Source organism: Anabas testudineus, chromosome 19, assembly GCF_900324465.2.
Source record: "Anabas testudineus chromosome 19, fAnaTes1.2, whole genome shotgun sequence".
NCBI classification, from domain to species: Eukaryota; Metazoa; Chordata; class Actinopteri; order Anabantiformes; family Anabantidae; genus Anabas; species Anabas testudineus.
The window spans coordinates 11167797-11235960 of record NC_046628.1 but is presented as its reverse complement, the minus strand read 5'-3'; the positions used below and the strand labels follow the sequence as shown (position 1 = coordinate 11235960).

General features: G+C 40.3%; 9 protein-coding genes across 15 annotated transcripts; 6 read left to right on the top strand and 3 right to left on the bottom strand.

Moving 5' to 3' along the window:
* Positions 1 to 14908: 14908 nt before the first annotated feature.
* On the top strand, positions 14909 to 19702 carry LOC113156393 (catechol O-methyltransferase domain-containing protein 1). Of its 2 annotated transcripts, none has more exons than XM_026351514.1 (7): positions 14909 to 15036; positions 17016 to 17140; positions 17269 to 17374; positions 17547 to 17665; positions 17913 to 17967; positions 19101 to 19234; positions 19318 to 19702. In XM_026351514.1, the coding sequence occupies exons 2-7, from the start codon at positions 17036 to 17038 to the stop codon at positions 19468 to 19470; spliced, it is 672 nt and encodes a 223-aa protein (XP_026207299.1). In that variant the 5' UTR covers positions 14909 to 15036; positions 17016 to 17035; the 3' UTR covers positions 19471 to 19702. The 2 variants fall into 2 exon arrangements, with proteins under 2 accessions (XP_026207299.1, XP_026207298.1); XM_026351513.1 differs by lacking the exon at positions 14909 to 15036 and adding an exon at positions 15385 to 15535.
* Positions 19703 to 20012: 310 nt separating this feature from the next.
* Positions 20013 to 23549, bottom strand: LOC113156392 (voltage-dependent anion-selective channel protein 2-like). 2 transcript variants are annotated; one of them, XM_026351512.1, is made up of 10 exons: positions 23418 to 23546; positions 22971 to 23039; positions 22624 to 22695; positions 22459 to 22508; positions 22003 to 22155; positions 21869 to 21921; positions 21560 to 21787; positions 21249 to 21399; positions 20907 to 20964; positions 20013 to 20816 (listed from the first exon to the last, which is right to left on the bottom strand). In XM_026351512.1, the coding sequence occupies exons 3-10, from the start codon at positions 22688 to 22690 to the stop codon at positions 20725 to 20727; spliced, it is 852 nt and encodes a 283-aa protein (XP_026207297.1). In that variant the 5' UTR covers positions 22691 to 22695; positions 22971 to 23039; positions 23418 to 23546; the 3' UTR covers positions 20013 to 20724. The 2 variants fall into 2 exon arrangements, with proteins under 2 accessions (XP_026207297.1, XP_026207296.1); XM_026351511.1 differs by lacking the exon at positions 22971 to 23039 and having other exon boundaries at positions 23418 to 23549.
* A 411-nt stretch (positions 23550 to 23960) lies between these two features.
* samd8 (sterile alpha motif domain containing 8) lies at positions 23961 to 28883 on the bottom strand. The gene is made up of 6 exons (XM_026352218.1): positions 28677 to 28883; positions 27220 to 27790; positions 26367 to 26462; positions 26131 to 26248; positions 25881 to 26031; positions 23961 to 25445 (listed from the first exon to the last, which is right to left on the bottom strand). The coding sequence occupies exons 2-6, from the start codon at positions 27774 to 27776 to the stop codon at positions 25141 to 25143; spliced, it is 1227 nt and encodes a 408-aa protein (XP_026208003.1). The 5' UTR covers positions 27777 to 27790; positions 28677 to 28883; the 3' UTR covers positions 23961 to 25140.
* Positions 28884 to 29246: 363 nt separating this feature from the next.
* On the top strand, positions 29247 to 30089 carry LOC113155966 (dual specificity protein phosphatase 13). Its single transcript, XM_026350731.1, has 3 exons — positions 29247 to 29389; positions 29496 to 29713; positions 29844 to 30089. Exons 1-3 carry the CDS (start codon positions 29247 to 29249, stop codon positions 30035 to 30037), a joined length of 555 nt encoding a protein of 184 aa, XP_026206516.1. The 3' UTR covers positions 30038 to 30089.
* A 1098-nt stretch (positions 30090 to 31187) lies between these two features.
* On the top strand, positions 31188 to 33337 carry LOC113155965 (dual specificity protein phosphatase 13-like). Its single transcript, XM_026350730.1, has 3 exons — positions 31188 to 31449; positions 31645 to 31862; positions 32396 to 33337. Exons 1-3 carry the CDS (start codon positions 31322 to 31324, stop codon positions 32605 to 32607), a joined length of 558 nt encoding a protein of 185 aa, XP_026206515.1. The 5' UTR covers positions 31188 to 31321; the 3' UTR covers positions 32608 to 33337.
* A 1982-nt stretch (positions 33338 to 35319) lies between these two features.
* LOC113155964 (dual specificity phosphatase DUPD1-like) lies at positions 35320 to 36862 on the top strand. The gene is made up of 3 exons (XM_026350729.1): positions 35320 to 35474; positions 35632 to 35846; positions 36619 to 36862. The coding sequence occupies exons 1-3, from the start codon at positions 35320 to 35322 to the stop codon at positions 36843 to 36845; spliced, it is 597 nt and encodes a 198-aa protein (XP_026206514.1). The 3' UTR covers positions 36846 to 36862.
* Positions 36863 to 38548: 1686 nt separating this feature from the next.
* LOC113155892 (dual specificity phosphatase DUPD1-like) lies at positions 38549 to 40464 on the top strand. Of its 2 annotated transcripts, XM_026350620.1 has the most exons (4): positions 38549 to 38677; positions 38863 to 38992; positions 39198 to 39415; positions 39720 to 40464. In XM_026350620.1, the coding sequence occupies exons 2-4, from the start codon at positions 38865 to 38867 to the stop codon at positions 39941 to 39943; spliced, it is 570 nt and encodes a 189-aa protein (XP_026206405.1). In that variant the 5' UTR covers positions 38549 to 38677; positions 38863 to 38864; the 3' UTR covers positions 39944 to 40464. The 2 variants fall into 2 exon arrangements, with proteins under 2 accessions (XP_026206405.1, XP_026206403.1); XM_026350618.1 differs by lacking the exon at positions 38549 to 38677 and having other exon boundaries at positions 38783 to 38992.
* A 685-nt stretch (positions 40465 to 41149) lies between these two features.
* LOC113155891 (dual specificity phosphatase DUPD1-like) lies at positions 41150 to 42671 on the top strand. Its single transcript, XM_026350617.1, has 4 exons — positions 41150 to 41287; positions 41409 to 41619; positions 41699 to 41922; positions 42151 to 42671. Exons 2-4 carry the CDS (start codon positions 41447 to 41449, stop codon positions 42360 to 42362), a joined length of 609 nt encoding a protein of 202 aa, XP_026206402.1. The 5' UTR covers positions 41150 to 41287; positions 41409 to 41446; the 3' UTR covers positions 42363 to 42671.
* Positions 42672 to 42945: 274 nt separating this feature from the next.
* kat6b (K(lysine) acetyltransferase 6B) lies at positions 42946 to 66249 on the bottom strand. Of its 4 annotated transcripts, none has more exons than XM_026350615.1 (17): positions 66059 to 66249; positions 63118 to 63975; positions 59097 to 59205; positions 56955 to 57070; positions 56646 to 56727; positions 56017 to 56146; positions 54080 to 55041; positions 52852 to 52973; positions 52199 to 52308; positions 51943 to 52084; positions 51645 to 51806; positions 51183 to 51276; positions 49417 to 49648; positions 48982 to 49141; positions 48287 to 48556; positions 47167 to 47455; positions 42946 to 47037 (listed from the first exon to the last, which is right to left on the bottom strand). In XM_026350615.1, exons 2-17 carry the CDS (start codon positions 63733 to 63735, stop codon positions 44210 to 44212), a joined length of 6426 nt encoding a protein of 2141 aa, XP_026206400.1. In that variant the 5' UTR covers positions 63736 to 63975; positions 66059 to 66249; the 3' UTR covers positions 42946 to 44209. The 4 variants fall into 4 exon arrangements, with proteins under 4 accessions (XP_026206400.1, XP_026206399.1, XP_026206398.1 ...); XM_026350614.1 differs by having other exon boundaries at positions 66083 to 66249; XM_026350613.1 differs by lacking the exon at positions 66059 to 66249 and adding an exon at positions 64698 to 64846.
* Positions 66250 to 68164: the final 1915 nt, after the last annotated feature.

Here is a 68164-nt window from a genome sequence, read left to right as displayed (position 1 = left end):
TACATGGTGTATGTGGGATAGACTGAAAATAAACTGCAGTGCCCATGTTCGACATAATGAAAGAACATGTTACCCAGTGCAACCCAGGATTTAAAAGAGAACACTGAGAAAACAATCTAAAAATAACAACTTCTATCAGGATATCATGGGAAATAATAGACGTTTTACAAGATACTGTATACCGACATAAACTTACATTGAGCATTTTGCTCAAACTAAAGTGGCAGGTCTGTTTAACCCATAACCCCCTTTTTTTTATTTTTTTTTTAATTTAAGCTGTTGTGCTGGACAGTTTGGCTTTCTCAAGTGAAGTATGTGCTCTTACCCAGGTGAACTTAGGGTGTAGTATACTCCTCTTGATTGAGTATCACCAGCACTTTAAGAAATGTGTTCCACATGGTCCATTTGGTTTGATAAGAACAGATATTTTTACCACAAACACAAACTGTACCAACTGTATAAGGATCCCAAAACACGCTCCAAATCACGTAAAAGACCGTCTCAAACCTCACATAACAGCACATATCTATCTCTCCCGGTGCCTACTGGGGCATTCTCCTAATGACTTAGCTTTCCAATATATTTAATTCCTAACAGGTAGAGCTTGTAAATGTTTGCTCATGTGCCTAAGTACCACCATGATTAGACCTATAAAGTGTTTCTTTTGTAATCTGTAATGTAAAGGCCATGAAGCACATTATGCTCAGCTGGGTAAGTAAACATCAAAGAAACACCACAAAGAGCCTCTTGTGGACACACAGAGCAGCACTACCACAACAAATGGCTGCAATACACTGGAAAGCAATTTATAGTGCAAAGAAAGCCTTTGTTTTTAATAAGGGTGATTTATATATGTTTATTTCAGGATTATTTACCCCAGAATAGATTCCTTATGGGAGCTACAATCATTTTTTAGTTCAATATTTAATTTGTTTTGCCAACATTATGTAGACCTATGAAATATTCCCACCTGTCCTTCATGTCATAATATTATTTGTGTTTTTATTTTATGAGAAAAGCCTGGTGGTGACTCATTTTAATTCAAATGCATGAACTGGTTGAACAATCTGGCTTTCATGTTCTTTGGCTCCAGCTGAAAACACCTGCCTGTTCACGCAGCTAATATATTAAGTAGTAAGTGCCTGAGCAGATGTTGTAGGGTCAACAGGGAGTCCAGGGTCCATAGAGAGCTCAATATTTATTGGACTGGATCAGAAGGCAATGACATGATCCATCTTCTTTCCTGATAAATTGCATTTTACATATAGGTAGAAGCTGAAGCACGCTTTAGCTTCCTGCAAACAGCTCTTCCAATTTGTCAGCCTCTACATTGTTGCAGAAGCCTGATCAGCAGATCCTTCTACTTTTAGAAATCCACAGCCAATAAAGGAAAAACCTCTTAGAAGATGTTCAAAAAAACAGTTCAACTTTCTGTCTAGAAACTGTAACACACTGGAATCTTTTATTTGTGTTTGCTTTGCAATCATTCACAGAGATCAAAGCCCATGCTTAGGGCCTCGGTGTCAGCACAAGACATCGATGACATCTCCCATTCACACTGTGTCTTCTCCTCACATCTCACATGCACTCAGTCGTCACATACCCACAACAAAGAGAAGACGCCCGGAGTTATCATCCATCAAACCGAGCCTTTTATGGCCCATCAAAAGACAATGAACTGCCAGAGTGAAAGGAGTGTTTGCAACATGAAGTGACAGCGAATACTCCAGACACAGATTAAACAGTGTTGGAAAATGAGAGAGCTACATAATGTTTGGGTAATTTGTGAGAATTAGGCGTTATGATTCATCTTTATGAAGGGAAAGAAGCTCAGATATAAGCACAGCACGTCCCCTGCTCTGATAGTTCAGGCTTCTCAATTTACTTTGGTTTTGAAGTATAGGCATCATATGGTTATGGACTGGAACACTTTCTTTTCAAACATTGTTGAATGTCTTTAACGCCTCAGTTCTAAGGTATGAGCTGCACGTTAAGATATAAAACAGACATTCTAGGCTTATTTTCCCTCAAAGGCATCCCATTTCTTCCATCTACTATCAAAGCATAGGAGGTTTAAGACTAAAGGAAGCTCTTGGCAGCACAGTACATCATTGTACACCATTAACAGCTCTTTGTACATTATATCCCATGGATTATTCCTCTCAATTCAACCATCAAGCACTATGGGTATGCCAATGTATGCACAGTTGTGCTGTGTGCCACCACATGCAGCATAGATTTTGCTGTAGCATTCAGCAGAGACTGGGTGAAAGGGGACACTGGCATGATTATACTGTATCCTGTCTGCTTCTGATTTATTTTGACAGCACAAACTCCCTACAGAACCATGTCGTCAGGTGCTAGGACTTGTGCTGTGTGGGATCCTTGATAGGCTTCAGGCTTTCAGTCAAGACCCTGTGAGAAAATCTGCAGAGACGCTGCTGAGAACACTACAAACCTTTACTAAATATACAACCACACTAACTACACACTAATGTTGAACGGAAACAGACCACTCACGATTGGCTTGAAAAGTAGCAGCTGTGAACTGTTTTTTACTAGAGATGCTTAAAGGGTTTATCTTCGAGATTATCATTCCTAACCCCAGCTGGGAAATGTTAAGTTCTGTGCTTGTTTATGTTTGTTATTTCACACAAAATGATAATGGAAAAGATTTCAATGGAATCTGATTGATTTTGGAACAAGTAATTAGCTTTAAGTGCTGTATTCACTTTTTAAAAGATTCAACATTAAGAGGTAAGACTATACATGTATAAACATACGCATTTACTACTATTACTTGCTATAATTGTTTTTATTTGTTCCATTTCTTTCTTTCATTAATGTGAAAAAGCTACCCAAGGAGGTATATTTCACTCTATATAAATTGCAGGCAGGTTTTTAGTGTGTAAATTGAGGAGAACCCCAATGCTGAAAAAAAAATGTACATGGTGGCGACAAAGACTGATAAAAACAAGTATTATAACATTTTGATATCCTGTTGATGCTGGTAACATTTGAGGATATGATGCCATCAGCAGCCCTGTGTGTCATTACAGGGGTACCAGTAAACCTTTCAGCAAATGTTGTTCCTCTTGTTTAGCAATTCTCTGCTGTAAAAATTGCATTAAATCTGTTCTAATTAGACACTGTGCAGTAAATTATTCATGATTCTATCTTGGTTTGTCATCCCCTTAAGGAATAATTGAAAATATACTTAATTAACACTTTCATTAAAAGCTTCCCTGAATAATGTGCAATTGTGCTTTTCTTCTGTCAACCATTGCCTGTAATTGTTGTAATATATGTTTGTCCAGGGGGAGGGATTAAAAAAAGAAAAATAAAATACAGTTTATAGCGGTATCACCTGAACACAGCACTTTGAGCATGAAGGGAGGCATTATTCAGAAAAAAATGGATTATCAGGGAAACCAGCATAAATGACTCAATAAAACTGTTAAGCAGCCAGCCAGCTACGGCCAACATGATTAATTGCACGCGTTCCAAAATTGGATTTATTTTGTCTTTTATTTCTCCTTTAATGACTAGCTGCGAACACCACTCCTAATATATAGCCCATGTTTCTAGATTACTGGTGACTAATGAGGATTCAAAATGGCCGTTATCTACATTAATGTCTTTTTATTTGAAAAGTCAATACAGCCTGTGTGTGTGTGAGGAATATTCTAGTGCGAGCGACTTGCAGTGATCCGTTATAAGCCTCCCAATTAAAAAAGGTTTTTGGAAAGCAATAAAGGACACTGGCATGTATACAAGTGCACGGGTGTATCATTATATTTATGATTTTTTTACTACTCTTGATATTATTCAAAAAACTGCTTGATTCTGCTTTTCCATTTATCAACCTGATTCACTTGGAAGTATATTTACAATTTACTTGACATAGATTTGAATTATTAAAAAGCTCCAAGAGTATCTTGTCATCTATTTTATCCACAAAGGATCAATGTTCTGCATTCATGGAATAAATGAAACTATACTTTATATGTTGCTGTTTTCAAAGTGGTTTAAGCCCGTGGAGGTACACTATAATCTTAGTAGAGGGCTCTCAGAAGGCCTTGTGTTGTAGCAGGAGATATAGCTCAATTTAATGAAAGAGTCCAGCTCAGTAATGATCCCAGTGATTCATTTATTTGTAACGGAAATCAATCCCACATCAGCTAAGTGCAGAAACAGGACCTTCTGCAGCCTTAAATCCTGGCATTGGGTAATATACGCTAAACTGTAGGTTACGTTAAACTGGAATCTGTCACTGATGTGCAGAATGAGACAGATGAAGTTCATTACAGAGCTGAAAACAGGTATGAAGACAAAACATTGACTCCAATAACGGGCTTTGGAGAGAATATAAAATGCAGGCTCAAGGCAGTGCTTTGTCAGACCGGACTGTTGTGCCACCAGACTGTTGTTCTTTCCATCTATGATTTAACACAGCCGAGCATGGCTAGATGGCACCCGGGAGAGAACTTGGTTTTCATGTTTGCCAATCTTCCTTTATACCTGCCCGTGGTGACCATAAATACACTTTTATGCCTCCCAGAGAAATGCTTAAAGAAGCAGTTTGTCCAAATCCTGTATGGACTTGCATGGCAATATTCTTGATAAATGGCAGCAGCAAAGTTTAGAAAACGCCCCAGAGAGTTTTCCAATCTCATTTGTTTTGGAGTTTTACATTTGGGCATAATTTCTGCTTGACTGTATTTATGTGGGTTTTGGACTCCTCTGCACTTTTTCTTTTGTTCCCACAGTTTACTAATGATGGAGAGCACCAGCAGTGGCCACGGTCAGGGCAATTTGCAGATGGATACTAAGATGTGGTCACCCCAAATCAATTGTAGGCAAATCAACTGGTCTTAGATCATCCAGCCCTTTTCAGGATCACTGATGATTTTAGGTTGCATCATCATCACTGGGCAAACGGCAAACTTAATAAAGAGTGCAACATTATTTTATCTATCATCAAATTGTTGTGGAACTTTTCCACGTTTCTCTTAACATTGTCCAAAAGATATATGGCAACTAACACAGCTCATTATGATAAGAAATTTTGTGTACAAAATTTTAGTACACCAAGTATAAAGTCATGTTTACATTTATTGCCTTTCGCCAAAATTCATTGTGCATATCAATTCATGCATTACATCCATGTTTGCTAGTGTGCAGTCTCCTTAACTGCCTTTGGGGGTGCATCAACCCCAAACTGTCATTCAGCAGAACAGCTTATACACAACATGTGCCTCCTTGCATTCAAGCAAAATGAAAACTAAACTGGTTAAGAAAGGAAACTGACTGACCACTGTTCAGTGTAGCATGGACAGAGTCAGAGATAAACAGCCACTAGACTTTCTTTGTCTTCTTTTGGAAAGACAGAAGCCTGGGAGAACTATGATCACTCCTCACTATGGTCATTTCAGACATACACAGAGTGTACCTGTGTTGTAGATGAGCTGGCAGCTCTACTAGAGGCTCTGAGGTGTCTGTGGGAAAGTATCGGTAACTGGCTGTATCCCTGTGTAAACATACATCAGCCCTAAATATTTGGAAAAAAAAAAACACAGCTGACTCCGTTGCCCTCTATAAGCTCGCTTATAAAAATACGGCCAAATAATTATAACCTTGCAAAAGTAGAATTCATGGAGGGGCTGCTGTACTGGATTGCATTAGATTGTATTTTTGTGATAGTACTAATAAGAGTGACTACCATTCCTAACAGTGCTGTTACTATCTTACCATCTGCTTAACCCCTCTTCTGTATGCACTACACTCAGACTGACCAACTGGGAGGTCTCTACACAAGATGGAATGACCCTCCACTAAAATAAAACCCAGCTGGGCTATACATAGAGAAGCAACCCTTTAGCTTTTTCAGAGACTGATATATGGTAGGAGCATGACAGCTAAAACGTGTCCCACCCAGCAACTCTAAACTATCAAATACTGCAGATAACAGAGCAGGGTGCAGCCCTGGCATTACTATTAATTTTACACAACAAATATTCAAATACTAATCACAAACAATAATTTTATTATTGTTAATAATAAATAATAATATCAACAATCTAGGTCTTTATGTCATAACCTTGTGAAAGAGTTGATGAATTGACACCTAAGAATAAACTTAATTTATTAATTGCTGTCAATACATCAGTTCAAGGTCAAGTCACAGCAGATGGCACCCACACATAATAACCCTTCAAAAAATGTAATTTAAACAATGTAAATCTAAAAGAAGATATAATATATAACTTACATTACAGGTTATCGACTGACAGAGGAAGATGATTTGTATGTGAATGTGCCCGATTCAAATTTATTATTGGTCTTTTCTTCCATGCTGATGTTTCTGTGACAGACATTATATAATTAACCATCCAACTAAAAATATATACAATGTTGGTGTTGCGCAAATACAGTTTGTGTCACAGTGCAAATACATGACAAATCTCCATTTTAGGTCTTTACATGTGCTCATCTCTCTGGGTTAAAACTAAGTGACACTGGCGATAGACTCATTCAGATTTGGTAGCATTGAAAACACAGTGAAAGTTACTGGGTAGTTTGGTTTTAGACAGGTCACAGTCAATACATTCTCATCAACCCAACACAAAGTCAGAATATAGCAGATTTTTCAATACATAATATCTAGAGATGTTTTAACCTGTAGCTTATATGTATATTTGATGTTATAAAGAAAAGCATAGTGAAGCTGGTTGTAACTAACATTACTACAGCTGAAAGTTACTAAAGTGAAAACTACAGCCAGAAAACGTATTTCAGATAAGAAATCTTGGCATTTTTTTACCCAGTTACCAAAATTATCCATTATTATCTTCTCTTGGTTGATTTATTGATAAATCAGTCAAACGTCTGAGCAACCTCACAACACTGTATTGGAATATAAGTAGATATAAAAAATTTGCATTAAAATTTAAGAAATTAAATTCATGTTTGTGTATAGGAAAAAATGAAAACACAATTGTTTTAACACTTATCTGGTTTTATTGTCACAACAACCAATAAACTACCATTTATGATCAGTTTTGCAGAAAACACACCTCCCACCAACTTGAGTCAGTTTTAACACCTGAAAACCTCGCGCTGTGACTGTGCTGTGAGTGTGTGAAAACTACAGCATGTCGATATTTAAAGGCGATGGAAAGAGCTAACTTCTACAAAAACTACTATGGAAGAAAGAGACTAAAAGAGTCTAAACAGACTATTTCAGTGCTGCTTTGTCTCATACAAAAAAATGCAATAATATTTCCCTGATAGACCTGATTAACTGCTATTTAAAAATGCAAATTAAACACATCTAGAGCATGATTAGTGGTGTCAAAAACCTGTTGGTAACCTCTGCTGTAGACTGAGAACATTTTACTTTGAATCAGAAAAGGCTTTCAGAATCTATTGAGCTAATTTTAAAATGAACAGCTGTTCCTCGGATATTTCAATGGTTAATGGAAATATTGACACGTAATTAGAGAACTACCCTAACGCCTGTTGTGTGAGTCGGACTAGAAACAGACAACAATGCTCAGAGCCAAATGAATCACTCTGAATAACTGGCCCACATGGTTGCACAGATAGATACACTTTAACATAGCATTTAGAGTCACATTACAGCGCCTTATGCTTTCCAGTCAATAATAAGATGATCATTTGGCAGTGGCATGTCTAGTTAGAGGGATATTGTTGCGGTTGACATTTATCGTAGCTCCAGGGTTGTAAACTTGAAGCTGAACAGCAACTGAATCATTAAATGTGAACGGCTGCAGCTTCGCCGACTTGGAGGCACTGACATAAGTGTTTTCATGCTGAAACGAGTGACTAACTTCCGCTAAGCTAAACACGTCTTTGTTCAAACTGGGACATTATGCGCTAAGAGGGACATGTACTGCAGGGTTGGTGAGACAATGGCCTCTTTAACGGGCAGATTATTTGCTGCATTTCGTATTAATACAAATTACTATGATAGATGATGTCTTCCTGTAAATCAAGCCATGTGTTTTTTCTAGAGGCTAAAGAGGAACAATCATTCCTATTTAGACTGGATAATTTGAGCATGCTCAGTTTTTGTGCCTGTAATGTAGCAGAGCATAATAATAGCACCAAAATACAATTGGCATAAACATCACATTGTCCTTAACTAGACAAAACAATTGCTCCAACTGCCTAGGCTTGGCAAACGTTCTAACTTCAATACTGCATATTTTCTTTTAGCAAGGACCCTACATTTAAAAACCTTTCCACTGTGAATGGGAATTAAACAAGAAGAAGTCTCGGCTATCAGATAAATTAATTCACAGTGCAGATTGTGCACTTCAATAAAACAATCCAAATAGGTCAATTTCCACTCTTAAGCTGAAAGCAAATAGGATGTGCAATAAAAACATTGCACTGGCCCTCTCTGTTAAAGAAATCAATAGCTATAGGACAAATAACCTATAGCCATCACTTAATTCTCTTATCAGTGTGATTTAGGGGACACTGATGATGTTAAATAACTGTAAATCTTTATCATTGACTTTGCGGGTGGTTTATGGCAGTTTCTACAGCAGTTCAGAGACAGAATGTCCATACCTTCTGCCGGACTCACGATTTATAGCTTTATTACTCTTTGTCTAAAAGACCACAGAAACATATAATTGAAAGGAAGAGATAGCAGCTAGCGGAAGAGCTGGAGAGGGGGCATGCAGGAACTGAGAATCATCATTGCTACAGACATATCACCGTGACAGTTTTATGGCTAAGAAGCCGGCCCTTTTTTTTTTTTTTGTGGCTTATTTTTATAAAACGAGCAAGATTCAATTTTCTGATTCATCTGCAAACAGTTCAGATTGAGTTTAGTATTCTGATGTCGGGCTTCAAACCGTGGCCTACATGAGCACAGAGGTCACCAAGAGGGCTCAGGGAGTTGAAGTCATGAGTTTGTGCTCACACTGTCACAGGCCCTCTCATATTTTTGCCCTCAGTGACAACAAGCCTATTGTTCTCCCTGATAAGGCTTCAGTGTGCACAGTAATGGGAATTAAGCAGGGCATAAGTCATGGAGAAATTGGGTGACAGCAGATCAATAGATAGCGCTGAAGCCTCAGGGACCATTAGTGAAGAGGACCCTTTTGTTTGTCCACTGCTGGAGAGAGTTAGTGGATGCTCGTTTCTGAATTAACTGTCGAAACTAAGAATACATTGAGCTCGTAAGAGAAGGGGAAAGGTTCATTAGATTGACCCATATTGTTTTGAAAAGAGTAGGATGTCATTACCAGACCACATCAACTTCCTTTAAAAAAAAAAAAAAGAACACATGTAACTGATGTGAGCTGTAACTAAAATCATTTATCAGTAAAAGAGAAAAACATTTACTTTTTCTAGTGATATACCCTCTTGTAGATTGAAGGTTTGTGGCATTTCTGCCTTCATCTAATTTTTTTGTGATGCTCACAACAACAAAAACATAAAATCCAATAATGAAAATAATATAAATCCAACAGTTCTTTAACAGCTCATTCTGCATTTTTTATATGAATAACAATTGTGCATACGGACCCTTTCAACAATTACTGTAGCTGTAACAATATGAAACTGATAAAAGCAGCTCATTTCTACATTTCTCATGGCAGAACCAGCACATGCTTGGTATTTTAGCATGAAAAATGACTAAACTCTTGCTTCAAGATTGTGGTTCATTAATTTTAAGTCAATTACTCGACCAAACGTTCCAGCACGACAGCCAATTATAAAGTAAATCAAGAAATCTATCTGCCTCATTAGCAATACTGCATTCAGCTTTCTTTGTTTACAGGACAAAGTGCATTACTGAGAACGTGTGTGGCATTTGCTTTTGTGGACTGTGGAAAAAATATACAGCACGATTACAGATGCTCTGCAGCCGTACGCTGGAGCTCAAGGATGGAAATGCATTAGCCCTAATCTTTACAGTGCTCAAATGATTAGCCAGGATACGTGACAACACCAATAAAACACATTCTCCCATTAAGTTCTTAAGGCAAATGCATATTGTGGCGATCACTCCAAGGCATTTCTACTTAAATGCACAAATAATTTGTTGTTGCACTGCATTATTCCTGCCCCATAACCAGACCCCAGCTGAGTGAGCAATGTGCCAATGAGAACTAAAAATATTAATTAATGTGTCACAATGGCAGCACATGTATTTTCACTAATAATACATTCCGAGCTATCAGACTGTGATTTAATTATGAATTATGTAAATGGCTGCCATGAACCATTAAGGTCTATGCATTTTATTGGCTTAATAGGAAAGTATAATGCACTGTAGGCATCACAATGATGAGCCTTTATACACAATATCTGAATAAGAATATAGAGCAGATACCAACTTCATGACGGCTGTGTGCCGAAGATATTTCACAATGACGGATAATTATCACCATTGTAACTAAATCATTCACAGCATCTAGTCTGCTGTATATATTTAAGTTCAATGCAGGGCAACAGGACACTTTTGACTCAGCAAGAATGTTCTCATAACCAAGTATTCAAGTAATTTATGAAGCAAAGAAGCCAAAAGTATCTTGGTTTAGCTCTCATTTTTAAAACTTTGCTGCTATTCTTTGTTTTATATCATCAATTGGATTCTCTGGTTTCAGATTTCCCCCCCAACTAGAACCATAAGAAGCAATTTGAATATCTGAGAACTGCACTTTAATTATTTGGTCTATGAAATACTAGTACATTTTCTTCTTTTGTGTCCTTTATGTCTGACCAAAGTCCAAAACCCACAGATGATATTAGTAGTTTAAGTTAGAGGATTAAGTAAACCAGATAATATTCACATAAAGCAGGAGCCACTTTGGTTTAAAAATTGAATATCCAAAGAGATGATTCATTTGCTGTCGATGGTCGATCCACTAACCGATCAATCACTCCAGCTCTACTGTGAAGGCCTGCCCACATCCTTAATTTGTTCAATAATTCAAATAACGGCTTTTGGCAAGTTACTTACGAATCAGAATTCACAGGCACAACTAATGAGAACTTCCTGTGCCAGAATCCGAAAAATAAAATGGCTGAGAAGACCAAGACAATGATGATGACCTCTGATTTCAAGACAAACTTTGAGTCTATTTCATTGTATTTGACGTTCTGTACATGTTCGCAGACAACATAGTCAAACATATAGTGACTTGTATGCTTGTCTCCCAGATAAACACACTAGGTTTATTAATCACACAGGTACTGGGCCACTGGATATTGGCCCACTTACTAACATCATCAACCCACTCAGTAATGGCACACAGATCAAAAAAGTCACCACATTTTCATTGCCAAAATGCATGTGCCACTCGCTTATGTCATCGCTGTTTACTTTAATACGCATGTGATGGGTTAGGCTGAATGAAACAACTAAAATAGCAACTGAGTCTCGCTATCAGTCAGTTTAGTGTCTGCTACAAGTGTCTGCTAAACGCCTAAATGTAAATGTAAATACAGATATGCACAAATATTGTGTAGCACACTAAAAGGGAGCGATGTATAATGAGAAGACTGACTCGATAACACTTTGTAAAAAATGGAGATTTGTTTTTATTATTTTGTGGTGAAACGTATATCAGAGGATCGGTATCTACATTTTTTTTAAACCACTTTTCTTCTTGTCAAATTGATGTAGTGCCAGGAACAAGGAGTATATTTGGTTTGAAGAGGGCTGTCAAATCAAACTGTCAGGCTGTACTTTTTGATGGAGTAGTATCGCTCACTCATCTGTCTATCAAAAGAGAAAGACTGTACCGAAGTCAAATTCAAGAGTTGAGAGGAGCGGACTTACATGACATTTTCATTATGCGATAGAAGAGGAGCCTGACGAGCAGAGTTCAGTTCTGGTTTAAAATTTGTAGGACATGTTTGTAAAGATGTGTAGTAGCAAGAGAGGCAGATGAGAGTAGGTCACTTGAATCTTAATAACTGCTCGGACATGCTGATGATGTTTCGTAATATGCGACAAAAACAGAGCATTGCCTCATCACACAAAGAAGGCCTACACATTTCAGACCTCATAATTCAAACCAGCATGTGATCATAAAAACGGGTTCTTAGACAGTTGACTCGAGTCAGACCGCCCTATAAAATTGAATCATCACAACAGTATCAGACATTGTTCTGGCATAGCAGAAAATTTCCCGACTCGGGGAGCATGTCTCTCTGCTGGATTGTTATGGTGTTTACTCACACAAAAGGGTTTACCCTGAGGCAAGCACCACACCTCAGCAGCCCAGCCGTAAGTATCCCAGCCCCCTGGAGGAATACTCTGTCCTCGGCTGTCCAGATTCTGTCAGTAACCAGCAACAGCGTGGCCAGCAGCCAGGGCTTCCTGGGAACTGTAGATAAGTGAGCAGAGAGAGCAGCAGTTAGCAAGTTATCCATCAAGTAGAACAGGTACAGGTATGTTTAATGTAGAAAAATATCAGCTCAAATCTTGTTCACTGTAACAACACAATAGTTGATACACTTCTATGTGAATTTCCTTATCCACTAGATTAAAGGTAAGAAGAAAAACAATAAGTGTAAACAATATTAACCCGGTTGAGTCAATTTTGCTAAAATGCTTTCCAGGGACTGGGAGACAGGAACTCTTGATTTTATTCATTACCCATCTTGAAACCTGAGATAGCTCTATTCACTTATTCATGTCACCATTGTCTGTCTAGCACCAATTACCTCTTACTCTGCTTTGTCATTTCAGCTGACGGCCTGCTGTCGTACCTGGTTAAAGTATTTGGGGTTTTTTCACTTACACTTATCAAGATGTTCTAGGTACTCATAGTCTCTTGTTTAGTTTCTTCAATAGCCTTCAAAATACATAGAAATGTTACTGACAGCCTACTTTTGTTCTGATGCAATAAAATGTTTCAATATCAATCATGTATATCAGGTGCTATCTTCTGATGTTATTTGATAGGATAATATTTAGTCTACATTGACTTTGGTCGGTCATTGAGCACTCATCTCTGCAGTGTAGTTGATTATGTGATTTGCCTCTGACAGACTGGTCATGTGTCTGACATAGATAATGAAGCAGCATCAGTCACAGGTAACGGCTGTGTCTGATGGGGACAAATTGATGAGACAGCATCACAGTGTTCATAAAATGTACATTTACATGAGTCGTTTGGGCAGTAGAAAACACACCTTTAACACACACACACACACACACACACACACACACAGTGTGGGTCAGGATGTGTGCCAGAAACAAAAACAGACTTGGCGTATAATCTAATCACATAGTGTCTGATTTACAAGAACTGTAATGTCATGCTGCATTTTTTTATTCCCACACTGACACTTGGGTCAAAGCTGTAAATGTTTTTAGTGATTAGCTTATAAACACTGCGAGAGTTTAATATTAAAGGTTAGTGATATAATCCACAAGTGGATACACTGAAGCATGCACCAGAAAACAATAAAAAAGTTAAGAAATGGGCACAAATGTATATGAGCATCATTTTCATGGCAACACTGCCCCTTAGTGTGTGACTAGTTTTATTACATGTTCTACCATGATCTGACTGTTGTACTTTATATTTTATAAGGTATTAAGAATTGTGTTACTTGCAGAAAACATTTCTTCTTTGGCATTATTGTATTGTTAGTTATAATAATAATTATGTATTGTGTTATGTATTAGGTGTTGCTTCCATCATATATGGACACACTTAATGTCTTTTTACATTTATTAGTTACTAGTTAGATGCGGATACAGATTTCAACAAAATATAACCATCTAATAATTTCTGAATAATATAGAGTAAGAACAAACATACAATATTTTCCTCTGTTAACAGTATTTCATACACTGCTGTTAAAGTTGTCTGTGTTGCTGAGTTTTTAGTAATTCAAGAAGGAAGTCTCTGACATTTTATGAACTAAACTCATTATCCATAATATACTAATTTGATTACCAATTACCAAATAATAATAATATTTGTTTGACCTTTGTATGCAAAGGAAAAGGGTTTCATTCGGTTTTACTGTGACATTATTATTCTGAGAGATCTCTGCCTTACATCTCCTAACACTCAATACTGCATCGTAATACTATTATGAACATCATTGGCTGTATAGGTTATATTTGGAACAGGATCATTATCTAGCATGGTAAAATAGATTTAAAACGCACAACATAACTTTCTACACTTTGTAGACTATTTTTGTAGACTGTGTTTAATATTAAAATAGGACATCCTCTTAGTTACATGATTTTTTTGTATTAATATAGTGAACAGTAGCCACAATGTTTCCTCAATGAGACCCCTCATTCTTTACGTCACAATTTGACAATTACAATAAAAAAGAAATTGCATGTGGTTACAGTGCACAGTCAGTGCACAGGTTTATTTAAGGTTGTTGTTAATCATGTTGATTTAACATGTAGAATATTACACCTGTCTTTAGACTTATTACCTTATCTGTCATGTTTAGTACTTTATTGCATATCCTCTACAAGCATTGACTTCTTGATGTGTGCAATTTATAGACATTAGCAGATGCTGGGTATCTTCTCTGGTAATGCCACACCTTTCCATAATGACGAACGCTGAAAGAGACAATTCAATATTATCAAATCCAATGTACTTGCACTTTTGATGCTTTAAGTATATCTTGCTGAAAATTGTTGCATTTTAAATCCAGGACATTTACTTTTACAGAAGAAGTTCACACACGGTGAAAAACACACTTTTACTGAGTTACATAAGGTGAAAACTTTGTCCAACTTTGTTCAGCAGCACTTGCACATGGATCTCTAATGTCTCCTGACATCCAGTAGTAAAAACAGGAACATATTTGCAGACAGTAGTGAGTCCTAAGAGTGGGCGTCTGTCCCACAGTCCTATCGTAAGAGCAGCAGCAGGTCATATGACCGGTTATCTCTACATGACTGAGCGTATTTGTGAGGCTTGTTTAAGCAGGAGTTCATCCCGTCGCTCTGTTAGACACAGACCAACACATCATCTTCACAGATTCAACTTCTGGGTGAGTTGTTTTCATGTAATAGTCACCAGATGCATGTAGGGTTCAGTTTATAAGTCATGTTTTTAGCTCCGCATCTTTTTTACCCATCTGGAAATATTTGACTAGTTCACTGAGGTAACAAAGCAGCACTTTTAACATGTTTTTCATGCGTTTTAATCGAAGCTGTTACACTAATTTCTTCGTTTTCATTCGAGCATCGCTGCTGAATACAAAAGCAGTCACCTGATGACAGCAGCCGCTCTCTTAAAGTCACAGTGCACCGACTCAGACGCAGCCGCTTCACCACACGTCGCGTCGCTTTCAGCCAATTGTAGCTTCGCGTTTCTTTGTAGCATTACGGTTCAACTGCGGGTCAACACGGAAGTGCCCCAGCTGGATTCAGGTTAACCGTGTAGCGTCATTGTTGTGTTTGAAGTCATGTCCTTTCGTAGTATTTCCAAAGAAGCACTGGTTGGATCTGTGGCACTGGGGGTTGTTTTTGTCACCGGTTATTTCGTTGGTAAGAGAAGGCGATCAAGGCTAAAGGTTTTGATTAAAAGCGTCACATCGTCGCTGCTACACAGACAGACTGTGCAGCAGTGTGTGTGTGTGTGTGTGTGTGTCAGGTGGCATAAATCAGAGCAGTGTTTGGACTCTAAATCCAGTGGTTTTATGTAAACCCTGTGGTCTTCCAAGTGATGTGAGACCATTTGTATTGTGGGTAGTTTGACTAAGGTCATGGAGGGAGAGTGTAAAACTAGAGTTAGGATCTAACATTAAATCTGGTTCCAAAGTACAGCACCATGTGGTCTGACCAAAGCCGGACAAGTGAAATCCTTCTTTATCGAGCTCATGGGAAAAAGGGTTTAATGATTGTATTATTCAATATATTTTTATGATGAATAATAATTTGTACATAAACACAATTTTAAGGGTTCAACGGCATTAGTTAGTAGTAACTAGTAGTTCATTCAAAGTTGAAATGCATATAAAAAGCTATGTTTTGCTAAGGATTAAGTGTGAGCTGTGGTTTCCAAACTGTCATGTGACCGCCTTATCTTGTGACCACCCTAAAAGGAAAGTCATTTACTAGTCAGGACCCCTATTGTGTTTTAGATTCACCTCCGCCTCTAAACATCTGACATGGTTTCAAATATTAAAGACAAGTACAATAGGGAAAACTGATTTGTGGATCAAAACTAACTCCACATTGACCAACTACAACAGGAAAATGTTATTTACACAGTGAAGCATCAGTATTAATATATTATTAGATCAGCCTTAGAGACTTTTTTGTTTTCAGAACAAGTACTTTTAATTGAAATACAAATGAAAACAATTCTGCGAATAAATTGTCTATAACACTACATGAGTAAGTTGTAAGAGCAGCTGTTTTGTTTTGTTGCATTGTCCAATTCTTCCTCCACAGTTTGAATGCATTTTACAGATTTATGGAAACAAATTATGTTTTACTGATTGACTTAGATTTGTGCATTACCATGGTATTACATGGACAAAACAAATAATTAAAAGTTGAGCTGAACAAGTATATATTTTATTGTCAGGAATATTTTCACCTCACACACAGAGTCTCAAGTTTACAGAATGGCACATAACAGTTAACAGCCAGTAACACTTACAAAAAGTTAGAATTTCTTGTGTGGCATTATTGCAACTACCAAGAAATTAGAAATGTGCTGCCACACATGCAAACCAGAAAAATAGGGAAATAGATATAATGTAAATGTGTCCAGACTGGTTCCTCGTATCACTTTTATATCTTAAGCTAAATGGTTTTACAATTTCCAGTATTCTAGTGTTTTTATCTTGGTCTGTTTCTGCTAGTACGATAACTGTATTTCCCCACAGAGATAATTTAAGTTTCATATATCTAAAATCAAAAGAATGCATTAACTAGACCAGATCGATGCCAGGTCCAATGACATCATGATGGTCTTAACATCCTAATAATTTGTTTCATTGTTCATATTTTCCCTTAGGGAAAAGGAAATCTTCCAGAATGAGCATCTCTAAAAGCCACTGTGGGGGGAAAGACAACCCACTGATGCAGTATGTTCTCAATCACTCCATGAGGGAACATCCATCACTGAAAAACCTCAGGATGGTAATGTCTTGGTATCCAGAATAACATTGTGCTCTGGCACAACTAAGTATTCAATATCAAAAGATATAATCGTGTTTCACAGGGTACTTTTTGAAACTAATGCAACTGGTTTTGTTTTTTGCTTTCAGAGGACAATGGAACACAAATGGAAAGGCATGATGGTTGCATGTGAGCAGGCGCAGTTAATGGCCAATCTGGCAAAACTAATAAAATCCAAGAAAGTATTAGAGATTGGTAAGTGTTAAAGTCACATATACAGCTTCTGAACCATGCACATCTGTCATGTGATTGCAAGATTGCATATATGTACTGTAAATCCTTTTACTCTGTTATATGCACCTCTTACATAACATACCTACTGCACTCAGTTATTTCTTATGTTGATTTTAATCAATGTCATTTGCAGGAGTATACACAGGATACAACACACTGAACATGGCACTGGCTCTACCGGACGATGGAACTGTGGTGGCATGTGATATCAGTGAAGAATACCCCAACATTGGGAAACCCTACTGGATAGAGGTACAATTCACATGGCCCAAACACTGTTATCAAAGGGTTCAATATATGATGTGTAATGCTACTGTATTGTTCACATTCACATACACATCCGAATACAATTTATAAGTTCAGAGTTAATTCTGATTTATAAACATTGTGTTTGCTTACCTAAGTCAAACAGGGAAAACACGCATGCAATTCCAGTCTTTCACAACTCATCTGCTGTACTTTCATTCTGAAAAATATCCCTGTTTGCTTTTGTCTACAGGCGGGAGTTGAGCAAAAAATTGATCTCCGTATTCAGCCGGCACTGAAAACTCTAGGTACAGTAATATCTGTTTTTACAACTTCATGCTTTAAGAACTTGAGGAGGTGCAGATACCTAAGTAAGTCATGGTACCCGTGCATTACTTTTTCTAAAATAATCCATCTCCTGTGGACTAATGGTATTTAACATCTGCGACTGCTCTGACATTGCTCAAGCAGAGATTTAGATTATTTTTTCCTTTTGTTGTCTGGAGGAAGTTAAATGCCACTAGAGGTCAGTATATTTGAAGTTTAAATTAAAGCTGTTGCAGACAAATCTCAGTATATGTACATGTATATGTAGTATTGTACTGGACTGGACAGGACCACACTGCATAACCTATACTGAAACAAAGTGTGGGCAAATTATTAGAAAATCCTCTCAGCATAGTGCATTCCTGTTTAAAAACAGTACAAATAACAACTTCAGTGATAAGCATTTAGCTAAATGAACACTTGTATGACAGAAATGGAGTACTTTTTGTAGGTTTGTACATACTTTGTGTATTTCTGTTACCTCTGTTTGACTCAAATGTAACATGTGTGAGCTGAATCCGATTTCTTTAATTAGTATCTGACACAACAATCAGGCCCAGGTTAGCCTGTAGCTGTGTTTGAGCTAAGCTAGTCGGCTAGCTAAGGTGTCAACAAACCAGTTACCTGAAATAAAACAAGGGCCGCTAATAAACACAGATTGATTTTCTACCTGTAATTCACTAGTCGTGGTAATGAAGTCCGTGTACTGTCCTTCGATGTCGGTCCAAACTTTGGTATGAATTCTTTCTGAAGCGGTGAATTATACACAAGTTTTCATTTTAGCATTTTAGCATTTTAGCTTTAGTTTTTTAAATCTGTTCTCATGAGTCAAACGCTAATTGACGCATGGACCGCGATGACGTCAGGCGACGTCAATTGCGTAAATCTGTGCGTAAATTATCGCAGAATTATCCGTGGGATTATTTCTACCTACATTAACAAAAACATCTTTTACAAATGTTATTTGCTTTATGTTTCTCTTATTTTGGGTTGAAATTGGGTACAGTATGTATATTTTGTATACTAGCAGTGACAGTACATTGTAATGGCCACATTGGAAGTAATCTAATATGTGTGTGTGTGTGTGTGTGTGTGTGTGTGTGTGTTCTTCCAGATGATCTCTTGGCTGCTGGTCAGGCTGGAACATTTGACTTTGTCTTCATTGATGCAGACAAAGTGAACTATGACAACTACTATGAGAAGTCTCTGCAGCTGCTGAGGAAAGGAGGCATCATTGCTATCGACAACGTAAGAGCTTCACCCAGGACAAAAATTAAATACCTGCAGTGGGATATTTCAAACAGCTAATTCTATGAACATTTTTCCTGCAGGTGCTGTGGGGTGGGAGGGTGTTGAATCCTTCCCCTGATGACCAAGACACTGTAGCCATTGACAAGCTGAACAAGAAGTTGCACAGAGATGCTCGTATCAGCTTGAGCATGCTCACCGTGGGAGATGGACTCACACTGGCTATCAAACTATAGGACAGATGTTTGTTAAATGTAGTTGGTTTGTAAAGGTTACACTAGGATACTAAATGTCTTGTCAAAGATGGGTAAATAATTATCTGGGGTTGAAACAATGCTACTGTCTGGATACATGTTACTAAAGGTTAATGTGTTACTTCTGAATTAGTAATGACGATTACTCATTTTATAGTTAAAAGTGCAGCAATTAAAAAAATAATGAGCTGGATTAAAAAAAAAAAAAACTGTACATTCCTTTTTTTTGAGTGCATCATTATTTAACAAAATTTGCAAGTGCTAACTACTGTCATATCCAAATCCAGCGTGTAATGTGCCTAATGTGTCTCTAGCCAAATACTCACAACCAAATACTTTTATTTTTGTGTGATTCAAAATAGCTGTTGTGTATTCAACCAAATACACAAATAAAGCTGAGAGTCTACACCGTTAGCACATCTTTCATGTCAAATCCAATGCGGTGGTAAACGGAGCAAAAATAATGACACCTGCTAATAGTCGATGTCCAAATATATACAGACATGAAATTACAGGACAAGATACAGGTTCATTTCAGGTCTTTATTGCAAAGGTAGACACATGCCAACACACAATCAGCTTTCCGAATAGTGTCACTGTCCTCAAAAATGGGAAGAAATGTTTCACTTTTTCTCAACTTACACTGAGGAAAATAAAAATCAATTTAGCATTTTCTTGCAACTTAAAAGCTATCTAAGGTAGTGGAGGTTTAAAACGCACCACGCCACACAATGAAACTACTCTGAGTAGATTTGTTTAGACCAGCCAGTAGACTGGTATCAGTCTTGAGAAGCACATTTTGTAGGTGTAACCCTTCTAATGGGTAAATCATCACTAAAAAATATAAATAAGATGCAAATAAAACAAAGGAAAAAGACCTTAAATAGAGGTAAAGTATATTCTACTGTGCAAAATAGCAGCTCAGATTTACATTCTATATGATCACCAGTCAGAAAAATAAGGTTTGCTTTTCTTGGAACCACTCCTGGATTGTCAAACTAAAGAAGCATCTTTCAATACCCAGAGGCTGTTTTTTCATTAAAGTGGATAAATTGGCAGAAGGTTAATAAGCACGTGACTGAAACAAGACTTGTTACTGTAACCGCAATGAATAGAGGTTAGTGGGAAGGTTTCCATCTTAACAGTGCTTGATCTTTCCTGCCAACCATATAGGAAGGCTCAGGGACAGATTCAGGTGATATTCTTCTTCTTATTATTAAAAGACAGAGCAGATCCTCATGCCTCCAACTCTAGGCCCAGACCTAGTTTGTGACCGCCAGCATTAATATTCTTCCCATCCACCAGTGCAGAAAGGGTAAGCTTCATACCTGAATTAAACATTTTACATGCATTTTTAAAACTGAAAACAAGGTTATTTTTTGGTGCAGTTTTCAAATGTGTTTTATGTTGGTTCTTACCAGGCCGCAGAGTCTGGGTGTATCCAATTCCTACCAAGCTGGTATTATTCACCTTAGCCTAGAGAAAAAAAGTAGTTAGATTAAAAGTCCTCAGAGAACACATACGGAAACAAATCTACATTAAAATATAAAGTAATAGATAATCATAGAGCATATTCATCAGATTGTTTTAAAAACCAACAGTATGTAATGTAAATAAATGTGTTTGTAAAATTACTTATTCCTTAGCCCATGGCCTACTTTTCCACAACATTTCACTGCTTCCACAGTTTTGAGATAGGCTGTTAACAAGCAGGATGGAAAAGTTAACTTCAATGGGAGAGGTAAAACTGAAACACTTGCCGATATGGAGGCACTGGAGTCTAATTGATATTTGGCAGCAATCCCAAAGCGAGTGCCATTGCTGCCTGCTGTCCAAGCAAGATTCACAGCAGTCTCCAGATTGTCATTGACCTTCTGATAAATAGATCCTCCAAACTCTGAACCATCATTTCTGAAAAAAAAAAAGGAAATAAAATGTGCATCAGTATTCTTCAGATTAAGCTGATGTAAATACATCATGATCAATAAATCAGAGAGTTACTAGTAGTATTTGTGTTACTTACATTTATTCTGTCTACTTGGTTCAAATATTTATTGATCATAAAACATACACATTTGTGTGAAGCTGGAAGTCCCCAGTCTTATAGCCAACTGCAAAGTTGCTCTTGGTCATCTTGGATTTGGCTGTGTCAAAGGTCATCTGGTAGCCAGCCAGCCAACCCTCATAGCCAGCCACCGCCGCTCCATGAATAGTAGGGCCAGCAAAATCTAAATCTACATCACCACCGACATTAAGGTATTCTCTTTTATAAGCCGTCTTCACCTTGCCGCTCTTCTTGCTGTAAAAAGTCAATGAGTTAGGGTTTTAAGAGGTTAAGAGGCTTCCAAGGTTTTCTGTATACTCTCAACCTGGAGCTTACCCAGTATTTGGTGAAAACGTAGTCTCAAAAGTAAGTTTCAGTCCTTTGGTAATCTAAAGAACAAAATCACTCCATCAGTCACAATTAATTTACAGCTGTGTGATTATAAGCATGATAATAAGATTTTGGTTTACCTGATCCTCAACGCAAATTTCTGTTCCAAGTGTGTTTTCTGTGGTCCACTTTTCTGTGAATGTCAGCCCATACTCAGCCAACTTGTACTTTGTTTCCAGGGTTCCAGTGACCTTGCTGGTGTCAACGTTGGATGAGCCAGATGTTTTAAATTCCTGATGTAAATACAAAATAAAATTATTCCTTCCTGAAATACAATAAAGGTCGGAGAAGTTCATCCATTACTTACAAGTAAGATACATTATAGGCTGCCTTATAGCAGATTTGAGGTCAACACAGGTGACAGCATATTAGTCTGATTTAATTCTTCTTAACATGAACACAACATAAACTATTTTTTGGTATTTTGGCACAGAAATGTGCTTATAACTCAACATATGTGCTTATACAGTTATAGTGTGACATATCAGATGATAATATCTGCAATGCATTACTGTAACTGTATTATATTAACTTACCACTCCACTTGAAGACTTTGTCTTCACATCAAGTTTAACAAGTCCAAAACCTGCAAGGAGAATGAGGGTGAGTATCTACTTCCTGCATTTCTAATAGCCAGCATGTCTTCCAAGTGTCAATAAATAAAAAATTAGAATATTGTTTTTTATCTAGAATCTAGTTACCATATCCCTTATTGAAGATGTCATTTGCTGATTTCCCAAGGTCTGCATATGCTGGAGGAACTGCCATTATGCCTGTCACAAATATGACATTAAGTGTAAATGGTGGCAAAGGACCATATGTATCCTTTAGAACAATATGACAGAGACGTAAATGTCACATTTAGGCCAGTCAAGGCTGTAGCCTCTATTACAGGTCAATGAAGTCATGTTCTTATGTGAGATAATTTTAGGAAAATTCTTACAAAAGCATTTTCATCAAGAGGCAGCAGGGACATTTGAAAATATTTCTACAGCCTAAACTTGTTGTATTGAACTGTTATTAAACCTGCAGTATCTCCATTACTCACACTTCACGCTGTCACGTCTGCTAATCGTCAAGGTTAGACTGCAGGCTTCTCCAACACTGTTTGCACTGTCTGATAAAACACTGACTTGCATAAAAAAGAGTCTGTTTCTGCATGAACAAACTAATCAAAGCAGTCATAGAAAAGGAATAATCCACTTTTGCTTAAGTCTATATGGGAGACAATGCTTAAAATAGCATACGCATTTGAGGATTGCACGTTGGTCATTTTAATATTAATATACACTCAAATTAGAGCCAAAATTGCCAGAGATAGAAATATTACACAGTCACTATTGCCTGTTGCTGGATCTTGAAGGAGTTTCAACACACGAGTGTGGTAGGGGGCGTTTTCTACATAGCTAGCTTGGGACGTTTGACAGCCATCTTGCTGACATTCCATAAATACACAACATGAGCAAGCTGAGTAATAATAAAATATACAGCTTACCGAGTGTTACTGCTGCTGCTGATGTAACTGTCAACTTGTAAAATAGGGGGAGAAGCCAGAAAAAGCGGTCAACACCGGTGTAGGACAACTGAGGAGACGCCGCAACAAACACCCTCCTCCTGACCTCGATGAGTCAGGACCCGAAAACATAGCTGTTCATTTAGTGCCCGTTTAAAATAGGAGCAAGATGATATGTTTTGTTATTCAAAGTTTATGAATATAGCATTTGTTCTATAGATTCAGAGTCATAAATTTAATTATTGCTATTAGAAAATGTAGAATATGTTACACCTAATTCATGCCAGAAGTACACCGGCATGTTAAAGACCCCTAAATCACCATGACAACCAATTCGCCAATGCATGGCTATGCTAATTATTATTTTTTAATATTTTACTTTATCATAAAAACACATAACATTAACACATTTTGATGCGTTAAATAATTCTGTATCAATCAAACTATTATATTTATGTTTCCATCATGTGACAGACAATACACACGTGTAGGTAAGAAACAAGTCTTTCATTTCATTTAGCTCTTTAAAGTCTTTAATGATGGAAATGAACATTACAATTAAATAGCACACTGTGTTTCAGATAAACAGTTAAGAGCAACTGTAAACAAATTTATCCATCTGCACGTTGCTGTAACTTTGTATGTGAAATATAAAAATACCTATCAACATTTACAAAATGAAATAAATTAATATAAACAAATGTATACAAATTGAAGTGTCATTTTAAAGCATTGTTACTACAGATTACTATCAGAGAAAGGTCAAATTGTATTTTAGCCTGCTCATTTACACTCTATGATAAAATTAATTTATTAAAAGCACTGTACAACTAAACCGTAAACATGATTTGGGACGTTTCTATACAGAGGAACTTTAACACTCATGGTAATTGGCAAACTGATTTATATTTAAGACAGCTGGAAAAAAAGAAACAAATACTTTAGTTCCAAACTTTTGGCTGATTTTAGGTTAGGTAGGCAGGTTATGTGAACAATATAACAAAAGGAGGAGATGTAGTCGTAGTTTATCTTACAATAAGCTGTGGGTTTTTCAGTCAGCACCTAATAACGTAGTGCAAACAGGAATGTAAAATACGTTCATAACAAACTTCTTGACATGATAAAAAAAATGTATATACAGAAAAAGCATTAGTGTAAGGTAGATCTTCACATATTGCTTTAACAGTGGTCTATGAGACAAAATAACAACTAGGTATTTTTACTGCACAGGAAATGGTAAACTACTAAGATAAGTACTGCTGCCTGAGACTTTTCTTAATGTGGCTTCCTTTAATCACGCGGGGTTCATTTTGTTAATTTGTAGGGTACTGAAAAACTCTGCTTATATGTTTTTATGCTAGATAAAATGATATTGCTTTAGAGGCAAACTGAGAAACCAATCAATGAGACATAACTTCCCTGTGTGTAGTTTTCAAATGAAGCAAAGCATATTAATAGGGGTTTTAGAAACTCTGCAGGGTTTGCTGGATTTTGTCTAATCCAGATAAAAAATAGTGACAGGGGAAGCAGGTTGGAATCTAAGTCCCAGAATATAAGAAGGTATGGCTCTGTGACAGGATCACATTGGTCGTCTTTGTTGATGAGGATATCACCTACACAGTCTTAGTTGGCAACTTCACAAAGCAGATGAAACAGCACAGGCTAAGGAGTATCTGACAGTACTGCTGATGCACCCTGCTGTTCATTACCTAATCAGCCTTCTCATCACAGCAGGTCTAGAGAAGGGCCAGCAGTACTCGTTGGGGACCGGCCCGTTGACATTGCACTCGAAGAAAGAGAACATGGGGAACCAGATGCGGGCTCTTCGACTCTGCTGATAGGCCCGGGTGTTGGCTAGAGTGTGGTAGTACAGGAAGAGCCTGGTGGTGATGTAGAAGGCTATAAAAACATCGATGGAGTAGTGTTCGTGTGCCGCCAGGATGAAGAAGATGCCAAAGAGATTGAGGACCCAGGACAACGTGTGAATAAAGTTCCAGCTTCGGGGAGTGTCTGTGGAGAAGAATCAGCTTTAATTTAAATCTGAATTTACAAGTACACTACACCACCCAGAAATATAGTATATTTTTTGTGTGGCAGAATATTTATCTCCAGCTAAGTTTCAATTTTTTTTTTTATTTTATTTTCAGTTGCTTTACCAATAAAAGACACTGGGGGGCAACAAAGGGACAGTGTTCCCAATTTATGGCATCTTCCTCTAGCTCTCTTCCCATTAACTTAGTATTTTAACCCTCTGACATCATAGTTTTTACTAAGAGCTCATAATTCCTCTTGATATTCAGAAATGAATAAATTCTGGCATTTACATTGTAAAGGCCAGTCTTTAAGTCTTTATATAAAGTAAAAACATTTCAGTGTGTTTGGTGGTGTAAAATCTTGTGTCACAAAATGTACTGTAAGTATACACTTAATGTGAAAACTACTCACACTCTGTGACAAAGAAGTTGAGCATGGTGAGGACTACCGTGTGGCCACTGAACATGTAGTCACCACATGTATGCACGCCGGTCAGGGTCATCCCGAAGCCACTCCAGATGGCCACAGCCCGCTGCAGTTTGGCCCACATGTCACCATACATCTAGCAAGAGGAACGTGAAACTGTTCATTTTGCTCTTTGAAACCAGGCAGAGCTGTAGTGTTTGCATTATGATAAATGCAAAACCCATGAGTGTGTTACCTTTCCTGAGCACTGCAGGTGCTGTCCTGGCACAGAGAGGGAGGTGACAAACATGGTGATACAGCGCAGCATGAATACCGTCCCCATGAGGCTGCACATGCGCCGCAAGAGGATGGACCTGCAAGTCATGAGAAATAGTTATCCTGGGTCATTTATTTAACGGACATGCTGCAGGTAATGTAGAAAAATCACTTCAGTGACAACTGTAATGAGGGGAAAGTCTGTCCATATGTTACCTGTGTTTATGGAGCAGCAGAACAAGCAGCCAGATGTTGCAGAGGATCACTCCGCACGCTTCAGCCATGGCAAAGGCCCACGGTATTCTAGGCACACTGTTAAAAAGGGAAAAATACACCAGTGCTAAAACAGCAAATCAATTAATTCAACAGAAAATAAATCTGTAGCTATGAACTGCTTTAATCACAGCATGTGGACTTATTTAATAAATTAATATGGGAATGTTTTTACTGTTGTAGACTCAGCATTTGTCATTCGGTTGATGAGATTCAATAAACGTGAAATGATTTTACCATTTTATAGGTTAACTGACAAACGCCACAGTTAATCCGTGCTGACATATTTGGGTGTCCTAGTGGCTCAGTGTTTACAGGGCCAACCACGCATATCCCTCTCCTCACTTCTTGCCATCTCTCTAAAATATTATTACTAAACTAGTAAGATAAAAGTGAGATTTGTAACAAGCCTGAATAACTTGCCTAAGCATGTTTCATGACACTGGAATTCCCTGAAACCAGCTCTCCCAGTATGCTAAAACTTTCCATAAAAAGCTCAAATGTGGTCATAAACAATATGTAAGACTACAAAGTAGGTCACTTTAAAAAAATTCTCAAAGACCTCTTTGAATCAAAGCTAGCCCATCAGGAATATGCAAGGACAATTATAGAAACATGCTCCAAGGAAGTAGAGCAGATATATTGTCCACCATCTGGTGTGAGATTCTGACAGCTGATAAAAATATATTTCTTTGGCACTTAACAGCTGACTAATGTTTTAGATGTTTTTAAGGCACAGGTCAGAAAACAAGATTAAGCAGTGTCTTAAACTAAATATGAGCTGTCACACACCCACCTGTCTAGGAAAATATCTGGCAGTGGAGGGTATGTGCGCATGTCAGGCACCCTCTCATGCACTATGACCATGACAAAGGAAGTGAACCCAAACACAAACACCACATAGACAGAGCTTAGCACTGTCTTCCAGTACTCTGGGTCCAAACGTCTTGTCTGCTGCTTGTACTTTCCATTAGTATACTGGTGGTACTCCTCTCCCACCGGTGCTGTGTCAGTGCTGTCACAGTCTCTGCCTGGGTCTCCATTACACAGCCAGTCCAAACTGCCTCCAGAGCCCGTAGGAGAGTGACCATCAAAGGGAAGACCTAACTCCTCCATCACATCAATGTTCTGTTTCTGCAGTTTGCGAATTGACACCATCAGCCGCTTGATGTCTCCCAGCACCTTGAGCTCCAGGGGTGGTGAACGGAGGTCATACTCGCTGAGGGCGAGCAGACTGGTGCCGTCCAGTCTGTGCTTGTAACACAACAGGTCCACATAGTCACAGAAGCCCTCTTCCTTCAGCCACCTGGCCACATGTTTGGGCGTCCAGCGACGGACACTCAGTTGGGTCATTTCCTATTTGAAGCCTGGAGAAAAGAACATAAAACTTTCTAAGCGCAGCTCCGACAAGTATCCTCTACCCTACAGTGAATATCTTACTGACTTCCTAACAACAAACAAAGGCATTTTAAGGAGAAGTAGGCACTTTCACTGACACTTTATTTCCACTGAATCAGCAATACTAAATCCAGACAAACAGCAGAAGACTGCAGCATAGAGAACATTTCACTTTGCAACAAAATGATGAGCGATAAACAAGTTTCAGACTGTTGTAGAGCCTAACAGGTTGGCTGAGCACTCATAGCCTGAATAAACATGAGATATGCACGGATAAGAACTGACAAGAAGTCTGCACAGTAGAAACCCCACCTTAAACTAGGTGAGGGAGCAGCCATACTCATCAGGCTGAAGAGTGACTTTAAACCTTTAGGCTAGCCCTGGATAATGTCATTTAATCATCAAAATCATATTATTACCAAACACCATCCTACACACTAAATTAAATAAACCCCATGTAAGTGTCAGTGAAATCAAACCTTGTCTGTAAAGTGAGTGATTGCCAAGAAAATCCAGAACATTAAACAATGTTATCATCTGTAGCTGCTATGGAATTAAATAATATGATAATATGATGGACAAAGCCTGTCTCCTTATAGATGGTCAGTAAAACCACTGACTCTAAATGAGGTGGGCCCATGAGGTAAGTGTTTTACTTTAGCATCGTGTAATGTAGCAAGTCAACCTGGTAACTGGAGTTGTCTGTAAGAACAACTATAGCTGTGCTCAACACAAACCAAACCTATATTATCTATATTATTCATACTATCTATAACAAAAACCCTCTGCAGGAGGCTAATTCAGTTCAAGCTAACGATAGCTAGCAAGCTAAGTGCCAGCCTTACTGTCACTCACCTGGACTGAGCTGTAACAGAAGACAACACGGGAACGTAATTATTCAGCTACCTCACTAAATGGCATCTCAAAAGAACCGGAGGAATTCGTATTAGCGTCTCCTGCGACAACACGGGTTTGCTGAAAACCATTTCTCCCTTTCTTCAGTGGCTGGACGCTGGTTAGCATTGTGGCATTGTTGACAGCGCAACGCCGTCATGTCCAGAATAGCTGCGCAAGGGAATTTGGAGCTAGGTGGTTTTGTGGTTGTAGCTGCTCACATCCACCTACTGGTGAAAAGGATGTACTCAATCCAGCAGCACTGGGGGCTGTTATGACTAAATCTTCTTAAATCTTGCAGTTACAGACCACATAATGAGCATATAAACATTAAATGCATGCTCATGAGGATTTACAGTGTGAGGTTGACCAACATGTAGAATATAGGTCACTGTTTTAATTTTAGACTGAGCACACCTGTCCTTGTCAATACCAACATGGTTGTAGTAAAGCCTCAACACAGTTTGAAAATAAATGTGAGCAGGAAATCACACTAGTTGCATTTAGTTATGTAGACAACTATACATGTGCATGCGGTCGACTATGAATAATATTCAAGAGTATAAAACAGTTTCTACTCCATCTGTAAAAGACATAGTGAAAGTTTTGTATGGAGGAAAAAGATTTGGCAATCATGTGGATGAAGTTTGGCCTAACCTCTTTATTGGCGACATGTAAGTATATGGCATACTCTTGACAGCTTACACAGCAGTAAGAATCTATTCTTTGCTTGCTCATTATATGATTTGTTATTATAATTCATGATTCCTTTGTACACAGGTCAGTAGCCAATGATCGCTACTGTCTGTGGAAGCTGGGTATCACTCATGTTCTGAATGCAGCTCATGGGAGGATGCACTGTCAGGGGAGTCATGACTTCTATGGATCCACTGTGGATTATTATGGAGTGCCTGCAGATGACTCACCATCCTTTGACCTCTCTTGCTATTTCTTTCCCTCTGCTGAGTTTATTCAGAATGCACTTGACACGGCTGGTGGTAAATACCCATCGTGTTGCTTTAACGTCACTCAACTTTATGTCAAACTGTGCAGTTCTCTCTGCACGTAACTCACACATTCAGCTCATGCTTAATGTTCATTGTAATGCTCTCTTTCACTCTTCACCAGCTCGGGTTTTTGTGCACTGTGCAGTCGGAGTGAGCAGGTCTGCCTCCCTCGTCCTGGCCTACCTTATGATCCACCACCATTACACCCTGCTGGATGCCATCAGTAAGGTCAAAGAGCGCAGATGGATTTTCCCAAACACAGGATTCCTCAAACAGCTTCGTGCTTTGGATATAAAACTACACAAGACACCCTGAGTACACTTCACAAATGAAGTATTCAGTATCTGCCAGTGGAGGGAGATTCTGTCTTTTGCCTTTAGTCCATTAGTTTGACTCTGCTGCAGTGTTTGATGGTTTTTATGCTGCTTTTTTACAAGATATTGATGTATGTATTAATACAGTACATCAGAGTAATCAACTCTGTCTTATCAAGAATACATTTTAAGACTTGTAGTAGAAAAAATACATCTGAAGCCTTAGCCACACTGACACAGAGTGCATTCCCAGCAGCTTCTAGTTTTTCTGATGATATGCATTTGTAAAATTAAATAGTAAATTTCCAATTTCCAATTTCCAATTTCGAGAAAACCCATAATATTAACAGTTGATAAACATCATTCTCAATATTTGTGATGGACTCCAAACTAATAGATAATGCTTATTGCCTGATCAATCTGCTTGAGCTCATTGTTAGCATCTCTTTTATAAAAAAAAGAGCTTACAACATTTACCATGCCTCCTCACACACAGAATCAACACAACTACACATGTTCACCAGCAGTTATGAATCGTCCTAGTGTTATCCACACACACTAGTGTAGTAATAAACAGAAGCAGAAATTAAAATATCAATCAATAACTGTCTTTAGGTCAGAAATGACCCAGAGACTTTTAATAAATTATTTTGTATAGAATATCAGCACTGGCATTCTGTAATACATCATGATGCCACATTTTAAATACTTATTTGTGACTCTAAATGAAAAAAGTCACATTTTAAGAGGTTAATTATGTTTTTCTTTCATTTAAAAGCGTAGATGGGTAAAACTGACCTGCATCATAATAGCAGGGTTAAAAGCAACACTTGATGTCATGTGCAGCCCACGGCCAAGCTTAATTTTTCCCTTTTCATCCAATTTGCTTTCACGAGATGTCGATGTCAGAGCAGTAAAGTAGCTTCATGATACTGTTATAGTATTTCTGTTCCATCAATGCTGCATTACACAGCATTCAACATTTTGTCCATGGTTCCATCCGATTATCACCGTTTTATGGAATGATTAATCTCTGTTTGAGGCCTATTAAGTTACAGTCCCACAGTGGTGTGAAAAGCAGAGCATTGGCTGCACTGTTGTTGGTCTGCCCTGTGCACAAGTACGACTACACGCTAGGTTAAGCACTAAATTGGGTAAGTGTCCAGTGACAGCAGATAAACACCTGCTTGTACAGATCACCCTGAGCCGGAGTACATGGGAATTGCTTTAATACAGCAAACCTTTGGACCAGTAATCGATCCAAGACGGGGGATTTCAACCTAAAATGTCAGCCTGGAAAAGCAAGAGAAAAGAATATCTCACTGTGAAGGATCTGCAAAAGGTTTTGGACTCATGCAGACTGCATCTCAGTCAGATTGACGAGGTCTGGCCAAACATATATATAGGCAACGTGTAAGTATACACTTTATTTTAAATTAATGGGTGTGCCTTGCAAGGAAAAACAAAGTCTGCTAATTTTAATGTTAAACTGTTTCATTTAATTTATCTTTTATGTAGCTCCTAACAAATATATCACCTTAAAACACTGTGTTGTGATGCTTAGCGCTCACAAGTCTTGAACCTCTTTCTGTTTCTTTGTTTTGTTAGGGCAGTAGCCCAAAACAAGGCTGCCTTGCTGAAATTAGGTATAACTCATGTATTAAATGCTGCTCACTCCAAGCGAGGCAGCATAGGGAACCAAAGCTTTTATGGCAGCGACTTTGTGTATTGTGGCATTCCAGCAGATGACTCGACACACTTTGATCTGGATGTTTATTTCCACCCGGCAGCTGAGTTCATTCATAAAGCGCTGAAGTCACCGGATGGTAAGACTCCTCATGGCTTCCTTTTCACATACATTTTCTGCACAGTGACTTTTGTTAATATAACTCAGTAGCTATAAAGATGGAGTAATTTTATTCCAAAATACGACCATTTTTTACAATTTCACTCCATAAATCCTTAATAAACTTATCCACTCAACTTCTCCCATCATGCTGTCCTTTCAATGTCACCTATCGCCACAATGGAACACAATTTGTAATAAGAGTATTTTCAGCCAGGAGGAATAATAAGGGTCTTACCTTGCAGAATTTAAGTCTATAATGTGGCCATGGTCCCTTTCAAAGAAGCTATCAAGTAGAGGACGAATTGGGATTAAAGAGACAGTTGGGCCCAGTCTGCAAAGGGACCTTAAATGAACAAAGGCAGTGAATTGTGGGAACTATTTTTAGCTCCCAGCAGGATAAAAAGAAAGGCCACAGCATGAGACAGTCAGTCATGTATGATATTAATAAAACGGAGGCCTCTCACTAATCCTCCCTTTTCTTTTTCTCCCCTCATCTTATCTTTACTTCAGGGAAAGTTCTGGTGCACTGCATCATGGGAATGAGCCGGTCATCGACCTTGGTCTTAGCGTACCTCATGATCTACCATCAGCTCCCGCTCAAACAGGCTTTACAGAAATTGATCCAGAAGAGAGCCATCTACCCCAACAGGAATTTCCTGGCTTTGCTGTTGGATCTGGATCTTCAGCTGACAAGGAAAAAGAAAACGTGTCAGATTCTGTAATAAGGAGAAGAGTAGGGTATGCTTAAACATTTTAGCATTCATGCTCCATGATGTTCCAATTTAATTGTTTCATCTCATTTCTAATGAGCTGCCAATACCTCCTCATGGACCCGCTAACACGGCCGTGGATGTTTTTCAAGGCAGTGAAGCTAAAAACAAATAATGTCTTAATAAAAACACAGTTTGGTTGTAGTTTAGGTGCAAACGTAATGTGAAGTGACAACAGAGACAAGAATGCTGGTTGAGATTTCTATGACTCTTCGTGTCTTCAATTATGTCTCCAGCTCTCATTCTTTTTCATCAGCGCCTCAGTTTGTTTCACACTAGATTGGACCAAAATGTCTTGTGGAAAATGTTTTACAAAAAAAAAAGAAAAAAAAAAAGATATAAACTGTTTCTGCAAGTCAGCATTCAAACTCAACATGGGAATCAATCTACAGCATGTGTCTCTGTTAACCAGACCAACCCATCAGTTTTTCACAGTGTCCTTTGGTGCATTCATCAAGCTGCTTGAGCCGTTCACCATTGTACAACGAGACGATGTTCTTGTTAACATTGAAACAGAAAAGTTAATCACAAATATCACCTCCACATAGCACGATAAACAGCAATGTCTGACAAACTACATTGAATTACTGTATATGACATGATTTGTATTTCTAGAGTCATAATAAATAGTGGTTTCATCTGTGGATATCGCATTCGGGTACAAAAAATACTGAACTACATGATAAAAATAAAGCTTTGTACATATGTTTACCTTTCTACATGTGTATAATGCTTCTTTAAATACTGTTTTACTCACACTAAGTGATCTTCATGTTATAAAGTAAAGAAACTCCTGACCTGATCAAAATACATTTGCTTTGATTTAAACACATTTTGCGGTGGAGAAGAATCTCAGTAAATATTGTTTGATTTAAGCTCACGTACAGCAGCAGTGATCTAATTCTCTTGCTATTGAAAAAGCTGCGTCCCTATCCTCCCTCCTGTGCTGGCAGCTCGGATAACCTTTAAGGAATGCAGAAGATGATGCCAGGATTATTTTGGGCTGAGATTCAGATGTTAAAATAGAAAAAAAGGTTGCAGGGTAGATTACCAAAGAGAACGCAGACAGTTGTGTTGTCGACCTACATGTACCTCTTGTACAGAGAGACCTTGAAAAGCAACGTTTACAACCAAGGCAAGTGACTAACAGTGTGTTCTTACAAATGTCCGTGTTGTAGTTCTAGTATGTACGGTACAAAAAGGGTATAATTAGAATATTAAACTTCAGTGCATGTGTTTTTTGTACTGTGCATCTTTGATTTCAAGGTAAACATATTTGTCAAGTGACTACATGCTGTAATGATTCCCCAATGAATAATAATAGTTTCTTCTTTTATTAATTTGCTCACAAATGCAGAAGAACCACATCTGAACAACTAAAGGGGGACGTTTAATTCATAAAAACCACTAAGAAGAAGCCCGAAGGAGGTAAAAAGCCATTTTTATTTGCCCTCCATGTTAACTGTGGGCACTTTCCCATACATAGTATCTTTAATTACACAGAAGTAGAGCAGGAAGGACAGGTTAGCCTAAGGGGGAGGCTATGAAAGCAGCACTGCAGCTCAACATGTGCACCAGGGAAATCAGTTCTCTGCCCTGACTGTGGGAGGGAGGGAAGGGTTGTACTTATAGATCAATGAGGAGAAAGAAGAGCCTCCAGGTACTCTGGGCCCATGTTGTACTTGTGCAAAGACGCACTTTACTCTGCTTCCAAGACTCACACACTCATATGCATGCACCAAAAGCGGGGTCACATGAAGCTTTTCTTGCATACACATGCTCTTAGCGAGACACATGCACATGCAGAGAAGGATAAAGCCATCATGATGTTTAAGTGCACCTCCATATGCCACAGCAGCTTAACAAAAGGTCACTGAAACAGATTTGGTCTCAATGACTCATCCCCGTGGACACGACAATAAGTCTCCAAACGCTGAGCGCCACATTATGTGTCCACACACCAACAGAATGCAAATAAGAGGCTGAGCTTCCATCAGTTTCTTTACCATCACAATACATATACGTTGGTGTGCCTTCGCAGCCTGGAGCACAAGCACACAGATGCCTAAATGGATGGTAATGTATACAGTATGCATAGTGTAAGTCTCTCTAAAGCGCAGTGTGTAAATTGTAAAGTCCCAGGTATTTGCCTACAGGAAATGAAAAGCAAATGTTTATAAGCCTTGAATACCAATTTTCTGTATCTTTGGAGATAAATAAATCTACAGTGCTACTGAATTGTTAACTGCAGATAAGATAATAAGAGCATGACAAGGTCACTTTATAGTATATGTCCTCTGAGTGTATTTATTAGTAAGATTGCCGTCTATATTTAAATGTATGTATAACTGAAGTGCTAATTAACAATCCTCAAGCTAATCTCTCATTGTATTGCTATGTGTTACTCAAGATGATACCTTTACTTCAATTAAGTCTGCTTGAAGTTACCAGTGGAGTTATTCAACATTCAAAAAAGTGCTTGAAACCATTTTTTTTCTTAAACTGTAAATTAGCAAAGTGAAGTAGCGTTTTAACTTATCGACTCGGTGTGTTTCAAAATGTCACGGGATCACTGCTGTGACATTTCGAAGCTCAGCTCAACTAAGCTGTGCGTGTCGTACTTCTCTGTGACAGCTTACAAAGGAAGACGTGGAGCATCCAAACATGCCCAGAGGGTTCAGCTGCTTGGCAAGCCCCGAGGGGGCAAGCTGCAGGTATGAGACCCCCTTGGCTTCAGAGCTGCATCGGCTGATGTGGACGAAGAAAGGGACCAGCAACCATCTGGATGAGGTTTATCCCAGGATCTACATAGGAGACATGTGAGACTGGAGCAGTAGAAATTCTACTGACACTGACGAGAAGAAGTTTAGAATCACACACACACACTTACGTTTTCTTGATATCTGTGGTTTAACTTATTGACAAATCTTTCTTTTACTTATCTGCCATGACAGATAATTCTGCTTTTCTATTTAGGTACGCAGCCAAAGACAAGAGCACACTCCAGGCTCACCACATCACCCACGTGCTTAACGCTGCTCATGGGAAGTTCAGCGTGAACACAGGGCCCAGCTTCTACAGAGACACCCAAATCACTTATCATGGAGTGGAAGCTTTTGACATGCCATCATTTAACTTAAGTCCCTTCTTTTACCCAGCGGCCAACTTTATCAAGAACGCTTTGCCCACAGGTGAGGAGCTCTCAGTGTGCTCAAGGTGTTTCTTGTCATTTTTACACATTAACTTGGGAAAGACGTTTTCTTCTTCGGGGCAAGATACGAAAACATTTGTCAGTCAATTCCCATTACAGCAGTCCCCAGTTGTATTAGTCATTAAAATGCAAATCAAACACTAAACATAATATCAAACTAATATCTTTCCCCCACGGTAATCTTCTCATAAGCTCAGACCTTGGCCAGGAAAATTGGTTTTAAATGGATTGCTCCGGTAATTTGTAAGCAACACTTTTATTGGACATGGAAATTACACAATTATGTTTGTGGCCTGTGTCTGCTTGGCCTGTTATGCAAAGTGAAGTCAGTATCTGACATGACAGTAATAAGCTGAGGCCTCCTCCTTCACATGCTGGCTGATCAGGGGCTCCAGTGTGTGGCGGGGCCTACAGTAATCCCCGGCAGAAATACACAGACGCCAAGACAGTTCAATTACGCGCTCCTCTGCGCCCTAATCCTCAGGCCTGATAAGGAACCAGGGATTACCATGTGTAGAAACATTTGTTGCAACATTGTTGAAAACTTATAGTCAGGAGTTAGAAGTGCTACTCTGTGTGATGTGCATGGGTTTTAATCCACAGCGGAGTAACAAATTAGACTGAATAACATTCACCACAATAATCCAGTTGTTGCATGGTGTGAATGTGGACACGGAGCTGGTGAGGGATGGCTGAGCTTTGAAATGATCCTCATGACGTGACGCTGAGGTTTTGTTTCCACTGATTGACAGGTAAAGTGCTTGTCCACTGTGCGATGGGTCTCAGCCGCTCATCCTCCTTGGTCCTGGCCTACCTGATGATCCATGAGAACATGACGCTGGTGGATGCAATCAAAGCTGTCGGCACTAAAAGGAACATCTCCCCGAATGAGGGTTTCCTGGAGCAGCTCAGAGAGCTGGACAAAAAGCTGCACTGCCAGAGCTCGTTGAGCAGCTGGAGTGTCAGTGGGCGAACTTGACAAAAATTTGGATTACTGTGTTAATTTATATCTCTTTTCCTTGTAGGATAAATATTGTTTTGGGGGGGAAAGATGAAGTAGACACACTACTATATAACATTGTAATAACACTGCCCATCCAAAAAAAAAAAAAAAAAAAAAGCTACCACCTGAATTTAACTGAGCAAATACTGATGCAGTGAGTAGCTTCTCATTTCTTAAACAACCATGTCTGAAGACACTTCCTGTGGTCGTGGAAAATATGTTAATCTGTTTCAGAACGGTCAAATTATTGGTATGAATCAAACAAAGAAGATATCTAAGTAGATTAATGAAACTACTAAAACTGGGTTAAGAACTGTCAAAAGGTAGAAGGTCATGTGGTTTGATGAGTCCAGATTTACCCTGTTCCATCAGGGTAAGAAGAAAGGCAGAAGAAGTGATGCACCCATCACACCTAGTGCCTACTGTACAAGCCTGTGGGGGCAGTGCTATGATCTGGGGTTGCTGCAGTTGGTCAGGTCTAGGTTCAGCAACGTTATGTGTCTAAAGAATGAGGTCAGCTGACTACCTGAATATACTGAATGACCAGGTTATTCCATCAATGGAGTTTTTTCTTCCCCGATGTCAAGGGCATATTCTAAGATGACAATGTCAGGATTCATCCGGCTCAGATTCTGAAAGAGTGGATCAGGGAGCATGATGCATCATTTTCACACATGGATTGGCCACCACAGAGTCCAGACCTTAACCCCATTGAGAATCTTTGGGATGTGCTGATGAAGACATGCACAGTGGTCCGACTCTCCAATCATCAGTACGAGATCTTAGTGAAAAATTAATACAACTCTGGACGGGAATAAACGTTGTGACATTGCAGAAGCTTATTGAAACGATGACACGGTGAACATGTGCCGTAATTAAATCTAAAGGTGGTTCAACAAAATATTAGTCTGTGACTTTTTTTTGGACGGGCAGTGTATTTTACTTTACTCTATTATTATTTTAAACTAAGGAATAACTTTACAATAAATACAGCCATTGTAAATACAGAATGGATGCTAACTGACCCTCATGTCAGAGTGTTTGTCAGCTGTTATTTCCACAGTCAAGAATAAACTACACTTGAGCAGAAGTGCATAAAGTCACTCTGAGGAGTTTCTGACCAGCAGTAGTGATACAGCACAAGCAGCTGGAATAATACAGGTGATGAGGTATATATTTCTGCCACTGGTGTCGCACTAGTCACTGACTGAAGCTGACAGTAATGATCAAAGAAGTTCAGTAATGTACCGACTAATGCAGGAAGAACAAGACTTGACATGTGACACTTGAGACCTCAGACATTCTTGAAATACTTTAGACACGTGTGACTTAAAATACTGAACATTTGTTCACAAGAAAACTCCAGAGAGCTCCACTATTACTACTCTGTGGTTTGGTTATAATCCAGTAACATGCAAAATCCGTGTTGTATGTGTTTCTAATATTTTAGGGATGATAGTGTCGAGTAGTAGCTACACTACATTGATAGTGTTTTCGATTATTAGTTTAAAAATAAAATGACTAAAAAAAGATTCTCAATTAGAACGTTTGAGTCTCTAAATTTTGTCGAGATTAGCACGGTTTGAGCTGACTCACTGTTCACACTGTAAGCACTGCTGTGGTTTTGCAGTTAAAGTTGTCACAACACAAGCAGTCTGGCTTCTGTCACAGTGATCCGAGGAATAAATAGTCCACGCTGCTCCTGCCCAGATCTGGCATCTTCAGCTGTCTTGTGCCAGCAGGGCTCAGCCTCTGAACAGCCTCGATATCCAGCTCAGATGGAAAACAGTGCGAGCTGCACCATTAAGGTTAGAGTTTAGCTCTGTTTCTTTCCAAGCCCCTAAGGGAGGGAAAAGTAGCAGAGCAGCAGCATCAACTTCTCAAACGTTTCCCCCCAGGAACAGTTGGAAAGTTGACTCTGTCGATGAAGTTAGCTGCTGAATTTTCTTAGTGTTTAATACAATTTGTGTTAATTACATGGCAACACTCACAGATATGAGACCAGAGGAGGAGCCAGAGTATCAGACACCTCCCACCTGCGATCTGCTCGGCCTTCTGCTGAAGAACAGGCGCCCCGCTGGAGCTGTCAATGAGGTTTGGCCCAACCTCTACATCGGAAACGCGTAAGTGACATTCTCACTTCAGGGCCCCACTGCAATATGGTGATCTGATTGTGAAGTTGTTGCTGCAAACAAGTATGTATTTGGCGAGCTGATGGAACAAATAGAAAATGTGTATGTTTGAGTCACTGATGCAAACATAAGCTTACAGAGCTGTCCTCATATAAGAAGAAGCACTAAAAACGGTCGTGTTTTGTGTCGTTTACAGGGCTGCAGCTCAGGATAAAACCCTGTTAGTGAGTCTGGGAATAACACACATAGTGAACGCTGCACATGGCCCCCAGCACATTGACACTGGGCCATGTTTCTACAAAGACATTAACATAGTCTATCACGGAGTAGAGGCAGCAGACTGTAAAGATTTTGATTTAAGCCCATTCTTCACTGAGACAGCGGATTTCATTCACAGTGCCATGATTCAGAGAGGTACGAGTCCGTTTGAACAGAAGAAACACGTTAGAATCAGAGTGTAAAGCAATAAATGGGACAAAATGTGTCATCAAGCTGAAAACTTATGTAATTAAATAGGATTCAGACCCAAAAACATTGAAATTCCTGTTTTCTTCCTGCTTGTGTCACGTTTTATAATACAATCACCATGATGTGACTGTTACATCCGAGCCTTACATTTGGAAAAGCTCCATTAAAACAAAACAAACATGACACTATATGAGATATAGTGCCTCACAGATGAAGCTGACGTGAGTGAATTTATCTCTTGTCTGTGTAGGCAAGGTGCTCGTCCACTGTGCTCGAGGAATCAGCCGCTCCGCAGCTCTGGTACTGTCCTTCTTAATGATCCAAGAAGCACTCACCCTGGTGGAGGCAGTCGAAGCTGTTCGCAGGCACAGAAGCATCCTCCCAAATGTTGGATTTCTGAGGCAACTCCGTCAACTGGACTCATCCTTGGCCCTGAGGAGGAGGAAGAGACAGCATCAACATCTGAACATATGAATGAGCTCTGCTGACAAACAGATTTTATATTGTACAGAAATAGCTGCGGTAAATTCTGTGTCCCTCGCTTGTAAGTTGTTTTTTGATAACTAGGATTTGTAGTTAAGGAGCTGAAACATAAAAGAACACTGCTATGGTCTTTTCCGCCTATAGTACGTCTAATGCACAGCACATTTAACATCATAGAGGTCATTAAAACAAGTGGAGCCCAAAACCCCCGCTGCACTTGAACAACACATAGACCGTCTACGCCTATAAATAAACAATGCTCCACTTATTTATTTAGATTTCTCCAAATACTGTGTCTTAACTGCTGCAATCCTGCGTCATACAGTTAAAGCTGTGATGTCTAAAGATGCTTGATACAAGATGACAAAAATATGCCAGCATGGTTCTGAGCGTGTGTACAGATTCAGGTCAGACTTTGAAAAGAGATGAAACGATGAAGCCATCTTAATAAGAGATGCTCTCCAGAGCACACTGGGAGACAGAGAGAGAAAGATGCTGTCAAAATAAAAGGAATTGGATATCACAGGTTTAATGATTTCACTGTCAGAATGAATGATGGCAGAGTATGAAGATATGAGGGAAAAATAAAGGAGTCTGATGGTGTGAAAACTCTATCTGACATGTTAGCAGCTTCATCCAGCCACTCTGCAGTACAGTCATCATCACACTCCCACTTTGGGGCCTCGCATTTAGATCACTGAATGGACCATGCATATCATATAACGGGGAATCAAAGACATGTGCCATCGTGTGAAAAACCTCATCTGTCTAACAGTCTGACACATTTCAGTTCTCTTTTGGCCCCCGAGAGGCTCCAGAAGACGCAGAACAACCTTAACGGGTGTTGCGAGGCAGCGCTTACACGCTTTCTCCCGGCGACTGGAGATATGCAGAAAGGCTAAGAGTGACTGACACAATTTCAAGGAGTCGCTCATACGTTCATGGGGGGGGGGGAAAGCTCCGAGTGCCCTGCTCACTCCAGTGAATATGGGTATCCTTTGGCAAGTGCAAAGTTTGGATAAGCATGGCTTCCTGCCAGCAGCACAGATTAAAGTTGTGTGTTTAGAAGTGGATGGCAGGGACTGGTTGGGTGGAAGTTTTCCCCACAGGCAGAGAACGTGGCAGCTAAGGTCAGAGGCCTGCCACATCACAGCCCTAAAAATATCCCCTGCATTTGATGCCTGTCACAAAGCGGTTATACAATCTGTGCCCTGACTTGAGTCTGCCTGAATTAAACCTTACCATGTTCTGCCTTTAAGGACCGCTTCACAACAAGCTGCCAGGATGATGAAAACTAAAATTTCAAGTGGGAAAACAAAGGACTTCAATCTAGCGGTGAGTGGTTTTGGAGATGCATGTGAAAAATGGAAAAACCCAAACTGTACGCTTTCTTGATTGTCTGGAGAGAAAAGTGGAAGGAAAGAAAACAAGTGTGGTTTTTCTTTTTCCCCTTAAGCTAATAAATCATGTGTGAAAGGAAGCCACGGTGAGAAAATGGCTTCACACAAGTCAGAGACTGGCACCAAGATGAATGTTACAACGGAGGCAGAGAAAGTGGATGAATATGTCACACCTGGGGGCTATGAGCTGGAGAAAATACTCAACCGTGGGAGCGTGGCTTACACTCACGTCAACGAGGTCTGGCCTAATGTCTACATAGGAGACGAGTAAGTAAAAAAGTAAGAAATGATTAAAGAGAATAGAATGAATGTGGATTAGATGAAGAGTCGCATCATCTTCTTGCAGACAGACTGCAAAGGACAGGTATAAACTGAAGAGGCTGGGGATTACGCACGTCTTGAACGCAGCAGAGGGCACAGGGAACAACGTGGACACCGGAGCTGATTACTACAGTGACATGGACGTCGTCTACTATGGCGTGGTAGCAGAAGACATCCCAACCTTTGACCTCAGCCAGTATTTCTTCTCTGCTGCTGGGTTTATTAAGGAAACACTGAGCAATCCACAGAGTAAGTCGACACACGCTTAAAGGGATATTTCACCGTTTGCACGTAGAAATGAATGAGTATTTGGTCAAAGTCAGTTTTCTTAAGAGAAACACTAGAACCTATTGAACTTAATTGAGATGAATCTCACTCACACATCTCAAAACTTCACCAAATACCACAGCTATATGCTAACTAGAACTTCATGCATATGCAGATGTGGGATGTTATAATTGTGGGATTTGCTTGCAGATAAACTGCTGGTGCACTGTGTGATGGGAAGGAGTCGGTCGGCCACGCTGTTCCTCGCCTACCTAATGATCTGTGAGAGGATGACGGTGGTCGACGCCATTGAGCACGTGAAAAAACGCAGGCGGATCATCCCCAACTGGGGCTTCCTCAAACAGCTGAGAGAGCTGGACATGCACCTCCTGGAGAAAAGAGACTCCACAGAGCAGAGTTGATTGGTGGGTCAAGTCCCCACAGGCGAGTTCGAGTCAAGTTACAAGTAGTGTGAAAGACGTCCCGTCAAACCTTAAGTTAAGTGAAGCTGCACGAGACAAGTTTGAGTGTTGGGAAACGTGAGACAAATCCAAGTTAAGTCTCAAGTCGATCAGTGCAGATCTTAAGGTCTCAAGCCCTTGAAGTAGTTCAAGTCATGTCACAAGTTTACATAAGCAATTTGCAAGTGCTGAAGGTGGAACCACAACACAGCATATGAACATTTTCCCTTTGGAGCTGTTTTTTAATAACAGAGATGAAGTCCTTTTATTGCAGAGGTTTAATAATTAAATATTCACTATGTGTCAATGTGAGGTCTGTCTGCTGTTGTAGCTTCATGAAGTTTTTCACAGGGTGAAATCAAGTATCAGAACAGTTAAGTCAAAGTCGAATGTACTTTGTTTTTGCTCATTCTTTTTTTATTTTAAAATACTTTTCTGCAGAGAAAACAGCTGCCTGGATCCTAGGAACGACCTATTACTGCATTCTCAGTCTGTGACACATCTCAGGCTAGTAAATGTCTCAAATCAAAGGAAAACAATCAGGTACATGGTCAATCATAATTTATTCTTATGCTAAAATGTACAGCATTTTAAGTGACTGACAAAAGGAGAAAAGTCATAAATACAAGAATGTCATTCTGTCCGACTTTTGTGCACATAGCCAGGTATTTCCCCCCGTTCTTACCAGCAACGCTGTACAGGTACAAAGGCTACAAAAAGAGCAATATAAACAAAAACACAAGTACAAGTTGCGTTTTACATGCAATCCATTAGCTTAGTTTGGTCTATTCACAGGCTCTATTCTTCTACACTTCGGTAAAATATAAATCCAACATTTTATAAAGATAGAAAACAAATCTACAGATGGAATGAAAACGTAGCTTTAAAGGCATTATGTAAAATATCAACTTTGGACTAAATTTATATTTTCTTTATTGTTATTCATTGTTATAATCATTTAGTTCTTTTAAATTCTGCCACACTTCTGGACATTTTGAAATGTTTTAGAATTTTTCAGGGTACAAACACTGAGATATGCTTTGTTATTTTGACAGAAATCAGTCTGCTTTATTAAACAGAAAGCTGCCTCAAGGAGATCTGTTACAAAAAGACTTCAGAATTATACATACATAGCAATAAAACCTCTCAAACTGAACATAAAACAGGACTAGGTTTACATTTTTTTACATTATTAGAATTAACAAAATATAGTTTCATCTTTCTCCCTGCGAAGGGAAACCTATTAAAGGCCAGATATCTTTAAAATGGCTTGCTATTAAGCACAACACTTGTACAGTACTACTCAATGCACTGTCACTAACAGAGACTGAAGCATGCTAGTTGTCACTTTACAAAATAAGTACAATAATTTAAATATACAAAGGCATGAGTATAGTACAAACTAATTGTCAGCACTGTTAGACAGGTACAAACGGCCACTAACTCCACTTGTAGCAGGCACATTAAATGGCTTCATTTGAGGCTGCTACACGACTGCAAGACCACTGATGAAATCTCTACCTCTGAGCTCTGAACCCGCCTGCTCTAAAGACACATTAGAGACACTAACACTAATTAAATAGATTTTCATCATAATGATGTAAGGCTTCCCATCTGGAGAAACAAAAATACTTTTCAACATTAGCTTCAAAGTTTACTCACTGGTGAAAAATTTTGCATTCTTTCCAAGTGCTGCTGCTGGTTTTTAAGTAATAAACAATAAGGAAAAGACACCAAAAAAGAAAACAAGGCCAGATCAGTGCATCTTTAAACAGCAAAATGCACATGAGAAGAACCAGCTCAGTCCGTTACCGCCTGATGAAAGGCCCTTTCAGGGACTGCTTGGACATGCCTGTGTTCATGTAACCATGGTGACCAGCTGGAGTGTACACCATGTTGCCATGTGGTGGAGCCTGCATGGGCTGCTGGGGGTATGGCTGTGTTCCCATCATGCCCATCTGCATAGAGTACTGGGGTGACTGGTTCATATAGGCATGGTTGCCATGGTAGCCGCTGTTCATCATGGGCTGGCTCATGCTGTAGCCATTGAGGGAGGGCATGTTCATGGAGTTGACATTGTAGGCTGGTGCCGGCATGATGTTCACGCTCATGTTCATACGTGGCATGGCAGCCAGCGTCCTGGACGGCGCCTGCATGGCCACAGTCTGCGGCGGCCGAGCGTACATCTGCTGCTGGTGGTGGTGCGACAGTGGGGCCGACTTGGAGCGCGTGGAGATGTGAGTCTTGGAGGCCATTTGGGGCTGGATCTGCTGTGAGGAGGGGAGGCCCATGTTGCGCTGCAGCATCATGGGCGGCGGCGAGCTGAGGTTCGGGGGTGGGGTCATGGTGGCCTGCACCTGTGGGTTGGGGACTCTATGGGGGGTCTGGGACAAGGAGACCAGGCTGGAGTGCTGTGATGATAGCGAAGGTGTGTTTGCATAAGATGTGATGGGGTGTGAGGCAGAGTGGTTGAAAGGCAGCGAGTGAGGGTGGTCTATGAACGTGTTGGTGAACTGCTGCAGTTTGGCCAGACTCAGGCCAGATGACTGAGAGTAGTGCCCGCTGCCGTACTCCCCCTGGTGGTTGAGCCTCTCGAAGAGCGCAAAGTTTGTGTTGCCAGATTCAGAAATGTCTGTCAACTGCATGGTGGTGGTAAAGTTGGTGGGTATGGCACACTGTGCCATTGGCTGCTGCTGGCCGTGCTGACTGTGTTGAGTGTGAAGGCTATGCTGAGCGTGCTGATTGTGCTGGCTGAGCTGATTGTGCTGCAGGTGGTGATTGTGGTGGTGACTATGCTGGTTGTGGGGATTGTGTTGACTGTGCTGGCTTAGCTGATTGTGTGGACCATGCTGATTGTGTTGGCTGTGCTGATTGTGTGGGCCGTGCCTGCTGTGAGAGTTGTGTTGACTGTGTTGGCTGTGCTGGTTGCGCTGGCTGTGTTGGCTGTGTTGGCTGTTACTGGGAGGCCTCTCCACCACGCAGCCCTGTGGCGACTTGACGTTGCAGTGCGGCGGGGAGCTCAGGCTGTTCTGCTGAATCATCCCACAGCTGCCGGGGTTGACAGCAGCCATTTGCTGGCTCACGGCACAGCTGCTCTGGGCCAGGCCACTAGGGGGAATGCTGCCATAGGAGCAGCTGTTCTGGGTGGGGCCTGCCCCACAGATGCTGCCCCCCATCGTAGAGTCATAGCTGCTGGGATTCTCGTAGTTCTCTGTGGTGCTCTCGATGCTGCCCAGATCGCTGAAGCCACTGTCCACCACCTGCTGCGAGTGATCTGACACAGACGGCACATCCATCATGGGGCTTGTCTCCATGTTATGGAGCGAGGGCACTGAGATGGCACTGTGGTCAGGACTAATCTGAGTGTAGCCGCTCTCTAGGATGGAGACAGCCGGGCTGTTGACGGAGCGTACCGACTGGCTGGGATGGGACTGTGCGGAGGAAAGGGGACTGCTGTGGTCTGACTGAGGGCAGTCATCCAGTGAGGTGAGCTGGGGGCTCTGGGCCACATGGGTGTAGGTCTGCAGGCTCCTGCAGGGCTCCTGGCTTTCTACACAGTCCTGGAAAACATTTTCCTGCTCCGTCTCCTGTGTCAGGGACTGAACAGCTTGGGCTGTCTCTGAGTCAATCTCTGTGCAGATTGGGGCGTCCTCCCTCTGCATCGGACTACGTGTTTGCCTCTCTGCAGGCTGAGCAGGCGGGTGATCTGGGCAAGGACTGGGAGTGCTCTCTTCCTCTGACTCAGAGTCCAGAGCGTTGTCAGAGTCTACAACTGCTACCAAAGCAACTGCTACTGCTTTAGGTGGTGGTGTTGCTACTGTCGTTTCTATCACTGCCTCCTGGAGGCTCTCTGCAGCAGTAGCTGGTTTCTCTTCACTATATGGTACTGTAGAAACCTGCTGACTCAACTCAGAGTCATTGTCTTCTTTTGGATCTAAAAAAGGTGGGATGCATTCAGGTATTTCTTTTGAATTCTGTTCTAATTCAGCTTTGCCGCACTCGGGTTCTCCAGCCTTCCTGTGACTGTCGTCTTCGTCATCTGCATCCTGATCCTCAATTTGAGTTCTCTGCTTGTCCTCTTCTTCATCATCTTCCTCATGATCATTCACCATTGATAGAGCACTGTCTGTGCTGTGTTTCACATCTTTGGCTTGGGAGTCCTGCTCATTTTCACTCTCCTGCTGGTCATCTTCAGGTGGCTCTGAGAAATCACCTCTGTCCTCTGGCCTTGGAGACATCACGGCAGGGGAGGCAGCAGCTGAGCACACTGGAGAAGCCACCGATGATTGTTCTGGTGAACTCAACTTCTGGGAACCATGGTCAGCAGGACTTGGGGGCTCAGTGTGGAGCCTCTCTGGCATCATTTCTGGACTAGCTGACCTTCTTCCTGCCTTGCTGCCCTTGTCTGCACTTATAAAAGCCTGCTCGGACTTCCCCTTCGCTTCTCCAGTCTGAATATGATGCTGCTCTGCTTCCATAGGCGTTTCAGGGGGTGTGTAGAGGTTGAGTTTGAAGCCCATCTTTCGTTCATTCTTCAGCCTCCATTTAGGAGGGCCTCGTTTCACTCCTTTCGGCCAGCCTTTCTTGCGTTTCACTGGACGGGTTCTGCTGGGTCTCTTAGAGAGGACGTCAGCTCCTAGAGATCAAAAATAAAAATAAAATCTGTTTAATGTTTTGCCAGAGAGACAGAACAATCTGCTATGAAATTATTATATGAGAAATAATTTAGCCCAGAAAATTGTTGCAGTTCTATAACAGGTATTACCTTCATTCCAGTGTTCAAGATGGTCTTTCTGTGCATTTTTCTTCAGCCTTGGGCGACCTCTCCGCCGTTTCATTGGTATAATTGGTGTCCTGTCTTCCTGTTCATCCTCCTCTTCTTGCTCCATCTCACCCACTCTGCAGGTGCGCTCCAGCAGGGGCATAGGACGCTCATCCTCAGAATTGTCAAATGGCTCGTTTAGCACCTCTGTCGTTTCAGAGATGGTTTCTGTTGTTACGCTGCTGTTTATTCTCTTTCTCTTACGCCCTCTCTTTTTGAGCACAATGGTTCTCTGAAACACAAAAGAACAACCAATGAAAATAGAATAAACCCTCTATCAGAGTAATGTAGTTATGTAAAGACTGAAAACTAGGGCACTAGGTGGATGACCTCCATGAGGATATAGCAGAAATTCATTCAGTCTTTTGTGCTAAATGTAAAATGTTAAAACCACATTGTGAGACTAAATGTTTGAGCAATGCAGCCTGGTGTGGAAAACCACAAATGAGGCCAGCAGAGTAAGCAGAAACCACAGTCTATATTTTACATTCTCCAGTTGTTTCCCACCGTCTGCAAGCGACTAAACCACTCTCCTCTCCAAAATCCTTCACAAGAAGAATGTGAAATCAATACTGTAACTAATGCACTAAATAAACTCCAACAGCCTTTTCTGGTTTCCATACTGTTTTTGTTTAAAAGGTCTCCCTAACATTATGCAGCCAGTTGTAATATTATCTCCAGCACAAGGGGGCAGTGGCATCAAGTCAGAACAGATGTGGAAAGCACAGAGGAGGGCAGTAAATTAACCATGACCACTGACAATAGTACAAGGTTTAGCCAGCACTGTCTCGACACCAGCAGTGAAAACACAATCTATTATCTACAGCTGCAGGCACACAAGGAGACTCCAGATGATAGAAGGAAGCAACCGAACCTTTATCTGAATTTGTGAATATTTATGATCTCAGTACACAACACGGTCTTTAATGAAGGAAAATATTTAATGACAAACATTCAACTCCATTTTGTCCTAGAATTAAACTCCTGATAATCAACGAGATAATCCTACCAGGAGAAAAAATGATTTATGCTGAAGCACAATACACATCAACAAAAAAGTCACCTTTCTCTTGGCTGCAAGCATTGCATGGGCTTTTGTCAGGATGGATGGTGAGCCATCCGAGGCATCAGAGTCATCGTCAGCTTCGTCATCACTCACTTCCTTCGACTGCTGAATGCACCTGGTCCAGGACGGTGCGGGGCGGCGTTCATAGGTCCTGTAAGGAACCTTGCAGTGAACCTTTGTAAGAGGTTGCCTGTTGCTGTGAGTCATCATGTAGTTCTCTCTCTCCTCCTTCTCCCAGCAACTGGCCTGCTCCTTCAGCCGCTCAGCCTAGTAATTATACAGACAAGATGCATTATCTCTGGGAGAAGCACATGTACAGCTCCAACATCTAAGCAATGACGCCAGTGGGAAAACAAGAGATTGAAATTAACATCATGACAAATTAATCACTGCAGGTTTCTCCTAATAATAAGAGCAGCGTCCTGATTGGACATATGCCCATCATGGAAAAACACATTTCCGTTAAGCAACCATGGAGAAATTGCATTTCATGGACTCTTCAGCTCTATCAATTATGTAGTGAACTGATTTAGGCCAATTTTGCACAACATTAGATGCCTGCTAACAGTGACAATGACTTTCCCAATAATAGCCTCTATTTGAACTCCCCAGCTAATCAAACAAACATTCAATAACAGCATTTCAGGCAAGTGTAAAGAAATAACTAGTGTGTGCTGGAAGAAGGAGCTTACATCCATCTCTGCTTCCCTTTCCTCCTCAGACAGGACAGCGTTGAAGCCTGAGGAAGGTGTCCAGCGCAGGGCGTCGGGGTCCACCTCATTCTGGCGTGGGTTACCTCTAAGTCTCTCCATGTGCCTCTGAATTAATCGCTCTCTTCTGATTAACACAATCCTGAGTCACAGGAAGAAAAACCCATGAGTTCATGTCCACAAAAGAATGAGCCAGGGTAGACAGAAGGTGATGTGTGGTTAAATATGAGCACAAAGATGAGCTCTTTGGGACAGCAGGTGCTCAATGTCCTTGGGGGTGCTTAACCTGACTTACTTCTGTCAATATTCAGCTGCATTAATGGATACGATGTTAAAAATACCAGCTGGCCTGGATAAGTCAGACAGCATACAGAAGCAGCAGCACAGGCTGAAGGAGACTGCGGCTCGGAAACTGACCTGCCATCCTGTCTGTCAATCATGCCGAGCTGCTGGAGAGTAGCGGCAATGTCATGTGGACACATCCCAGTGGCCCTGCTTATTCCTTTAACACTGATGTGTTTATCTGGGTGCTTATAAAGGTACTCCAGTATGACACTTTTCCAATATGCCAGGTAGGATAAGCGACCCAGATCTGACAGCGGCTTCTCCGGGGAGCCGGCTTGTCCTTCTTGCCTGGTGAGAAGGTAACCTAAAAAGACACAATTCAAACAAAAACAAAATGCTTTAGTCAAGCTAGAGGGCTGCTGCTGGGTTATTTTAGATTGCAATTCAATCCCCACAGCCCAACCCTTATGGATTACATATTCATGTATGGATATGACACTGAACCCTGGTTGGGATTTCACCTTCAAATAGTATAAAGGGAGGCAAATAAATCAGTTTTCCTCTCCTTCAACCTCTGTCAAAATCTATGATACAAGCTGGCAAGGGCAACAAAGGAAGTTTAAAAGGGGGAGTAAGGAGGGAAGAAAGCGACAAAGCGAAACAGAGAAGCAGCTGGATGTCACTTCTCACAAGAGACTGCACTTAGGATAGATAACGAACAAGAAAAAAACCTAATACTAATATGTATCTGTGTGTAATTAGTTTTATAGCGACCCTGTCAAGGGTCATCCATTATGAGCGGCATGAAATTAATTAATGCCTTTTAATGTGCACCCACTACCGAGAACCAAACAAGCAAATCTAATCACCAAACAGTGAACACACAATATTCCAGTAATCATGACAATATTCATTACTAAAGCTAAGAGGAGCCTGTGATAACAAACACTTAGCGATGAATATTCAAATAAATTAATTGAAAAAAGACATCTTTTATTCTGTGTCATTTTACAAGTATATAATCCATTAATAAACCAGAATAAAACAGCTACTGTAAGTCCTTTGAATTATGATTTGAAAGAGAACATTTTTCACACAGGGACCCATTAATGCGCTGCTTTTGCAGCTACCTGAGACAAAGTATTTCTCTAATACAATCCAATATAAGAGAAAATCTTAATCTAAACAACTTCCAACTCCAAAGCTACATTTTCCAATAAAGCCTTCAAACAGCTCAGAACTCAGCTGTGTTCAATCTCCCTTAATCCCTGTCTTTGTTATCAGCACACTCTCAATATCACAGATCCTCTTGCATCTCTGTGTCTCAATGGCTCCCAAAGTGAACAGGAAATCAAATGCTCCATTACCGCACGCCCTGCCTGCACTCGCTCCTTTTTCTCCTCTTCTTCACACACAAACTTAGCAAAGGCACAACTCCTGAAAATAATAAAATGCCTATAATGACAAAAAAACTGCCTGCCTAAACACAGAAATCCACTCAAGGCAGCAAGCGTTTTCATAAGTGGACTGCAAGTCCTTAAATATTGTATGTGTTGCATTTACTGGACTAAAACATAAAAGCAGCATCTACACCTCATCACAAGTCAAGGAGAGAGAATTGCAGGCACTTTCTTTGGAAAAGCTCTTCAGGCGATGCTTAGGTGAAAAACTATGGGCCATCAAATAATGTATGCAGCCAGAATGTAGTGTTTCTTTTTCCTAATCTTCTGTGATTGCTTAAGCACAGTACATGAATGTTCTTGATTAGGCCACTTCAAACCTGATCCAAATAACAGCACCTTGCCACAAGCTATAAATTCACCCCTTAATCTAAAAAGACCACTGTAAAGACCAATGAATAAAAACTCCAGTGGTCTAAAACGCATTAAAGAACTTACTGAAATCAATAAGGAACCTTCCAAATCCTTGCCTTTGGTACTGAGGCATGATCATTATGCAGGAGACATTGTACTTCTGCTGGCAAAGCTTTTCCTGAGGGAAGGAGAAACAGATCAAGTATGTCAGAGCTCTGCTGAAGCTGGCAATTTACTGCACCTGCCATTGTCCTTGTCTAAAGCTGTGCACATTCACGTGCCACACACACACACACACACACACACACACACACACACACACTTCACTACAAATATCACTGTGTTCTGAGTTATTGGGTTATTTGATTAATTGTTTTGTGATACAGACTGAACAACAATCCAGACCTAAGCATGATCAATTTACAATTAACTAAATCTGTGGTACAAAGATGGACAAACAATAAGGTCTCTCTGTATCAGTATCACCATTCAAAAATTATGTGTGGTATTCCTTCATTTCCCATATAATCACTGTGTAATTCTTACCTTGGAGAAATAGCCCACAAGATGACAGCCTTTCTCATCATTCTTTGTAAGTATGTAGAAGAGGAAAGGCTCCACATCATAATACAAGGTCTTGTGATCCAGGAAAAGCTTGGCTAACAGGCAGAGGTTTTGGCAGAATAGTTTGCTGACATTTCCATCAACCTAAACACGGAATAAAAACAGCAAGAGGACACTGTTCATACAGTTCCCATTTTGTCCCTCCTCCTCCCAGAACCCATTCAGTGGAATCTCATGCAGCATACAGTTATTGCTTTTTTTGCTGTAAAAGGAGGCTGACCTCAAATACGGAAAGGTTGTCCTTTCTGTAGATTTCATTGGCTGGCGGGTGAAACCAGCCACACTTCTTTGTGTGTCTCTGGAGAATGTTTTTGCTTCTCATGTACTTCAGACAGAACTCGCATAGATAAAGCTTTTGTAATCTGGTGAAGACAAAGGGGAGAGCTGCAGTTTGTACTTCAGCATTAAATGTTTTATAAATGACACTGGAATAAAATGCAACTCAGCAACAAAGAAAGTGGCAAAATAAACCATACCTTGAGTATTCAGGTGGGTAAGGCGATGAGTACCAGGTTTGAATCTCATACTTCCCAAATTCAATGATGGCGGGACATCGCATGGAGTCTGTGTTCAAAGATCCAGTTCTCTGTGAAAAGATTTAACAAAGGCAAACTGATAAATACTGTGACCCAAATAAATCCATGTTACAGTGTCTCTTGTCAGTTACAGTACAGAAAATTAAAGACACACTAAATCTGACTCAACAATTTTAGAAGAACTTCTTCAGGTTGAACAAAGGACAACTTGGAGAGGGGGCAGAAAAAGTTTGACCAATAGATTCATGTACTGAACATATGTATATGTGAAAGATTTATGTTGGAAACATGTGTATTACCCAAAGAATAGTATATAGGAACCAGACTAAAGCTGGAGAATGACCATTCTCATATTTTTTGTTCTTGTTGTCACATAATATCTAGACAACCCCTTGGGCTACTGTACTGCACAGGAAAGAAAAAGAATTTAGGTTTATCAAAGATGTTTGTCACTGAAAGACCCTATTCCTGTATGAGTTTAATGTTACACATGTCAACCCTCTCACTCAACTTAAAAATCTAAAATATAGTGGGTAACTACCCAGGTGAGGCTTAAATTACAGATGTAACATTTTTCTTCCCAGCTTTATCACCTGTGCTGCAAGTTCCTGCACACGTGTGAACGTCTCAATGTCTTCCTCGGTGACATGGTCTCTGGACATGGCCACAAAGTTCATTCGGGCCTCCTGCTTCACGTGTAGTTCCCGGCTGAGGCCTGTTACAGGCACAATAACACAACATCATCACATCAACAGGATATCAACACCGACACTGTTTGAAGTAGCCGTGGCTGAATAATCTCATAAATGCATTCTATGCAAATGTGCTTATATTGTGAGTATTGCTGCTGAGCCTGTTTGAGGCCGTGTCTCTGAGGAATTGCATAATGTATCATCTTTGCATGTTTATATGAAAATCCCTAATGTAATGAAGTGAAACTAAATCACTTTAATTGCGTAACCACTTTCATGTGCTTAGTCATCCACCAAGACAGTTTCCCATGAATTAAGAAGCAGATGCAGTGAAGGGAGCGAGTGTCGACATGAAAAGCAACTGATGTTGGAAAGCAGGCAGTAATTTTATGAAAGACATCAACACCATGACTTAACCACCAAAACAAAAACCCATTACAAGTGGAAGTGATGTGTCATTAACATATTTATGGAAATGTGCTGCAGGGGTAAGCAGTCTTTGTACAGTGTATCGTTTCAAACTGTTTAAAACATATATCCATTTGTTTTCCAGTGTGTTATTTCTTTAAACTGTGACTTCACTCGGGAAGACAGTGAAATGTTAAGGGTTACTGCACTTCTGGCTATAATCATCATGTCAGCTCTGAGTCAACTTGGGTGGGTGAATCACTGGGTTATATATGTCTAATGACTGCTGGAAGTGAGGTTGAGTGGAGACAGTGATTTCAGGAGTGAGGGTGGGATGAGGAAGAGCGCAGATGTGACTACAGCCTCTACTAGGCAGTGATCACAAAGTGCGCACTACTGCAGAGGGTCAAGGACAGAGCAAGGAGCAACATGAGGGAGTTAGTGGGCCATGCACTATGACAAAAGCCAATCGGCGAGAGGATGGATGCCACGTAAACTCCGCAGCCAAGTCAAAACGCAACGAAACTGGGTTAAGAAACTAAAAGAATTCAAATTAGGTTGAAGATTAGTAGTATGTTAGAAAGTTGAGGGTGTCTTTTCAAAGAAAAGATTAGCTCTACTCTGGAAAAAAAAACTGCGAGTGTCAAGCTTTAAAAAAATAAAGAAGAAGCTTATAGGTGTGGAGACGCAGGTCTTGGCTGGAGTTTCGAGCCTTGCTTACCATGATTATTCTCAGGCTTAATTCTTCCGTCTGTCAAGTCTGCCTTTCCTGGTGAGGGGGCTCCCTTCTGAGGGCTCACTTTATACCTCAGCCTGCCTAGTGTCCTGTGCTTTTTAAGAAAGGGGTTACGTTTGAAATGACTGACCATCTTAAATGGGTGTCCTCTGGGTCGGCCTGGCCCAGCAGATGTGGAGTGTAATCTATTTTTATTTAACTCATTCTTTCCAAAGCGCTGCGGCCCCGTTTTGGATGCATGGGGTGAATCCTGCTTATGGTGCATGCGTTTAGGTGGTGCGTAGGAAGGTAGTCTCTTTTTCCGCGACTGTCCCTGAGTAGTATAAATGTGAGAGAGTCCGTCAAATAGTCCCTTAAGTTGGCTGCTATTACAGAGACTACTCAGGGAAGGAACACTAGATTGGCTGGAAGAGCTTTGGGGTGAATTAGCGGAGGTGGAGCTGCTGCACACCTGCGAGGGGGGGCTAAGTCCCGACAACATGGGAACGTGAGGAAGTGCCGAGGACGAGGGCATAATCTTTTGAGTGGAGTCAACAGCAAAGGTGAAAGACTCTGGTGGCTTGGACAGTTTGGGCGAACCCTTGTCTCTAGAGCCTAAATGCTTGGCAGGCAACTCTACCGCTAGAGCTCGCGAGCGACGGCCCACAGGGGAAGGGGTAAAGAATTTTGAAAGCCCATCAATAAGCCCTTTGGTTTTCTTGTTAACGGTGAGTGCAGCTGGGGTGGAGGTGGGCGTGAGGGAGGGAGTGGTGGTGGGGGTGGAAGTGGTGAATTGGGTGGCGTCGACCGCACAACAGGGGTCTGCAACAGCCAATCTGTCTCTGGCGTCCTTCACAGATGCAGCATGACCAGATGAAGGTGTGGAACAGACGGTAATCTTTTGACCCCTACCAGGTGACCCCCTTCCTCCAAGTGCTACCATGGAGCCGTCACCACTGGTTACAGACCTGTGAAAACAAGAATAACAGTATCTGTAGAATGGACAACAGATATCAAATCCAGAAGTGGACTGCAACTGGAAGTACATTTAGCCAAATATTGCACCTGATTGTCACTTTTGACTTCACTACTTGTATTTGACAGCATTTAAGCAGTAGATGTACAGGTGAAGATTTTATAAACAACTTGCAATGTTATGAACTGAACTACATAATAGTTGTTTAAGTTAGCTTCACCTCAATGAGCTATAACATTTAAGTGCTGCCTACACATTCATGCATCAATTAGATTAATCCAACAACGCAATGCATAACATCGTATTTCTCAATGAAGCCTCAAAAATGATTCTTTAATTACATTTTGATGATAATACTTGTTTACATTTACTTAAGCAAAATCATTAACACAGCAACTGAGTTGACTTTCAGTGCAGTATTTGTCCAATGTGCGTACATCTTCTACCAGTGAGCACTGTTTGTTATCTCTAGAAGTTATTATTTATCTTAGCATGAGAAACAACTATCTTTTGAGACCAACTGCAACATTTTGCATCTAAAAAACTAAGTTGTGCCAAAGTAAATAAAAATGATTTAAAGAGGCGGCCTTATTGTTTACTTATATTTGCTTATATTATTGTTTGCTTGGTGTGTGCTTATACTTTGTAAATGATAATTCCTGTTTATACAGCACAGGTCTTATTTTAGATGTTTTGACCATCATTTATATCTGTTATGATCATAGTGGAATCCCAAAAGCAATTGTCCTGATCTGGAAATAAACAATGTTGCATCAACAGGCAACAGTTGAACCAGAAAGTTTGCAGTTGTAGTGCATTATCAATTTCTAATTTGTAAAATGTAGTGGCTGTTAATGGGTATGTTTTACTCTTTGATTAGCCTAGGCACTAAGAAGTTAGCTTGGTGAACTCAATAAAATTATTACCAGATTTTCAAAATAATACATTCTGACTTTTGCGCACTTACATTCTTTGTTTCAGCTTATTTCTGGGCCTTCCGATTGGCTTTGCATATCGACGTTTGATCTGATCGGCTTTCTTGTGCAGCAGTTTCTTCCCATTTTCCTTCGGCCTGCAGACTTGACAGATCCAGGTCCCTGGAGTGTGTCCAAACACAGAGAGTACCATTTGGGTGGGTTCATCAATTCAGAGGCCATAGAGTACATTTATTTGAAACATTTCCTTTAATACAGAGAGCTGGCGAGAAACCCACCAGCTCACAATGACAATCAATTACTCAGCACAAAGCGAAAATCCATAAGAAAAACACTGGGTCAATTCTCTGTCCAGTGAAATAGACTTTGTGTCAGTTTGTTGAGCAAAACTATGTGACCGGTATGAATTGCCTGCCAAATGTCCCAATACTGTATGTGCCTCATCCTTACAAGTCTTGCTGTAGGGTCAGTACTGTAATCCAGAGATAGCAAATCTCCTTGGGGATGCTGGAATAATTTGATATGCATGCAAAGCTACTAATAAGACACTGCTGCCTCTCTGTGTGCTGAGTGACAGCCCCAAACGGCCGTCTACGAAGAAAAGGCTTTGAACTGACAGCAGAGAGGGAAACAGAGGAGCCAGACAGTGTAAACACCTCACCTTTTGGCATTCTTGAAAGCGGCGGGTCGCAGCATTCCATGTGAAAGCCCCGATCACATGAATCGCAGAATAGCATCTCATCCTGAAAAGGAACAGCAGGCATGTGTAAGGGATGTCCCTATTGCGCACACGTAACACCCACCCGTCATTTAAAGTCTTTTGGAAATATTAGCCCAATTGTGCACAAAAGAGGCTTTACAGATCGCAGGGAAAACCAGCAAATCCTCAGGGATGCACAAAATGAATCTACCTTCAAGCCAACAACACAGAAAATGGTGCGTGTTAAGATGTGTGCAACAATATACTTACAGCATTTTTGCCCTGTATTCGACAGGAGCTGCAGGTTTTGCATTCAATGCACTGCCACCGTAATCTCTTCACATTTGAGGTTAATTCGGGGGAAAACTTCAGACAGGATGGATGCCCTTTAAAAGTAATTCAAAAGTGGATTTTAGCATATTGCTACATGAGCTGACCGTGTCACAGAGCTAGAGATTGTCTTTCCATTTAGTCACAGTAAAGTTAAATATTAACAAATTACATCACCAAAAACAATGGTGGGCCTGTTTGTCCGCAACACTTTTTACCCCCGGCACAACTTGTCTAAAAACACTATGATCAAACATCTGAGCCGCTAATTACAGATAATTTGATCTTAATGAGGCAGAAACAGTAGCAGCACTCATTCTAATGGAAGCAAATCCATGAAAGTCATGTAAAAGCTTGCCTTCCCCCTTACCCAGCTCTCTCTCATGGTTGTAAAACAGCTGTTTTACAGTGAGAGCACAATTTGTGTACACTATGAGTGGTTAATGAAAACCACCTCGACGCTACTTAGTCAAATTTGAGCTATAAAAATGTCACCAGGAGAACAATTCCTTACGGCATTTAAAATAATTGTTCAAACATAAATGGCTCCTTGGCAGAGGTAATTTAATGGAGGGGTGGGGGTTAGCAGTTTTGTCTAGAACAATAGAAGAGTAAAGGAAATGCCACCAATCTGCAGCAGGGGAAAAGGGTTGATCTTTGATCCGCTGTGCCTGGTGTGCTCTGTAAGAAGAATCTGAATTGAGCGAAAATGACTAGGGTGATTTCAGATTCTAATGGCCACTTATGGAGCATCTGCCGTTCTTGAGCCCACTGAGGGTTGCAAGCAATTTGGATCCCTTCAGCCACTCAATTTGAACATTGTTCTTTCAATAAATCCCTTAAAAGGGATGTGAAAAATGTGATATCTGCCTAACCAATGTTGGAAACTGCTGCTATCAGGGTCAGGTGATATGATGATATACTGTATGTTACGAGACTAGCCTATTACCTCGTGTTTGTTGTCAGTGTGGACAATCAATGACCAGTGCTGCTTCATGATAATCCTGGTTTTACAGGCATTCTGCATAATTGTTATCAACTACTATGATATTTTTGGTATTTCAGGCAAAAGAGACATTTCAGACATATCTCATTTTATAAAACTTCAGTCAACTGAATTTCAAGAAAACATACTACATTATGTTTTAGCTCTATAGCTATAAAAAGATTATGCAACTCTATTATGATATAAAATGAGCAAGATTATAATAGACTTGATAAAAGACTTTTCCTCTAATACTCTTACGTAAGACTTTACTTACATATTATCTTATGAAGTATTAAATTTTTTTTTTTGAAAATATTTATACCCATTGACTTCCTGCCCACTTTGCATTGCAGATTGACTTTTAAATAGATAAATTTGCATTTTTGACCATCAGTCTACAATCGATAACCTATAATGTCATACAAAAATGAGAATTTAGAACTTCTGGCAAGTCTGTTAAAAATGAAAAACTGCCTTATCTGTCTAACCACTCATCAATAAAGGTCTGACTGATGTAATGCTGCTAGAATCGTCATCCTTTCAGCAGTTTCCCCAAAGCTCTGTTAGAGTGAACAGTCAACTCTAGGAGTCTTGTTGCTTCCACACTTGTTTTATTTAACATTTATTGAAACTGTTGTGCTCCTGGAACACCTAGAGCGTTAGAAATTTAGTTTGTCTTGGTGACTTGGTTTTGCTGTGATGTGCAGTGTGACTTGTAGGATCTTATACACAAATGTGTATGCCTTTTAAAACTATGTTCAGTCAATTCAATTTACCACAGGTGGAGCTGGTTATAAAGTGTAGATTGATGAGCAAAACTGGCAATTTTATTAATTGAAATGAAAACCTAATAAAGTAGGAACAAAGTGAGGGGGTCTGAATACTTTCTTAGGTCACCGTATAGGTCATGTCTTAAAACAGAACAATATAAAAAATAGTCTTAATATAGCAATAATGATTCCACCACCTATATTCCTCATGCACATTCACACTTTTGCTTGTGAGCCTTTGCTATCATGCCAGCAGTCCAGACTACAGCATGTTATGGCTTGTGAGATCATCCAACAAGTGAAACGTTGCACAAGGCGACTTACCACTGCTCCCACAGTCTGCACAGGACAGCAGCTCTTCTGGCCGCTTGTCCCGATTTGACTCTTTCGTTCCAAGACAGAAACTGCATATTGGGATGGGGTCAACCCGGAGCTGGGTGGGAACACAAACAGAGACACACTGTTTAAAAAACAGAAATGGGCACAGGCTATGTATGTAGCCCTTGAAAGTCTGTTTGTTTTTGGACATTTTATCTTGTCAGGATTTTTTAGATCACTGTAGACATATTGCTGGTTAAGGCAAGAAGATGAAACCAGTGTGTGGATTTAATGAAACTGAGAAAGATGAACTGGAAGCATAGAGAATGGAAAAAAAAAAGTTCTCACAGACTAGAAATGAATAATAAATGAATCTCATCCTCAGAGATATGCTGCATTTGAGATCCACCTCCTTTATCCATTACATCTGAATGGGTAAGTGATCTTAGTAATCATAGTTTAAGGGCTTAATCCAATTCTTAAAGCTTGCACTCCAGTCTGAAAGGATTAACCAGCATGTAATCAAATTACCTCAATAATAAAACATACTCTCATTGTTACAGCCATGATCCACTGTAAATGTTGCAAGTCTCAGAACAAACACTCATTTATAAGCTTATGGTAAGTTCAGAAGAAATAAAAAATGAGCTCAAGGTTTAAGAGGATTTTCCCATTGATCACTCAGAATGAAGAGAGAATGACTTCACACAGGAAAGTGGGAAAGACTTAGTGTCATCTCTTCACAAAGCAGCCAGACAAAACCTAACCAATCTTAAACTAAAATCAACAAACCAGACTAAACTCAGACTGCAATATGACTTTCGTAACGTGTCCCTTTAAATATGAGATCATATACAGTACATAAGCCTCTAGAGAAGCATCAAACAAACTGCTGCCTCCTTTCCTGCTTAAGAGGAAGTTCTTAACGGAAAATAACACTCACAGGGTGTGACCATAAATAACCCACCTCATCATCGGTTTACACACTAAAGCCTTGCCAATTGACTGGAGCTTTGAAGGGCACTCTGGGGATGCTCATAATTAGTTCCTGGTTTCTATGACGCACATCAGCATCCTGACCTTAACCAAATTTGCAACCTCCAAATCTCTATTGGTCCTGACCTGCTCCTGACCTATGGCTGAATTAGGGAAGATCTTCTTCCCCCCACCCCATCTATCAAACAAACACAAAACAGGTACATCCTTCTGTCCTGTCACATCATCCAAATGAATCCCAGTGGAAAATACAGCAAAATACAGTGTGAATTTGGTCGAAGTCCTGGCCATTGTATTAATTAGCTGTTATGATGGTGGGAAGCAGTTTACTGCCACATCAATGATTACTCTATTTTTCAACATGCCAGGTCAATATTTGAAGGCAGGCACTGGCATTAGGAGCAGACTGCTGCTCACACAGCTGTGATTATGGACATAAAAACATCAAAATGGTACTGTGTGACCAGCGATTAGTAATAATCCTGTTGAACAGGCCTAGTTATGGTATATTCAACGTCCAAATGCACAGCAACTACAGAAACAATTAGATGGCTGGCAAAACATTTCCATCTGTAATGGCAAACATTCTCTGGTGTCAGCTTCTCAAATATGGCAATCCATCTCTGTTAGACTACTATAAACTGATTATCTTTGGATTTTAGACGGCCAAACAAACAGTCTGAAGATGACACAATGGATTCTTAGAACCTTGACATTTTCTAGCCAGATCAAAAACACTAAATTGACAATGAAAATAGCTTTTTTCAGCAGCACATAACCCTGATGTTTCGTTAAGTGAACAGCACAAACTGTCAATTTTGTGTTCATCAAAGTTCATATCACATTCATTCTGAGCAGAGACACAGAAAATGCCCTCGTGTCACTGCTAAAGGTTGTAGCCAAAGGCATGTGAAAACAAGGCCTCCGTGTTGTTATTACTAAAGAGTTATTACATCTTGTTTATGTACAAAAAGAGTGTGTGTCATTTGATTATGTAGTCTGGAGGGGCAAACTCAAGTCACTACATAAACCATGCTCTTGAGAGTCTTAAAACTCTTTTTTGGGGGTTGACAAAAATCATAAATATTATTTTTACACAAGAATTTGAGATAGAAGCAGGGAAATGAATGTAAAGAACCTGAAATGAATATGACATCTGTGCAGCCAGTGCATAATAGTGATGAAATGCTCAGAGCTTATAGGCAGGTTTTTGTAATGGAAAGTCTTTACTTCATAAGACTAGTCTCCAATGACTGAGCTATGAAATTTACTTCAGAAACTGGATGATTAATTTCCATCACAAATATTCTTAGGCCTGTGATTAAAACCAATAACACTTTGCAATCTGCACAGCACAGAAATATGAAAATAAGGAACAAACAGCTGAAGAGATGCTGATGATGTACTTGGGGATTCTAAATTAAGTACATTACAGGAAATTATGCTGCTTCAAAAGAGAAGGCTGTCCTGAGTGAGGGAGTGGGGTCCTATTACAACACTGCTGGTAGAGAGAGAGAGCTCAAGTGGTTGCATAACACAGCAGGGAAAAAAACTCTCATTCCTTGCCTTTGTTCCTGCCAGATTCTCTTCAGAATCTAATAAACTCTAAACCAAGACTGCTCTTTTTACCTTAAAGTATCTCTTACTCTCAACACAGACACACACATTTGTTGTAGTTCAACAACTGAACAGGCAGAGATGTCTCATCCTTTGAATTGAACCGTAAACCTGGACTGGGCTAGGTGATGTCATCAAGCAAGGACCAATAGGTTGAAATGTTCCAAATGGAAAACAGCAGGTCTTCCTCAGCTATGAGAACTATTGCAGGACACTGTGTCTCTAAACAGTGCTCAGTTTCACTTTTGGCCTAACCACAGACACAGTCACAGTTGTGGCTGCAGTATCAAGGTGTCACTTCCTGAATATTCACTGTGAAACTAGTGGGGAGCAGGGTGATATCTCTATAGCCTGATGCTGCTCACCACTTCAGCTGCATAACTTCTGCATAAAGTATCAGACCGCACTTTATCTTGATAAGCCTCAACACAATATGTGCAAAAAGCCTTCACACCAAACTACCTAAATGACTGTATGCAGCACTTCAGGGCCACACAATGAAAACTATTTTCCATGACCCACTTTCCTATGCATGACAGTGTCTTAAAATTGCAAAGAAAGTACAAAAGAGCTGTCAATTTACACATATTTGTCTGCAGCATGCATTACAGCTAAGCACCAGTAGTAGACACAATCTCTGCAAACTATAAACCACACCTGACATGCCAAAAGCAGCAGAAACAATGCGACCTGGAAGTGTGTTTATAAGGTTTTATTTCCTCTCTGTGCTCACTTAGCACCAAGGTCATAATAACTGCACGTTGTCTGAGAGTCTTAACCCACATACTTCAGCTGCTATATCTCAGCCCTATTTGTGAAGACTAGGTTATGCTCATGCCCTTGCAAATTACCAATAAAATATCCCAATTCTGCTCACTAATGCTTTGCAACTCACAAGACAGCCAGCCACATCCCTTAAGGTCATTAGGCTAGAGTTACATAACCTGTGGGAAGCCTGCAGCATATTGCCTACCACACACTGTCAGCATGACTTTCTGATTATCCAAGCTCTCTTATTATGGAGACCAACAGAAACACAACCCCAAAGGAATATATTCTAGATGGCGTTGCTTTTGACCAGCCAAACTAGATTCCCAAAAAATAAAACTATAATCATTAAATTTCTATCAAGCACTCAGTGGTGATCCAAACTTTACCCAATCTACCTTGTTGTTGATATCATGTAAATGCCATTGTTCTTGCTAAGAAGTCTTTAGTTTTTGCAAAACAATGCTTTAGTATTTGTTAAGGATGGATAAATAGGTTAAAATTAATAACACATTAACAACAAAGAAATGTACTATTACGGTCTCGTTTTGAGGTACGAGCAGTATAAGAAACACCAAATGTCAGGGTGACGTGGCAAACAGCATGAGGTGAAGTCGTGGGAATGCAGAGGCCAAGGTGCGTGTACCTGGTCTCGCTCATGAGGAAGGAGTGTCACTGATGACAGGACCAAGGGGGAAGCATTTGGACACCTGGAGCCCCTTCCCTCCGCACTACCAAGGCTGAGCTTATACCGTGGGCCATTTTTTAACAACCTGCCATTGTTAACTGACCGCTTGGCCGCCAGCCGTAACCTCTGCCGGAAAGCAGGGTTATCAACAATATTCGAGAGGTCATCCTGGTTCCTCAGATACCTCTCGATATTCTTTAGTGAGGAGCCATGGGTATCATCCAGGCCCTCGATGGCCCTCTTAAGTATTTTATTCCAATCAATATGGCGAAGATCGCTTGAATTCCATATAGATTCCTTTGATGGCACGGACACGTTTGCAGGCGGGATTGATCCAACTCTCCCAGGAGTTCCTGGGTCCTTGTAGGAGGCACTCCCCTTATTTGTAACCTTGAGAACAGAGCCATCATGAACACTTAATTCCAACTGTTCAAGGACAGTCTTCTTGTCCAGTCCATGCGATGTGGCCACAGCATGACAGATTCTCTCCTCTGAGGGCCTCTGCTTTTGCCTTTTGATTTTCTGTATTGCTTCAAGAATCCACTCCGTGTACAGAGGGTTTGCAAGTTTTACCATGGCTGAATAATTAGATTCACAAAAACGTGATCCATACAGATTCCCCCTTTCTGCAGCTGAAAACTGGGTACATCCACATCCTTTAATTGGGTCAAAAAGTTATGTTCCACGCCAGCGTCCACATACGTCTCAATCCTAGGTATCTGACATTGAACTTGAGGAAAAAGTTGGCACTAGTAAATTCCACAATGGTAGATACCAGCTGACCTGGAGCTTTAGTTATTTAATCCGAGGTCAAATCTAAAAAAAGGAAAAAGAGGAATGCAAAACAGTCAGGACATAGTAATGCAGACACTGGTTATTTCTTGTTATTCACAGTGTATAAACTAGCTTGTAGCATAGTGGATGTATAGGCTAAATCACAGGAATGCAGGACTTTTAAGATGTGCTAAAAACATTAGAAACAGATGGATGAAAACAGATGCAGGGGCTGTCATGGCTGCTAAAAAAAAAAAAATAGACTTAATCCACAGTGTGACAGTATAATCCACACACTACACCAGATGCCCATAGCAAAACAGACCATTTAGTAAGAAAGTAATAAGTTTTTACACTGTGACAGACGGATAGCTAGAAACTTCGACTGACTTCTGGAGGAGTATAAACAGTCTCGACGGCGGACGCACTGTTTTCGGTTTCAGATTTCGGTGCGACATAAAGTTAGCATTAATACCTTCGGCACGTCAATCCCATAATGTCACGGTAACACTGAAGAGTTAAAAACATTTAAAACACACACACACACACACACGGAGAAGACAGTAAAAAATAAAGCAGATTACACGTAAAGTTGAACCGTGGCTAGTTTTTGACAGCTCGACGTCCGCCACGACAAACGGATCAACGGGCGCGTTGGGGACAAGAATTAACGTCCACTTTCCTGACGGTGAAGTGGCGGTCGACACACCGACACCGAGCCGTTAACCGGGGGAAGAAAACCGGCGATAAACTCCCTCACAAACCTTAGAGTCGCGTTCCGCTGAGTGGAGCTGATAAATGACAGCGGTTTGCCAGCATTAACTACTGATGTCACCTAAACAGTCGCCATTTTGTTACGATGTTGTAGTTTACATGAATCCGACATGACGCTGATTACAATCCAATGGAGTCTCATTAAACCTTACCCACACTAATGTGCCCTCCCTTGCAACTTCAATATTGGCTGTAAAGACGGAGATCCGATTTCTGGTTTGATAAAGCACATGTCAATCTTTGTGTGTGCGCGCACCCTGCGAGGCACGGCACTGGCTGTGTGATCTGTCACTTCCCTCCGCTGACCCGCCTCTTAAGGTGCCTCCGGTGATGAATCGACATCATCCACCTCCGACACTCGCTATTATCTCAACTTTTACAGCTGGAACCGACGCGACACCAGCTCCCCAGCTCTTAAATACGCTATAACAGGCATAAACTGGCTGGGTAGTCATCAAACTGGATTGATATTTAACCTCATTTGCAAAGCGCTTAACTCCGGCCCACCTTTACTCAGATTCCTCCTTGAAACAGTTGGTTACACTTGAAAGTGATTTGGATCATTTTAGACTTTAATTGGCTGTTTGTTAAATCTATCATTTGTTTGCATAAACATTTTTTTATGTTAAGTGGAATTGTTAATTGTTAATAAATTCCAGGTTGCACATTCAAACGATTCCTGCAGGCTAAAAATGTGTCGCCTTTCCCCTTCTTTATCTACCTCCCTTTTTTTTTTTTATTATTATTATTTCCCAGAGAAAACAGCCGCATTTCTGCTGATTGTTTAACATTTAAACTGCGTGTCGCGAAGCAAATAAAGCCACATATTTAAAGAAAAAGTAGGTTTTCCTGCTCGCTGCACGTCTGCCAGCGAAATTATGAACGTCCTGCGCTGCGCTATGATGGCATGACCTCTTTATCACCATTAACTATCAAATATCTCCAATGAGGAAAAACAGTGAGCCCTGCAGGGAAAAGAGACGTTCAGGGGGGAATACAAGTTAACACGACTGCAGGGAGAGTGGCTCCTCCATCACTGCTTCTCAATTATGTATCGCTAATTTCCCTGCTTCGGCTGCGCTCTCCCTTTTTTCCCCCCTTTCATATGATATTAGGAAATGATACACAGCCTCCACAGCCTCCTCGGATTTTCACACCGTTTTGTTACATGTTAAACAAACCGACCCCGGCGATCTAATCTAATCTGCAGCCGTGGGCGAGAACGCAACAACAAATTAACGCCAAGTTTCATGCAACGATGAACATATAAGTAGTATGCAAAGGCAAAAAAAAAAAAAAAAAAAAGCAAGCAGAGAGAGAGAGAGGGAGAGGGAGAGAGAGCATACGCTACCGTAAATATTTGCTGGTAGTTTACCTCTTCAAGTTTTTCCCCCCCTCAGATACTCCTCTTCATTATCGGGGAAACGTCGAAGGATAAATGAGCAGCGACATATCCGAGCGATTTCGTGGGATTTGATCTGTTCCAACGAAGGCTGCAAAGCCTGCGCCGAGACATGGAGAGGACCTGATAACAACTAATTGAAAGGTTAATCTACATAGCAGCCTGTGACAAAGTGGTACCCTCCCCCTTCTTCTTCTTCCACTGTAGACATCCCTACTTCAGTGTAGTGGAGCGGACCGTCGCCCCTTTAGTGCGCTCCTACAATGATATTGTCAATTTCACTTTCCCCCCCTCCATCAACATGTCCACTGATGAGCCAAGAGGAACATTTTTTTTTTTACACCTCTTCTTTTTGGTGTATTGATCTAGACAGGCTTGTTACACTATTAACACGAGCTCCCATGGGCTTTAAAAAAATAAAAACTTCCATTGATGTGACATAAACACACAAATCCAGACTTTAATTTTTTTTAAAAGGAGCTATTTTACGCACGACTGTAGCTAATATTACCCAGAGCAGTTTAGGATATTATACACCAGCACCCTGATCTGCTAATTAACTTCACCATGACCAAGGAAGAGCAGTGGTTGTTAGCAATAATGTAGATCATTGAAATTACAGTCTTCAGATTTGAGCTCCACGGTCTCATTCACCAACTTTTTAGCAGCTTTTAAAAAGGCCACAAAGCTCATTTTTCATGCCATAATACAGATGTAACCAGAGAGATAATTAGTGACTTCCCATCTGATTATAAACACATACTTGTACTGTACGAGCTGCTTTAGAATAGCTCAAATAAAAACGTTTAACCTTTTCAGAAAGATTTATTTGATGTGTAATTTCATTTGCATTTGCGTTTAATTGGGTTAATAGTGTTGAATTGTGCCACGCTGTATCTTCAGACGCCTGTGTTACCTTGATGACCTTGTTGATCGCTTCCATTTACCTGCTTCTCTTTGACACCTTTAGTGTTTCAGTACATTCAGTATCTTCTTGCAATTCAGTCCTTGATGTTTAATTAACTCTACTTGCTGATAATTTGTGGTAAATGTATGCTAATAAAATGCATTATTAGCCTCTTTATTATTAGTCTTTTCATTTAGGCTCAGCTGTATATTGTTAAAACAGGCACAATATAAATAAAGGCGGCTCCGATTTAGTGCGTTAAAGGCTGGTGTCATGATGGAGGCACTGACCAAACCTGTCTGTGTCTGGTTATAATGAATGCCACCCTGGGCCCCAGCAGGTCCTTCACTGCTACATGGGTCCAGGGATAATTTGAATTGGAGCATGTGCCATTGCAATCTGCCCATCCCCCTCCTCAATCCCTGCCAACTGCCACACTGGTATTCACAAACACTGCTGCCCATCTGCGGGGCAAAACACTGGCCAGGGCCCCAGTTAGTCCTTTGCCTTTGCTTGCATTAAAAAAAAAAACAAAACGAAAAAACAGTTTTGCAGGCAAATATCACAAAGTCAATTTTTCGTTCTCTCCCTACTTCAAAGTTTTTAACTGTGTATTTAACTCAAAGCAGCAAATGAAGAGTTTTTGTAGACTGCTGCCACACAATAAAACTGTAATTAAACATTTTCACAATGCCTCGGGCTCACTAGTTGACAAAACACATATCGTCGTGTTGTAAAATGTAAATTAAATGCACAGATTTTATGTTTATTTCTACGCCTCTTGCATCCAACACAAAAGTTTACCAGGAAAAGTGCGAAAAGTATGTTTAGTAGTTTCCTTATTGTGGCAGGCATTCTCATTACTTAATCATGGCTCCCTCTTTTTGTGTTTGTGTTTTGCCATCTGTCATCTTGAGAAGCAAATGAACCAGCTGCCATGGAGTGTGATCTTGCCCAATCAGAAATGTGGTCCTTTTCAAAGCGCATCTGCATGAAACCTTAAAAATGCTGATGATAAAAAAAATAAAAAAAAAAAAAAAAGTGTCCCAAAGTTGTTAAGACCATTTTGGCTGGAGAATGTTTTCACCTAGATACCCCTGATTAGCATAGACGCATAAACTACGCTTCATTACAACAAACTGGGCTTT

Bases quoted from the DNA above. Each gene is read 5' to 3' on its own strand.
- LOC113156393 (XM_026351513.1), top strand. From the start codon at position 15,454: ATGTCCTTTCGTAGTATTTCCAAAGAAGCACTGGTTGGATCTGTGGCA. The intron at 17,141-17,268 runs GTAATGTCTTGG...TTTTGCTTTCAG, and splicing joins CACTGAAAAACCTCAGGATG to AGGACAATGGAACACAAATG. The intron at 19,235-19,317 runs GTAAGAGCTTCA...TTTTTCCTGCAG, and splicing joins GCATCATTGCTATCGACAAC to GTGCTGTGGGGTGGGAGGGT.
- LOC113156392 (XM_026351511.1), bottom strand. From the start codon at position 22,690: ATGGCAGTTCCTCCAGCATATGCAGACCTTGGGAAATCAGCAAATGAC. The intron at 22,156-22,458 runs GTAAGTTAATAT...TATTTACATCAG, and splicing joins CAAAGTCTTCAAGTGGAGTG to GAATTTAAAACATCTGGCTC. The intron at 21,788-21,868 runs GTAAGCTCCAGG...GACTTTTTACAG, and splicing joins ACGTTTTCACCAAATACTGG to CAAGAAGAGCGGCAAGGTGA.
- samd8 (XM_026352218.1), bottom strand. From the start codon at position 27,776: ATGACCCAACTGAGTGTCCGTCGCTGGACGCCCAAACATGTGGCCAGG. The intron at 26,463-27,219 runs GTGGGTGTGTGA...CCTTTTTAACAG, and splicing joins CCAGATATTTTCCTAGACAG to TGTGCCTAGAATACCGTGGG. The intron at 26,032-26,130 runs GTAACACACTCA...TCCTCTTGCTAG, and splicing joins ACCTGCAGTGCTCAGGAAAG to ATGTATGGTGACATGTGGGC.
- LOC113155966 (XM_026350731.1), top strand. From the start codon at position 29,247: ATGCGGTCGACTATGAATAATATTCAAGAGTATAAAACAGTTTCTACT. The intron at 29,390-29,495 runs GTAAGTATATGG...CTTTGTACACAG, and splicing joins AACCTCTTTATTGGCGACAT to GTCAGTAGCCAATGATCGCT. The intron at 29,714-29,843 runs GTAAATACCCAT...ACTCTTCACCAG, and splicing joins TGCACTTGACACGGCTGGTG to CTCGGGTTTTTGTGCACTGT.
- LOC113155965 (XM_026350730.1), top strand. From the start codon at position 31,322: ATGTCAGCCTGGAAAAGCAAGAGAAAAGAATATCTCACTGTGAAGGAT. The intron at 31,450-31,644 runs GTAAGTATACAC...TTGTTTTGTTAG, and splicing joins AACATATATATAGGCAACGT to GGCAGTAGCCCAAAACAAGG. The intron at 31,863-32,395 runs GTAAGACTCCTC...TCTTTACTTCAG, and splicing joins AGCGCTGAAGTCACCGGATG to GGAAAGTTCTGGTGCACTGC.
- LOC113155964 (XM_026350729.1), top strand. From the start codon at position 35,320: ATGCCCAGAGGGTTCAGCTGCTTGGCAAGCCCCGAGGGGGCAAGCTGC. The intron at 35,475-35,631 runs GTGAGACTGGAG...TTTTCTATTTAG, and splicing joins AGGATCTACATAGGAGACAT to GTACGCAGCCAAAGACAAGA. The intron at 35,847-36,618 runs GTGAGGAGCTCT...ACTGATTGACAG, and splicing joins CAAGAACGCTTTGCCCACAG to GTAAAGTGCTTGTCCACTGT.
- LOC113155892 (XM_026350618.1), top strand. From the start codon at position 38,847: ATGGCAACACTCACAGATATGAGACCAGAGGAGGAGCCAGAGTATCAG. The intron at 38,993-39,197 runs GTAAGTGACATT...TGTCGTTTACAG, and splicing joins AACCTCTACATCGGAAACGC to GGCTGCAGCTCAGGATAAAA. The intron at 39,416-39,719 runs GTACGAGTCCGT...TTGTCTGTGTAG, and splicing joins CAGTGCCATGATTCAGAGAG to GCAAGGTGCTCGTCCACTGT.
- LOC113155891 (XM_026350617.1), top strand. From the start codon at position 41,447: ATGGCTTCACACAAGTCAGAGACTGGCACCAAGATGAATGTTACAACG. The intron at 41,620-41,698 runs GTAAGTAAAAAA...ATCTTCTTGCAG, and splicing joins AATGTCTACATAGGAGACGA to ACAGACTGCAAAGGACAGGT. The intron at 41,923-42,150 runs GTAAGTCGACAC...ATTTGCTTGCAG, and splicing joins AACACTGAGCAATCCACAGA to ATAAACTGCTGGTGCACTGT.
- kat6b (XM_026350615.1), bottom strand. From the start codon at position 63,735: ATGGTAAAACTTGCAAACCCTCTGTACACGGAGTGGATTCTTGAAGCA. The intron at 52,974-54,079 runs GTAAGCAAGGCT...TGCCTGTAACAG, and splicing joins TAAGCCTGAGAATAATCATG to GCCTCAGCCGGGAACTACAC. The intron at 49,649-51,182 runs GTAAGTTCTTTA...GTGTCTTTTTAG, and splicing joins AAGGTTCCTTATTGATTTCA to GTTACCTTCTCACCAGGCAA.